Consider the following 72,089-nt stretch of genomic DNA (forward strand, 5'->3'; position numbering starts at 1 on the left):
GAGCAAAATCACCTAAGGATCCATGCGACAGAGTTGCTTATAGTGTAATGATGTTTATGGTGAATGGTTATGGTGATAGTGATGATAATGGTGGTGATGGTTGATACAAGTGGTGCTAACAAATATGGTGGTTGGTGATAATGATGACGACAATGATAATTGTGACAAAGAAGGTAGGTACTCGAGGAAATCAATAAAAAAATAATAATAAAAGTAGTGGATATGGTAATATTAATAATGATGACAGTGACAATCAATGGTGTGGTGATAGTGATTGTGGTAATAGTAATAGTGAAGATAGTATCAATAGTGAAAGTAGATATTAGTGGTTATAGTGACAATAATCAATATGGCAGTAATGACATCAATAAAATGGTGGTGGTTAGTGGTAGTAATAGTAATGCTAGTAACGACAACAATGGTGGTAGGTGACTAAAGGATAACAATGAAGGTGGTAATCAATGATGGTAATAATAATGATGATGATGACAATCAATGATTCATGGTTTTGGCAGTAATAATGGTGAGAATGATAGTGACAATGAAGGTAATGCAATGATGATAGCAATGCAATGGGTGATTGTGTAGAGACAATAATGAGGGTAATGGTGATAGTGCTAACAAGGAAGGTCAATTAGTAATAGTAGTTGCACTAGTAGTGATAGCAACTACACAACAATGGTAAGCGCTATAATAGTAGCAATAATAATGGTAAGAGATGATTAAAAGTTGTTAATAAAAAGCTTTATTTTTATTTGAAGAATTGAGTTAAATTAGTTTTGAAACTAAACTGAAAATTAATTCAACTTCATTTTTGAAACTAAAATGAAAATCAATTCAACTTCATTTTAACTAAGTACATTTTATTTTAAAATGTACATTTGAAAACAAAAATAAAAAATAAAAAACTTGCATGAATCAGCCATTCCACTAGCTTATGTACTCACACAACATTACATGTGCAATCTCCTTCCACCCTCAATCACTACACAACATACATATATTCATTTTTTCATACATATATGCATCATATTGTTCTCTCTCTTCATTTACTCACATTTTTATTAACATACATATATGCATCATACTTTCATTTTGCCTGTTTTTTCTCTCATACACCCAACACTTTTCTATTTTTTTTTCTTAATTTTACTCTCATGCTCTCACTAAAAACTCCAACATTTACCCTTTCCTCATTCTATGCTCATTCACGCTATACACACTAATATAGCATATTCATTGCTATTTAATATAATCACACCACTACCATCGTTCATTTTCCAGCACTATCTCTATTTAATGCTACTATGAAGCAAAATGCAACAACCATTCACAATAGAAAAAGGATAAAGAGGAAGAAAATGATGATGATGTGGAAAGAGAAAATTGAAAAAAAAAAAGAAGAATAAGAGAAGAAAGAGGTAAAAAAGAAAGTTTGATTTTGGTAAATAACATCAATAGTAAGATAAGAAAACAAAGAGATGATAATTAAATAGTACTAGTAGAAAAAGATAAAAAAGAAATAGAGTTAACAAAAATAATAAATAAAAAATTATTTAAAACACATTTCAAGTTAAAGGACCAAAATAAAATATAAAATAAATTTAAAAGACTAAAATAAAAAAAGAAGTTAGATAATCAAACAAAGATAATAAATAAAGTTAAAGATCGATTTACTAATTCTGCCTTAATTTTTTCTTAATTTTTAAAACATTTATAAGGATAAAAGTTAGCAACAAACATAAACACTTAATTGGGAGTAATTAAAAGAAAGATATTATGTGAACATAGTAACTAGAAATAAAAATGTGTATTTATTTCAATTAATTTAATTTTTTATTTGTAAAATAAATAATAAAATTAATATTAAATAAAAAAATAAAAATATTTTTTATTTTAACAAAAAAAAAATTAATTGTATAAAAGTTTTAGTCACATTTTTCTTTTTTCTTCGACTTTTTCTCTTTGTGACTGAACTTAGTTCTTTTTATTTATATTTTTTTATTTTGAATTTACTAAACAAAGAAAAAATATATAGATTAACCAATTAAAATGATAACTACAAGCTAAAAAATTAATGAGAAAAAATATCAATTAAATCATACAATATTATAATCTAAATTCTATCAAAACATAATAATTAAGATGTTCTTGTAATCAAATAGAAGTGCTTAGATCAAAATAAGAAGAAAAAAGTCTATTTTACCTCCTTGTATGCTGTATTTAGACTTTGACTTTTAAAAATATACAAAGAAGTCATTCCGTTATTCAGACATTCAATTTCTTCATTTTTTAGACAAAAATATTTTTAAATCTCTAATCTCCCATAAGATATTTTTAAAGTAATTTTTATTTTAAAAATGAATAAATTAATCAATTGAGTAACAGAAAGATTTTTTTACACGCTTTTAAAAATATAAGATGTCGAATTGTTTGCTTTCAAAAATTAGAGTCTAAATCATGGATCAATGAACTTTTTCCAAATAAAAATGTGTTTGCATACAATTATATTTGTCATATAGGCCAAACATGTGAGATCATGGAAAATCAGTCCGAAGAAAAGAGAAGAATGAGATACTGCTGAGAGCTAGAGTTTAGATGTTCAGGGGTAAATTACTAGCAATTTAACATACAAAGTCTCAAGAGAATTGAAGCTATATAGCTTGCTCCTTTTCTAATGAAAAATATTGCGGTCATTTCTATTCATTCGGTGGACTTCTTTAATGTGTAGATTCTGCAAAGAAACCTGAACATCAATCTTCTCAAAATTGATGTTAAAAGATACGGATTGCTGGTAATTGTTTGTAATATTATTGCAGTAAGACATTTCATGAAGATTATGAGATGCTAACACGTTCCTCAACATCCTTAAAGATCTGCAACATTCAGAAAATAGGCGCATAAAAAAGAAGAGAACGCCCAACTTTAAATCCTCACAGAAGAGTTCACTTGGTTCAAATAGCTTCTCAATTCTTCGTTACTGATATTTTGTTATGATTTTGTTCTCCACTTCCTAACTAAAATTTCACAAGAAATTATAGAAGTAGAAAAGATTAAATGATACAATATAAACAATATTGAATAAATAAATATCATTATTGTATTCAATCATCCTTGTCGGAAACCTAACAAAGAAATCATACACTTTAGGATACTGAAATAGTATCCATTAAAATTAAAATATAAGAAAGAAAAGCCCAACTTCTTGACAGTCTTGTGTACTAGCTACAGTAAACACCTCTATAAAAAAACCTTTATATAATTTTGGTCATGGCAAGCAATCCAATCTTAATGCCTTATTTTCCCTTTTGAAACTGATTGTATACTTATATAGAAATTCACCAATTACTTAGATCTACCTATATAGCCTTGAAGCAGCACCCTTATCTAAGAACCATTTGAATTCTCCATCTTTAGGTGAAACCAATTGAACAGGGAGTTTATAATCGCTAGGAGCTTCTTGTAGTGCAGAGTACACTGCATCTGCTTTACCAGCACCAGTGACCACCATTGCTATGTTTGAAGATTCATTGATCACTGGCAAGGTAAAGGTGATCCTCTCTGGTGGTGGGGTAGGTGCATTCTTGAGGAAGGTAACCCACTTTTTAGTCTCAGAGAGTGTAGGATGACCTGGGAACAGAGAAGCTATATGCCCATCAGGGCCCATATCCAAAAGCACAAGATCAAATTTTGGAAAACCACTAGTTGATTTAGCTATCACATTGCTTGTAACCAACCGTCTCAGAGTTGTCTCATATACATCAGCTGCTCCATCAGCTGGTAAGGCATCATCAATAGTGTTGACATTGTGTGGAGGAATTGGCACCTGCCAAAGATAACAATGAGAGCAGGAATCAATAAATTGGGGGAAAAAAAAGGCGAAATGTTAGTGTTTTTGGTATTATTTTCTTATCTAAATTAAAATTTCATGTTGATAAAACATTGACTTTATTGTTCACTTTTATTACACTACTTATTGGAAGGATTTTCAATTATAAGAAAAAATAATACAAAAGCCATTTATGATGCTTCGCTTAAATTTTTTGTATAATAAATTAAGGTTTGGCTATGAAATATGTATTCCACGTGATATTGTAATATTCATCTTAAATCAAAAAAATAGACAAATTTTAAATACAATCCTTTGAAATAAAAATACAAGAATTATTTATTAGAAAATATTTATTATACTAAAATTTTTAAAAATTATTCTACACGTGTGTGTGTGTCTGTGTGATGCTTATGTATATAAGTGCAGGATCAAGGAAAATCAGTTTAGAAAAGAGAAGATTGAGATACTGCAGAAAGCTGGATTTTAGATGTTCAGGAAATTTTACACAGATGTATATGTGTGTGTACCTTGGAGATAAATCCGTCATAAGTAAGCTTGTAGTTGCTATCAACGTGAGTCTTTTGCACCACTTTCTCTTCCACCCAGAATATATGCCACTTTGACCACTCGATAGAGTTATAATACTGAGGTTCCACCAGCTTCCTGACATTGTATCATCAATAATTGATTGCCAAGCTTTTCCAAAGAAAAAACCTTACAAGTCCTTGTACACATTTTATCAGTGATTTCTATCTACCCATATAGCTTAATAAGGGGAAAAAGGAAATGTTACCTGAGGTACTTGATAGAGCCAGAAGACAAAGCCACAGTGAAGTACCCTCTTTCTTTGATGAATTTATTGGATAGATCAGCAACATACTTAGCCAAAGACACAGCAAGATGTTCCTTGGAGAATACCTCAACGTTTTTATTATCCATTGATGCCTTCACAAGGCCACCAACACGAATTCTCTTAGGCTTCATCATGGGAATTGGAGAAACATTGTGTCTTAGAGGGTGGTAGAGGCTTTTGTGTCCCACTTGGGGCGATAACAATGACATGGATGGGGATGGTGTGTGTGTCTTCTGATTGGATAGCAATCTGCTTTGGGGAGTGCATGAGAGGGAGGAAAATGTGGAAGTGGCCATTCGTTGGTTAATAGTTACACTTAGAAACCGAGTTGAATGCCAATTTTAGAACCTGCATTTCTCTTTGTCGTTGGCCACTTATTTATGGTAATCTAATTAGATTCTTTTATTGCTATAGGAAGCAAGGTACCGATCCTTATGTAAGTTCTTTAAGTAATCACATTCCAAAAGATAAACATGCTGAATCGTAAGTAATAATTATGGATCGAATAAACGAAAAAACTTCAAAAAGCATTCTTGTATGTGGTTTGATATATTTTGTTTAACACTATAAATAAGACGAATAATACAATAAAAATTAAGACTCTTGGCACTTTTTAAAAATGTTTACATTAGAAGCGTTGTCAACTTAAATTTTTATACTATTAGTTAATTAAATATATAGAAAACTTTTAAATTAATTAATAAATATAAAAAGCTAATAATTCTTAGATATAACATATAAAATATTTTGTAAATATTAAAATTTAAACTTTGTTAAAATGGTTTGGAGCTCTTGATATTATGTGTATTTTTAGATTTTTTTCAATATAATTTTAGATTATCTTACACATTTAGGACAATTAAAATGGGGTACAACTCATGAATTGATTTGGTACAGCAATTTTGAGTGAGCTAAATAGTTGACTCATATAGTACTTGACATTTATGTAAAATTAATTAATTAATCCATTTTGATATTTTATTTTTTAATATTTATTTCAACATTTGTATTCTTATTTTTATATAATTTTAAATTCATATACATAATTTTTAAATTTGGTAAATCAATGCACTAGGTTAATGGATTAAGTCGGATTATCATTTCTTCTCTCACTTAAAAAGTAGCCGAGTTGAATTAGGTCATTGATAAACTCAACCCTCTGAAAATCAATCCAAATGAGCCGAGTTAGTCCATTATACAGCTCTAAATACATTTGCTACGATTTATTTCATAATAATTTTATTCGCTACATTATGTAAACTGAAATTCACAATAACATAACTTTAGTAAATTAAATAATGTCAGAGAAGTTCAAAAGTATGTTTGTCGGTAACGATGCGATTCTGGATTATATATTGAGGAACTGGTAAATAAGTTTTATGGATATTTTTCTTGAAACAAATTATCCGTAGACAGAATAGTTTACTGAAAATAAAAATCTTACATGATACTTTAAAACCATAAATGTTAATTATATTAATTTTGGTTTTAGTTATAAACTTTTTTAAATTTAACATTTTTTTTTCTATTAGCGTGATTTCAATTAAAAATTATATGTAATAATTTTTAATTAAATGACATTATTATTTAACAATATTGAAATGTCTTTATAAATTAGGCTACTAATTTGATGACAAACAAGCTTTTTATATTTTAATTTCAATTAAATTTTTTAAATTAAACACTATAATCAAACTCTAGTCACTTAATTTAATTACTCACTACCACAAACACGCTATATATAGATGAAAAATATATATACAAAAAATCTGTTTGTAATACAAATGAGTTTATAAGCGGATATTTAAAATTTTTTACTTTTTATTTTTTGGAGAAATTTGTCTATAATATAAACGGATTTTTTCGTTTATATTTTTTGTCTATAATATAGCCCACCATTTGACGCGAAAATTCATAGACAGAATTATAGACTTTCTGTCTGTAATTTAAAAATTAGGAGAAAATTTATAGCGGAAGTTACAAACGAGAAAAATCTATCTGTAAATATGATCATTTTTATCGAGTTTTTGTCTGTCTATTTACAAACAGATTTTTTCATCTGTAATTGTCTTTGGCTAATTTATAAATGGATAAATTCATCTGTAATTGAACATATAAAACGCATTGTTTCATTAAATCAGTTTTTAATCTATAATGTGCGAAACTCATCAAACTGCACATCCTCCTTTTTCTTCCTCACTTTCCATTTTCTTCTTTCTCTCATCTCCTGTCTCTATCTCTCTCTAGCATCATCAATTTTTTGGCCTTTGCAAGTGATTGAGTATCCATTTGAAAATTAATTTGCATCATTGTGTTCCTAGTATGATACTCTAACTTTTAATTAGTTTAATTTTTTTTATTTTTGATGTATAATAGAGACTTAAAATTTTTAAGATAGAGTTGTAAGACTGAAGACTGTATGACTGAGGGATGGGCATATAAGTCCTTCCCTAAACCTAATTACTATGTGTTGTGAGATTGTTTGTACTTGCGGACATTGTAAAATACTTCAATTTCACGATGCATAGTTCAATCTTGTTAACATGTCCATAAGTATGTGTGTGTGTGTATATATATATATATATATATATAAAATTAAAATAATCAATAATAAAATAAAAATATCTTATTTAAAACTCTCTTTGTAACTTTGTTACTCTTTGCGCAAGCTTCTTCTATAATTGTCTAACAAAGGGAAGCGTAAGGGCGTTTGCCTTTGGTTCAAATTTACACATAATTGGTTCTTTGATATATATAACTTTTTTATATTTGATATATTAATCTTCTTTTGTATTGAAGTGATTTGAACTACTTTTTTTTTTTAAGAAAAAAGTCTTGCTTGGACTTTAATTTAATTATTTTAGCATAATGTATATTTAACACTATTTAGTATTTGATTTATAATTTAAATTTTAAATCTCGTTTTAATAAGATTCTTATTTTGTAAGAAAGAAAACAAATGAGCCTACAACTCTCATGTAGAAGTTAAAGGTTGAATCAAAGCATCTACAGCTAGCCTGAATCGGAAGAAAAGGAGGAAAATACGGATTCTAACCAATATGTAGTGTTTAGGCCATATCCAGTCTACAAATATTTAATTGGACTCATTCCAATGTCATTTGAAAGCTAACATCTAAGGCTATAATTTATATTTAGAGCACAAAGTTAAACGAAAGCAAATTCTGACATGAAATAACTGAGCAAGTTACAAATCTGTTCTAAGAGATTATAAATCATTTAGAGTATATCTTTCTTTAGATTATGTGATGACAAACATAATTTGTGTAGCTGAATTAAACGATCTTGAATTGAATTGCAGACCATAAAAATAGAATTATTAGGTAAGAACAAGAATTGAGACAAGAAGAAAAATAATAAAAGTGAAAATAGAACAAAGATGAAGAAGATAGCACACAATCGCAAGATTGATTAGCCAAAGGAACGATCGACACAAGAGTCTTGGTCTCTTGATAAGATTAAGAAAAATTTGTTCACTCAAGAACTTAGAGTCACAAGCTCTCAAAAAGAGTGTTTAATCTCAAATTGCATTCAAAACTAATCAAAAGTGTGTCTACAAGAACATATATATGTCTAGCGCTCATAAACCAAAACAAACACAACCCTAACAGACTTCTTGTGCCAACAAGCTCAAAACCAACTAAACTAAATAAAATAATAAAATTTTATCATAGATAAAGTTTAAAGCAAGTCATAACTAATATTAAAATAACTAAATTAAAATACTAATTAAATCTTAATGGGACCCATTAGAGTCTAAATTATGTAAGTATTTGTAATTTATCATCCTAGGTTCTTCTAACTCCAAATTGGATTTACTTTCAAATAGAACAACAATCATCTTCTCTAGGTTTTCCTTTATCTTCACAATTATTATTGGTTCTTAAAGTCCCTCTAATACCTTCAAGCTTTTTTCTCAAACCAATCTTCTTTTTTATTTTCATCATTATGAATTTTTCAAATTTCAAATTTGGTGCAATCTTATTTTCAAATTTTTAATAAGATTACTTGTCATTAGAATTTTGATTATCTTCTATTTTAAAATTTTGAACCTAATAAAATAAAAGATGAAGAAGAACAAACACATTGATAGATTTAATTTCAATTTAAAATTTTCTTCTTCTTTTACATCTTCTTTCCTCTTTTCTCAACTCTAAATTTTCGTGCTCTTTTACTTATGAAGGAGTAATTTCATTATCTAATTCAAAGACTAAGGAAGCGCAACATTCTTGAGAATGGTTTGCAACATGTATTCTAAATTTAGGTTTTCTATTTTTTTCTCTAATATATTTAATTTCATAAAGTAAAAGTATTTTGTTCTAACTTTATTTCAAAAGTGGTTGATTCATCATTATTCAGTTAAAGTGTGTAAGTCAATTTTAGAAAATTAGAGTTAATTAAGTGGTGCAACAAAATTTAACACATTTTGATTAAAGTCCAGAGATTTTTGAATTTTGATTGATATTGTGTTAATCAAATACGTGAATATTTTTATATGATAGTTTGGTTTGGATTGAAGTCTCATTTCAATTTAAGTTTTTAACCATCGAATTAAAATATTATTAATATTAGATTCAATGATTGAGTATTATTTCTTTCCTCTTGATTCTTGAATTATGTATTTTTATTAATTAATTAGTACTCCCATCTTTTTTGTTCTATCTAATTTCCTATTCAATATCGATGACATTATACGTCATTATTCCCATTGTATATATATGGTATAGAAGATATACTATACTATTCAAAAATTAAACTTCAACAGAATAACAAAGCTTCAATGGAAATTTCATACAACCTAAAAATTTATATAAGTATATGTATTTACAACAATTACTCTACATGGAGCTCAAAATATAATTTTATAAATAACAATTACATTGCTCAATAATTATAGCTAAATAGTCTAGACCTATCGCTAAAACTTAGAATAACTAAACAATTAAAGTTACAATTGTCAGATTAATGTAATTATATGTAATTATTGTTAAGCCGATTGATTAGAGTTGCGTAGACTTGAACCATATATGAATTAGTTATATGTTGGAATATAAAGGTTATGTAATTGTCGAATAAGGAGTAGTGCGGTTATTGTGCTGTATGATAATGTTGATTGAATGCAAAGTGTAGTGTGAGTTGAATAATGATTGTTAAATGTGTTGAGTGTTTGGATAATTTAGAAAGTATGATTAAGAATTAGTAGTATTTCACTCGGGAGAAAAATTTTGGAGTTTGGGTGCAGGGTATTTCGCTCAAACAAGATTAGTCTTGCTCAAGCGAGAGCAAATAGGATTACCTCAGTTGTAACCTTGCCTTGGCGAGAGGTGCTCGCTCAAGCTGAGGTGTCGCAGGAGTAATAGGTAGCTCTTTGGACGCAATCTCGCCCAAGCGAGAATGCTGCTTGCCCAGGCGAGATGTAGCTCGCTCAAGCGACGTGTTACTCGCTCAAGCAAGAATATCATAAATTTGAGAGGTTCCACTGTCTGGTTTTCTCGCCCAAGTGAGGGTTGGCTCGCTCAGGCGAGAGCTGAGCTCGCTTAAGCGAGAAGTAGCTCGTTTAAGCGAGAGCGTCGGGCTAGAGAGGTATTTAAGGGGCCTCAGTGCCCAGAAACTTCATTTTCTCACTAAACAACTTTTCTCTCTCATTTTCTCTTTGTTTTCTCTCCTATTACCCTTAGAGAAAACCTTCTCGAAGCCAAATTCCTTCTCGATCAAAGCAAGATCTTCTATCTCATCGAGATCTAAGTGAGTTCTCAGAGCTTAGTTTTCAATTTTTACCTTGTTTCTTCTCTCTCTTTCTCAAGGGACTTAAATCGGGTTATTTTGAGTAAATTTGAACTGTTCAAGCTGTATTTCACACCCAAACGGTCGATCTTTCTCTACAGAACCCACTAGGAGCACTATCTTAGAACTCCTTCCAACTAAGGGGAGCTTACCTGATTTGATCCAGTCCGTTTAGTTAACGCTGAGATGTTTATATAAATGATTCCATTCTAACTGAGAATAGTAAGCTGCATAAGTTAAATCGTGAGCTAGAACCTAGAACGTATATAGTCAAGTAAATTTTGATATTATAGGATGAGTATATTTCTTGTTGTATAATAAATGTTTGGAATATTGTGGTGAAAGATGATGTGTTGAACTGTTGTGATGAATGAGCTGAGGATGTTAATATATGCTAGAATATTTAATTAATATTTTGAGCTGCTTAGTTTTTATTGTGAGTTGTATATTAAAATGCTAAGTTTTGCTATGAAAATATATATGGCTGAGTTATTAAATCTAGATGAAATTGTGTGTTTTATTGTACTGCTGAAGCTAAAAATAAAAGATTTGTTGTGCTGTAATATGCTGATTTAGCTGTACTACATCACATTCATCATTATCATCCTAGAGCTGCCTAGGACATTGAGTTGTGCTGTGTTTGGATCCAGATATCGGGATGGGTCTCTCCTAGACCGGAACAGTTTCTCTGGATTACTTAGGTTGTGAAACCAGATAGAAACTGAATCGCTGCATTTGCATTAGATGGGCTGGACATGCTGCATTGTTTTATTGAAGCTGTGTAATGCTGTGTGCTAATTGTTATGAGGTGTTGAAATAATTTCATCTATATTCATTCATATTTCATTAATGAGGTTGTCAATTATATAAGCCCACCTTTGCATTTTTTGTTATGTTGGTCTGTGTACCGCAATGATCGTACGGTGGTACGTGAGCAGAAGGTACAGGGAATGTGTCTACTTCTCAAGCTAGGAGATCTAGTTGAGGGACAACAAAGTTGGAATTTTGGGGAAATTGTGGTGTTGAATATTTTTTCAGTCTAGGTTATAGTAATAGGTCTAAGCTATTGGGCTATACTTTTTAAGTAATATAATTTATGTTTTAAACACTTGTATTCAATTTTCACTGAGTTAGCTGATGTAAATGTGGAAATTTATGTAAAGACTTGAATATTGTATATAAATGCCTATGAGGCTCGTTATTTGTTTATTTGAATGTCGGAGTTCAGTTTTAAAAAAAAATACTCTTTTACTGATATATATCTATATATAATATAATGCCTCATAAATTAAACAAATGAATTAAGAAAGGTAAGCAGAAATGTCATTAATTCTTGGTAAAAAAAAATGGGGGATCGTGCCAACAATTCTCCCACAGAGCATGATGACTCTAACATTCCTCAATCAAACCTTCCAACATGAGAAATAGCTGCATCACTTGTCACATCTACTCATGTACCATCATATGATCATTGCAATACACATCAACACAAACAAAATGCAAGGGTGATCTTATGTTATAAATAGTCATAATCAAATTACTGATACAAATATAATAAGACATACAATATAGTACATGAAAATGCTTAGCAAGGCGATACAACCATTCAGCTCGTTTCTAGCCCGCCTAATGCAAATGTAATAGCTTAGTTCTAACTGGTTTCACAGTCCTACTAATCCAAAAAGAACCTACAATTTTTTGATCTGGGACCAACCCATTTCGATACCTGGATCTAGACAAATCACAACTCAGCTTGGGATATTACCTAATCGTTACATACCTACGCCCTCTAAATATATGACTTAGCCTTAGTATGACGATATTTCATACAAATGCAACACAACCATATATTAAGCATTTTAACACGTTATTTCACAGCACTTATCACCTAGTCTCAGCACATTATACTACAACATTTCAGCAATTATCTCAAACGTAAACAGTTTCATACCATTCACAAAACAATAGGAAACCCTATTATACACATCGGGCTCAATACATTCACCAATAATAGTCAATCCACTCAGCCCCTTACTCTGGGTTTTACCCTAAGGTTTGTTCACACACTAACTTATTTTCAGCTAAGACAAAATTATACATATAGACATTTCAGCATCTAGCAAGTGAATAAGGCCAGCTTAGGTAAGCTCCCCTTATCTGGAATAGATTTTCTTAGATCGAATCGTCTCACTATTAGAAAATAGAAACCTTTGAGAAGAGAAACCCAAGAACTAAGAAGTAGAGTTGGAGAACCAAGTCCCAGATGCTCACCTAGATCCACACTAAATGGAGATTCCCACTTGGATCGGGAAGACGTTTGGCTTCGAGAAAGTTTTCTCTAAGAAAGGAGGGTGAGAGAACAAAGAGAAAACGAGAGGGAAAGGTAGTTTGGTGAGAAATGAAAGTTTAAGCTCAAAATTTGTTGGCGTGAGTTGTGGAGGAAATTGATTTCTACGAGATCTTAGTAGAAAATTTGGGGATATGTTTTTAATTATAGTAATTATCTAATTATGATAATTGTCTTAATTTGTGTATAGCTAGAAATAGTTATGTTTTTTGCATGTATATATCACCCTGTATCTCACGTAAAGATTATGAAGGAAAATTGATTCTTACCATGACAGGTTGACATGGTATCAGAGATTACGATCCATACCCCTATTTCCTGAATCAATCGTTCCCTTTCCCTGGCTGATACAGAATCCCTACTTCTACCCCCACTGATACAGAATCTCCTACTCCTACACTAACTAAGTTGGCTACAAAAATGTCAAAAGTTTTGAATTAAGTTTTAGCCCCGCCTTAGATCAATACTGATCATTCTTTTGCACTGATTGGCATCAAACTGGATGACAATAACTATGCTCTTTGGTCCCAAGTGGTCGAGATGTATATATCGGGCAAAGACAAATTGGGATATATCAATGGCGATTTACCACAACCCTCTCAAGTAGACCCTAACCTTGGACGTTGGCAGACTGACAACGTGATTGTTAAAGGATGGCTCATTAACTCCATGGATTCCTCTCTTATTGGCAATTTTATTCGATTTCCCACAGCCAAGATGGCGTGGGATGCAATCGCAACCACATATTTTGATGGTATTGACACGTCTTAAGTTTACGACCTTCGACGTCGTGTGACATGTCTCAAACATGCCAGTGGCCTTCTTGAAAAATACTATAATGATCTTCAAGGACTTTGGTGTGAAATTGATTTTTGCCATCCAAACCGGATGGAATGCCCCATTGACATTCAACACAATAATGATCTTGTCCAAGAAGATCGGGTCTATGTATTTTGGATGGACTTGAAGATCTCTTAGGTAATATCAGGAGTGATATCTTGCAGATGAAACCATTCCTAACAGTGGAGCAAGCTTATGCGCATGTTCAGAGGGAAGCCCTTCCTCAAGCAGTGATGACAGACAATCCTAACAAAATACATGGGACTGTTCTCGCTTCTAAGGGTCTCAAGTTACAGACCAGGCTAGTGAATACCCAGCCCAAAGGCAAAGATTCATCCAGTGACACCGAATATTCTCATTGCGGAGGTACTAAACATACTTGCGAAACTTGCTTCAAACTCCATAGTTATTCAGATTAGGGGTCCGAGTTCCAAGCTCAAAAGCATCAAGATCTTGGTGACACTAGTAACAACCAAAGAAAAGTTGTTTTAGCTACTGCAGAACCGCAACTTTCCCTTATTCCAACAACAAGTACTAACCATACTCAAGGTAATACTCTAATTTGCTCTCACCATGACGGTGACTGTGATGTGTAGATAATTGACTCTCGAGCTATCAATCATATGACATTTGATGCAATTAATTTCTCTAAACACTCAACTCCTCAATGCACAAGTATTGCCAATGCTAATGGTGGTTTATCATCGGTAACCCTGGTTGGGATTGTGATGTTATCACCAACTTTTTCACTATCTAATACACTACTTGTTCCCTCTCTCTCTCTCTCTCTCTCTCTCTCTCTTATAAGTTACTATTTGTGAGTCAAGTTACTAAATACTTGAATTATATGGTACTAATTTATCCATCTTTTTGTCTTCTTCAGAATATTCTCACTAAGGAGATAATTAGGCATGGTACTAAGAAGAGGGAATATACTACATGGAGGATTTAAGTGTCGGCAAAGTACATCACATGCATCACCTAAGTAACCCTAAAAGGGAACAGATTATTCTTTGGCACCGTTGATAAGTCTGTAATTAGGCCCTCTTTTACAGCCCATATATTCATATTTGATCTTTATTTTATTTGGGTTTACACTAATTTATATATTAATTGTGTAGTTTGGTATAAAGAGGCTACAAGTACATTTTGGGTGCATTCTGGGCCCAAATTGATGAAAGATTAGAGTTTCGCAGTAGTCAGCATGCCCAGACCCATTCAATAAGCACGGAGGTGCTTTGAGCCCATGCACGGTCGTGCTTAAGGCCTTGCACGGCCGTGCTCATCTGCGGGAAGCCCATTTATGAAAGTTTTTAGGGTTTTCAAATACTATAAAAGGAAATATCTGAGGCACCATTGGGAGAACACTGTTTTTACATCTTGGCTTTGCCTCTAAAATACATCTGATCTCGTCTCTCTTGCATGGGATCCTTGGGACATGCTTGGCGATACTTGGAGCTTCAAGCAATCGTACTTGAAGACCGAGAACACATCTTACACTCTAGTTTGCTATTTCTTTTGATTATGGCTTTGTTTATGATTGTTTTAGTTCTTTTCTTTAGCATGAGTAACTAAGTCCATAGCTAGGGCTATGGAAACTATTATTCATAAATTTATAGAATTTTGATATTTGAATTTAAATTTGATTTCCGTTTTGTGATTAGATTTTATCCTATTGCGCTTCTTTCTTAATTCTAATTAATTATATCGTCAGGTGACCGTACCTCGGTTAATTAATAGATCTATAGGATAAAACGAGACAAAGGATTAGGTGGACCAAACCAATCTTTCTCTTCTAATCGTTATTAAATTAACAAATTCATAGGCTCCTAAAGCTTTCTTAAATTAATGTCTTGCATGACCATTGGAGATGTCAATTTAGAGAAAATAATATTGATATTGCATAACCATTGGATATTCATAGTATTCGTATGAATGATTGGTAATCACAAGGAAATTGAATTTAGAGTTAAATAGAAAAATAACATAAAGGATTGAATGAGAAAACCCATATGCCCTAGGTTCCTCTCCGATAAGTTTAACCAAGGCGTGCAGTATATTCCTTGCTCTTAGTTTTATAATTAATTTTATAAATTCTTATTTTTAATCAATCTCGTATCTTTGAAGCTTAAACAATTGAATTAGGAAATTCTTAGTAATTGAAAATCAATTCTTGTGGAACGATATTTCGGGAACTTAATTTAAGAACCCTTTATTACTTCTCGATGGGTACACTTGCTCTCTAAACAAGTTTTTGGCACCGTTGTCAGGGATTACTTTTTCAATATTAAGAAAATCTCAAATTTAATTGATTTAAGCAATTTGTGTTTATTTTGTTTTGTTTTGTTTATTGTTAAATTTTTCTTTTATATTTTATAATTTTTGTTTTTATTTTATTTTAATTTTTTTTATTTCACAATTTCTTTACTCGTTCTAAGTGCTCTACAACTTGTTTATTTGATCCGAAGATTGAAAGAACAGTTCATAAACAAAGAAAAGAAGTGAGAGAGCAAAAAATGGCAGAGGGAAGGAGATCGATCCAAGATTACATGACACTCACTACTAGAGGCACTCCTGGAAGCATTGCGGCACCAAATGTGGAGGCCAACAATTTTGAATTAAAAGCAACACTTATAACCATGGTCCAGAACTCTATACAGTTTGGAGGCATGCCTAATGAAGATCTCAATCTTCATCTAACAAAGTTCCTCCAATTGACGGATACCATCAAGTACAACGGAGTCTCCAACGATGCTATTCGACTCCGTCTTTTCCCATTCTCGGTATCTGAAAAGGTGAATGCTTGGTTCGCCTCACTCCCAACCAACTCCATCAGGACTTAGGAGGATCTCACTCAACAATTCTTGGGAAAGTACTTTCCCCCATCGAGGTCCTCTAAGCTTATGACGGAGATATGTTGCTTCCAACAACATGAAGCAGAATCCTTATTCGAGGCATAGGAGTGGTTTGGAGAGCTTTTGAGGAGATGTCCTTATCATGATTTTCCAACGTGGAGATAGGTACAAATTTTTTACAGTGGCTTATCAATCACTACCAGGGCTACAATTGATGCCACAGTAGGAGGGTCCCTTATAAGAAAAGATTCAGATGATGCATACAAGCTGATAGATGAGATGACATCTTCTAGCTTTCAGTGGCACACTGCTGACTCTTACGATATCAAAAGGAAAGAGACCGCTCCGGTCTACCAAGCAGAGAGCAGCAGCCCACTAATAAACCAAATGGCAGCCCTTACAAAGCAACTAGAATCTTTAATGAAGGCTCAAAACCAACCTGTAAGAGTTCCTGCAAGCCCAGAATTTAAGCAAGAAGAGGCAAACTTCATGGGCAATCATAATTTAGGGTGGAGGAGTAATCCTCCTAACTCTTGGGGGAATGGCTTTGGAAGTCAAAATTCAAGTGTTTATCGCCCTCCTCATGTGCAAAGTCAAGGAGCAAGACCTGAAGGAAAAGAAACTTATAGATCTCAGTCCAACTTTCAAGAACAGATGATGCAATATGTGCATTACTCTGATAAGAGGATGACAGAGCTTGAATCCAAGTTGGACCAACATATTGAGAGAACTGATAAGAGGTTTGCAGAGGTCAAATCTGAAATACAAGCCAGCTCCTCTAAGATGAGTGCACAATTCGAGCAAATTACGAATCTTCTGAGTCAAAGAGTGATGGGAACACTACCATCTCAACCTGAGCCTAATCCAAGGGAGTAATGCAATGTCATTACTCTAAGAAGTGGAAAAAATTAGAATAGGACGCAAACACATAAGTCATGCACGCCTGTGCTGAAGGAGGAACATGCCCTTGCATCACCCTGCATGCCCATGCTGCCTGAAATAGAACGGTCGTGCTTAGAACAGCACGCCCTTGTAGACAACGAAGGCATGACTGTGCTAGACGGAAGCAAGGTCGTGCTCAACAAAGGCACGCCCGTGCTAGATGATGAGCAAGGTCGTGCTTACCACCCAGATGCGAAAAAGGAGACAAGGGAAGATGCACTAGTGGTGACAAAACTGAAAGTTCCATTTCCACAACAATTGATGAGTAGCCAGAGAGACCCTCAATTCAATAAGTTCCTTGGGATCCTCATAAAGCTCCACATCAATATTCCTTTTGTTGAAGCCATATCACAGATGTCGAAATATGCTAAATTTCTCAAGGAGATGCTAAGCAACAAAAAGAAATTGGAAGAATTCGAGACAGTCAGATTGAATGAGGAGTGCTCAGCAATTTTACTAAGGAAGTTGTCACCTAAGCTTAAGGATCCAGGGAGTTTTACAATTCTATGCACTATAGGCAATTCTTATTTTGATAAAGCGCTCTATGATTTAGGTGCTAGCATCAATCTAATGTCATTTTCTATGTTTAAAAGGTTGGGTATGCAAGAACCCAAGCCAACTTCAATCTCTCTGCGGCTTGCTGATCGTTCAATAACGTATCCTAGGGGCATAGTGGAGGATGTCCTAGTCAAGGTAGATAAGTTCATGTTTCCTGCATATTTCATTGTCCTTGACATGGAAGAGGATGACGAAGTACCCATCATACTAGGGAGGCCTTTCCTAGCCACAGGAAGAACGATAATAGATGTTCAGCAAAGGAAGCTCACACTGAGGCTAGACGATGAGGAAGTTATATTTCAAGTTTTCAATTCTTTCAAGTACCCTTTTAGCCAAGAGTCCTGTCACTTTGTGAGCACTATGAATGTTGCTTCTCCTCCTTCAATTTACGTGAAGCATGGAACCACAAGAAAAAGGCCAAGGAGGAAGCAATATAAGAAGAAGAAAAGACAAAAGCTTAAACCATCCATTAATAAGCCTCCTAATTTGAAGCTTAAATTTTCTTCTCTTTATTCTAATCCTCATCTTATGAATAATTTTTCTGATGTAATAGGTGTTGGGGAGGCAAAGCTGTTGGGGAGACAATTGCATATCAAGGGAGTCACCTCTCAGACTCATACCTTCTTCCCACCATGATTTAACAGGAACATCAGGCTCGTGACGTTAAACAAGTGCTCCCATGAGGCATTCTGTGTCTTTTATTTTATTTAAATTTTATTTCTTTTTGTTTATTTTAATTTTTGCTATTTATATTTTATTTTTAGAATAAATAATAAGCATATTGAAAGATTGCAAGAACGGAATTGATTGTTCCCACACTTTTGAGCTCTGATTTGGAAGCACGCCCGTGCTCATCACATACACAGTCGTGCATTGAGTCGCAGTTGTAAGAGAAAGTTTTACATCATAAGCATGAGCGTGCTCAAGATTTCAGCATGGTCGTGCTCCCTCACCCGAAGTCATCGCGCCAAGAATTATTAGGGAACCTCTTTCCTTTTATTCAATTGCCCTCTTTGCATGCTTTTAAGTTAATTGCTTTCAAACATTGAGGACAATATTTCGCTTAAGTATGGGGGAGTAGTTCCTAATTATATGATTGTTATTTGCATGTTACTGAGTAAAGTGCCTATACTATTTTTTATGATAATTTAAAACTTTTTCCCTCATGAAACCCAATTTTTTCCAGATAGAAGAGTATGTTGAGTGATTATTGTTGGCATTATACTTTCATTTGGAAACTACTAATTAGCTAGGTTCCTTACTTTTATGCTCTACATTAAACTTTAACCCACAGATGTGAGTTTTGAGCCTTAAAGGGGGTTTCTATCTTAATTTAATTAATTGTACCCCTTTCCTCATTGTTTTGTGTGATTATCTCCTTAGGTTTTGTGCTCTAGAACTTGACTTGGAACCGACTTAAGACTTCTCTTTTTAATTGCATGTTTTTAATATGATTGAGGCATAATAGGATTTTTATTCTTGGCCTTCAGCATGTTTGAGATACAACTAGTTGTCCACTTTGAGCTTTATTGATTTTCTTGATCCCTTGCATTAAATTTATAAAATATTTTGATGACCTTGAGTTTATGAATGGAGCAATTGAGTTGTTGAATTGTTTGATTAATTCTCCTCTATATCTCTCATATGCCAAAAGAAAGAAAGAAAGTATGAAAAAGAAAATGAAAAAAAATAGAAAAAAAAGAAAAGAAAAGAAAAGAAAAAGGGTTATATATGATTGAAATGAGAGAGGAGTAAATATACTATTCATATACAAAAAAAAAAAAAATTACTCCAAGAGCTTCATTTGTAAAATTAGGGGATGTAATTTATTACCCTTTTGTATATCCCCTTTCTTTCATTTATCTCACCTCAAATTATTATAACCTCTTGGCCACATTATAACCAGAGAAAAGACCTCATGATTTTTACTTGCATTTAATTTATTTAGTGGAGAGTCGGTTTATAGTCAAGCCTATGGTAGTACACTCTTCTTTAGGAGAATTGAGTAATATCTTATTTGTCCTTTAGTGAGAGAGGAAAGTAGAGTACCTCAGTTTGATGTTTGAGTGAAAAGTATAGAAATATAAGATTCTAATTGGGAATCCTTTTGATTGCTTATGCTCAATGATGTTACTCTTGTTGCTCTCTTTATCTCCTCATCTCGGGTTCCTTGTGTGGTATTATGTTTTAAGTTATTATGTTACTCTTAACCAGCACTTTGCTTGAGGACAAGCAAACAAATAAGTATGGGAGAGTTGATAAGTCTGTAATTAGGTCCTCTTTTACAGCCCATATATTCATATTTGATCTTTATTTTATTTGGGTTTACACTAATTTATATATTAATTGTGCAGTTTGGTATAAAGAGACTGCAAGTGGATTTTGGGTGCATTCTGGGCCCAAATTGATGGAAGATTAGAGCTTCACAGCAGTCAGCATGCCTAGACCCATTCAATAAGCACGGGGTGCTTCGAGCCCATGCACGGTCGTGCTTAAGGCCTTGCACGGCCGTGCTCATTTGCGGGAAGCCCATTTATGAAAGTTTTTAGGGTTTTCAAATGCTATAAAAGGAATGATTTGAGGCACCATTGGGAGAACACTGTCTTTACATCTTGGCTTTGGCTCTAGAATACATTTGATCTCGTCTCTTTTGCACGAGATTCTTGGCACATGCTTGGCAATACTTGGAGCTTTAAGCGATCGTACTTGAAGACCGGGAACACATCTCACACTCTAGTTTGCTATTTCTTTTGATTATGGCTTTGTTTATGATTGTTTTAGTTCTTTTCTTTAGCATGAGTAACTAAGTCCATAGCTAGGGCTATAAGAACTATTGTTCATGAATTTATGGAATTTTGATATTTGAATTTAAATTTGATTTCTGTTTTGTGATTAGATTTTATCCTATTGCGCTTCTTTCTTAATCCTAATTAATTATATCGTCAGGTGACCGTACCTCGGTTAATTAATAGATCTATAGGATAAAATGAGACAAAGGATTAGGTGGATCAAACCAATCTTTCTCTTCTAATCGTTATTAAATTAACAAATTCGTAGGCTCCTAAAGCTTTCTTAAATTAATGTCTTGCATGACCATTGGGGATGTCAATTTAGAGAAAAGAATATTAATATTGCGTGACCATTGGATATTAATAGTATTTGTATGAATGATTGGTAATCACAAGGAATTTGAATTTAGAGTTAAATAGAAAAATAACATAAAGGATTGAATGAGAAAACCCATATGTCCTAGGTTCCTCTCCAATAAGTTTAACCAAGGCGTGCAGTGTATTCCTTACTCTTAATTTTATAATTGATTTTATAAATTCTTATTTTTAATCAATCTCGTATCTTTGAAGTTTAAACAATTGAATTAGGAAATTCTTAGTAATTGAAAATCAATCCTTGTGGAACGATATTTTGGGAACTTAATTTAAGAACCCTTTATTACTTCTCAATGGGTACACTTGCCCTCCGAACAACTGTCGGCTTGGCCACCCCTCATTTGGGTACTTGAAACATGTGTTTCCTAGTTTGTTTTCAGATACATCATTGTTGGACTTTAAATGTGAGACTTGTATTTTAGCTAAGAGTCATCAAGTTCATTTCCCATTACGTATGAATAAAACTAATGTCTCTTTTGCCTTGATCCACTCTGATGTGTGGGGACCATCTGCAAAATCCTCGACATTTATAGATGACTGTACTGACTTAGATTTACTTATTGAAACAAAAAAAATGAGGTGTTTCATACGTTTCAAGTATTCCATCAAATGATTCAAACTCAATACTTAGCAAAGATTTGTATCATTCGTTTTGATAATGGTGGCAAATATGTAAATCACTAATGATTCATATTTTGTACTCATATTTATAGCCTTATTACATCTCCCAAAATATTTTTTTGCTTTATTTTATTTCATTTAGCATGTTTTTACATTTCTTGCATTAAATTGGAGTTTTTATGAATATTTTCTACCTTTTTTTATATTTCTTATTTTTGCTATTATGACCTTTGTCCACTATTTTGGTCATAAATTTTTTTGTAGATCTCCTTTTTGGCTAATTCTTTTTGCAATGGATTCCTAACTTCCTTAGCTTCAATTTTGTCATATGGATCATGTTGTTTGGAGTTCGAAGCTATTTTCTATTAATTTTTGAAGTTTAGACTTAAAACATACCCTTTAAAGGCTTTTATTATAATTACTTGCAGAGGTCTTGACCCATTTATTTCCATTTTCATTAAGACTAATATATATAGGGGTCAAAAGGTAGATTTTAGATCTATCTACTTCTCTTTTCCCTTTTCATAATTTTATTTTTGATAATTTCATTTTTCTGTAAAGACCTTTTCCTACTTTGAGAGAAAACCTTTTTCGTATCATTCACTTTCCTCTTTTTGGATTCTGCTACTGCTCAATTATTATTTTCTCACGAATCATCTCGTCTTGAGCATATATTTCAAGATCGATTGATTGCTCTGAGTTTGTCTTTTTACTTTTTCACAATTCTTGATTAAGATTGGAGCATGCATAATTTGACTAAATTTGGTTTTGTTCTTGAGTGTGATATTGATCGATTGATTGCTTTTACATTTGAGATTTAGGCAAAACTCAGTATAGTAATCATAGTTTGCGTCTATGATTCGTGATTTCGATTTGTGATTTTAATTCTCGTTTTTGTTTTCTAATTCGTTTTGCGTTTCATTTTTGTTTTTGTTTTCATTTTTGTTTTCCAATTCGTTTATTTTCAATTTGTTTTTATTTTTGTTTTTATTTTTTTGAATTAAATTAAATTTGTTTTCAAAATTTAAATTCGTTTTCAGTTTTAAATCCATTTTTAAATTTTAAATTCGTTTTCATTTTTAGATCCATTTTCAAATTTTAAATTCGTTTTCAATTTTAGATTTGTTTTCATTTAAATTCATTTAAATTACTTTCATTTTTACTTCATCTTTAAATCACAAAACCCATAAATTAATCATCGTTGCATGTTTAAAATTGGAAACACAATGAATTTGTATCCTTGTGAGATGACCTAGGTTTGTTCTCTATATTATAAAATTATTTGCAAAATCTAGTTTTATTTGACACTATTACGCGTGGTTGTCAATCACCAATTTCATAATTATTTTCAACAGCATGAAATTATCCATGAGACTTCATATCCTCACACTCCTCAACAGAATAGCGTTGCGGAACGCAAGAATCACCATATCCTCGAAACAGCTTAGGCTCTTTTACTTGGAGCATATGTGCCTAGCCAACATTGGGTAGATGTTGTCACTTTTGTGCCTTTACTCACCAAACAAATGCTCTCACCACAAGTTTTTAGGTGTGTTATGTTTGTTCACCTACATAAGAAGCAACGAACAAAGCTCAGCCCTTGTGCTATTTGTTGCCTTATTTTGGGATATGGTGCACATCAAAAAGGATATCGCTGCTATGATCCCACTACTTGACACACATGTAACCATGGATGTTTCTTTCCTCAAGTCTGACATCTTCTACTCCCCCACACCATCCAATTCTGCTCTTCCGGAGGAGAAACAACAAGAAGAGTTGAATTGGCTAACATTTGACTAGTTTAAGGATACTAATACACTATCTGATGAGGCTCCACAAACTCCAACAAAAATGGAAGTAGCTGCATCTACATAATGCTTTCCTCTAGAAACAGAAACAGCTGCAGTTACAGAAGGGTCTCCTCCTCTAGAAGTTGAAGCAGTGGAACCCGCCACTCTCCAATACCTTCCAATGATCCACCTCTTGAGAATATTATTGAGGTAAACACTCCACTCACCCCTAATGTATCTAGCAATGTTGATACATCTGTTGGCTATAAGCTACCTTTAGGCATAATCAGGAAAAACCACTGAGAAGATATTCTCCTGAAGTGGAGAGCCATAGATCAAGGTATCTGATTGCTAATTATGTTTCCACAAAGGCACTGTATGATCCTCTTAAGAAGTTTGCTAATGAAATCTCCTCACAAAGTGTCCCTACTAACATTGGAGAGGCTCTTGAAGACTCGAAATGGACTCAAGCTATGAATGAAGAAATGGAAGCATTAAACAAGAACGCAACATGGACTCTTGTTCCTTTACCAAAAGGAAAAAAAAAAAACAGTAGGGTGTAAGTGTGTCTTCTCCATCAAGTACAAAGTCGATGGGTCGATTGAAAGGTACAAGGCACGACTAGTAGCCAAGTGTTTTACACAAACATATGGCATAGACTATCAAGAAACCTTCTCACTAGTGGCCAAGTTTAGCACTATTAGAGTATTATTATCTCTTGCAGTAAGCCTTGATTGGCCATTGCATCAATTAGATGTCAAGAACGCCTTCCTCCATGGACATCTTAATGAAGAAATTTACATGGACATCCCTCCAAGATATGAGACAAGCGTTGATAATAAGTTGGTTTGCAAGCTACAATGAACTTTGTACGATTCGAAGTAATCTCCGAGAGAATGGTTCGGGCATTTAAACGTGGCAATGAAAAAATATGGCTTTCAGCAAAGCAATGCAGACCACACATTATTCTTGAAACATCACCAAGGAAAGATAATGACAATGATAGTTTATGTAGATGATATGATCATCACAGGAGATGACTTAGAAGAAATAACAAAACTTCAAAAGCAATTGGGAACTGAATTTGAAATGAAAAATCTAGGAGGACTCAAATATATTTAGGGATTGAGGTTGCTAAATCAAAACAAGGCATCTTTTTATCTCAAAGAAAATATATCCTAGATCTTTTATCAGAAGTTGGGTTCCTAGATTGCAAGCCTAGAGATACTCCAATTGTTCAGAATCATCAACTTGGAGACCATCTAGACCAAGTGCCAACAAAAAAAGGAAGATACCAAAGGATAGTTGGCAGGCCTATTTATCTATCACATACATGGCCTGACATAGCCTATGTAGTAAGCATAGTGAGCCAGTTCATGCACAACCCAAGTATAGATCACATGAAGGCTGTAACCCGAATCCTTCAATACTTGAAGTCCTCACCTGGAAAAGGCTTAATGTTCACAAAAAATGATCACCTATAGGTTAAAGGTTATACATATGCTGACTGGGCTGGAGATACTACTAGCAAAAAATCAACCTCAGGTTATTTCACCTTTGTCAGAGGGAATCTGGTCACATGGAGAAGTAAGAAACAAAAGGTTGTGTCCCTATCAAGTGCTGAAGCTAAGTTTCATGGGATGGCTACGGGTCTTTGTGAGCTTTTGTGGATTCAAAGACTATTGACTGAAATTGGCTTTGCCCCAGGTTGTGCAATGAAACTATTTTATGACAACAAGGCTGCTATTGCTCATAATATAGTTAAACATGATCGAACCAAACATATGAAAGTGGAACGACACTTTATCAAACAAAATCTAGAGACCCAGATAATTCAATTTCTATTCGTTAAATCTAAAGAGCAGTTGGCAGATATACTCATGAAAGTTGTATGTAGCAAAAACTTTTACAACTCCCTCAACAAGTTGGGCATTCGAGATCTTTATGCACCAACGTGAGGGGCTGTTAGCGTGAGTTGTGGTGGAAATTGATTTCTACGAGATCTTAGTAGAAAGTTTTGGGATAAGTTATTAATTATAGTAATTATCTAATTATGATAATTGCCTTAATTTGTGTATAGCCAAAAATAGTTATGTTTTATGCGTGTATATATCATCATATATCTCAAGTAAAGATTATGAAGGAAAATTGATTCTTACCATGTCAGTTTGACAAAATACTCTTAAATATCCCCAAGCTTGCAACCTTCTTGCTACATTGAGCAGCAGTTCTCGCTACAACGAGATATACTAGATAATGCATCCTTCCTGCTATCTGTCATTTTTGCGGCAATGAGAATCTCCTCGCTCCAGCAAGAGTGTTAGTTGGATCAACCTTATCTACTTCTCGCTACAGTGCTCCAAAGAGCTTATTTCTAGACAACTTATCTCCTTACAGTAAGATATCTTGCTATAGAAAGAATCCTATAGTTTACACTAATTAAATCTATTCAATCCACACAACTTACATAAGCTTTATACTCAGCAACTATACAACTCATACATACATAAATCCAAGCCATTTCATACTATTATTAGCATACAACATCAAATTCAACGTACAAAGACATCATAGTTAAATGCTCACAACATCATTTTTAAAAAAAATATGTATATGTATATATGTAATTATATATATATATATATATATATATATATATATATATATAATATAGGCCTGAATTTAGAGTGACTACTTTTAGCATAAAAGTGACTACGTGCAGGATGTTCTTGCTTCTAAGCCTCTAAAGTGTTCATTTTTTATACCCAAAGTGATTACACTAAACCCATTTGACCTCTTAAAGCCTTTAATTTATGTGTTTTCATTAGAATCTCAAGCAAAACTAATTCAATCAACAATATTTATATAAAATTTTTTTTCAATCCAAAAAAATTGATTTACTAAAATAAAATTTGAATTACTTGAACAATTATATATTTTCATGAGATTTTTCATCTTCTAAACTACACTTTCTTATTAAAAAGATCCTAGAAAACTAACTAAAAATTCATTAAAATTAAGATTTATCACACCCTATACGTAACTATATGTACATATACACTACCCAATCGATTGGATAAATCATGTCTTGCATGATTAAATAAACAAAAGCATTATGCATTCATATAATTTATGCGTAATTCAATGAACTAAAGCATGCTACATTACACTCAGATTTTGCACAATTTGGAAATCAAGCACATTCTACATCAATAAACCAATGATGTTTTAAAAAAAAATTAAATCAAAATAAAAATACAAATAGAAAATCATAATAAAAAATAGTATCAAATCAAAATATAAAATAAAGTTAAAAAAACTTATATATTAATTTTTCTTTAACTTAGACAAAATTTTACCTTTAATCCTTTAACTTATTATTTTTCTTTAGGCTATGTTTAGATGTCATGTTTAGGAGAGGAGGAGAAGAGAGGAATTAGTGGGGTTTAACCCTTGTTTAGAAGTTAATTAATTATGAGGAGAAGGGTTATGAGGTTTTTCTAAATCCTTCAAAACCCTCCTAACCTTGATTTTTTGAATTTTTTCATTATGGATTATTTATTCTCTCTCTTACTCTTGTACTCTTACACGATTATGGTTTTATTTTATTTTTCAAAATATGTTAGTTTTTAAATTGAGATTTTTTTTAAAAAAATTATAAAAAATAAAAATATTAATTTTAAAGATATTAATTTTTAGAGAAAGAAGAATATTAATTTTTTGTATGTTTTGAAAATAATAAATAAATAAAAATTATGAATAAAAGATATAAAAGACAATAATATTATTTATATAATTAAACTTCTATCACTCTCTACTCTTAATATTAAATATCCACACAAATGAGGAATTTAACCTTCTTTCTCCCTCTCTTCTCCTCTCTTCCTACCTCCGTACTTATTCAAACATTTTTCTTCTTTTCCTATCCAAATATCTAAACAAAACTTAATTATTGAATTTTTGAAATTTTTAATCTATTAATCTAATTTTCAAACACATTTAAATAAATCACTTTCTATCAATAACATTAATTTAATTAATTTTTTTTCATTCTTTATCTTATTATTATTCATTTTCTTTCAGACATTTTTCATGTTTATAAACTAAGGAAAGAATATTTGGCGCGATAAATTGTTTTTAGTTCATAAAAATCATGTTTCGGGGGAATTATGATTCTTAAATTCTAGTTTCTAGAAATGTTAATATGTTTTAAATATTCTTGGAGTTATGTTATACAAATGATTTTTAAAAATATTTTAATATTTTATTTAATTTAAATATTATTTTTAAAAATATTAATGCTTCATTTCAAAATTTTTTACTCTTTATAATAATTAATAAATTTTATTAATATTAATAACTAAATTTATTTTATTTAAAATTTTAAAATATAAAATATAAAATACTAATAATCCGAAAGGTATATGAAAGGTATATAAAACATAAAACTATATAAAATGTTTTATAGTATATTTATCTTATGAAATTGTTATAAATTCATTAATATGAGTTATTATTATATTCTAATAAGATTAACTTTAAATGATTTTTTTAATATAATTATAAGTAATAATGAAAGTTATGAATAGATGATAACTAAAGACGAGAAACAATATAAAGAATGTTTGGATTTGAGAATATTGATGGATAAGATTGTATTTTTATTACAAAAATATTTTCATGTTTATTAAGATTTTAAACATTACTTTGTTTATTTTTTTTTTTAATGAAAATAGGACATGGAAGAGAAAAATGTGTTTAGTTGAGTTTTAGAAAGTAGTTTTCTTAAAAACATCTTCAAAATCCAACCTAAATTTAAAAATGAAAAAATATGTATTTTTAACATTTTTTTTGAAAATAAAAACATTTAAGAACGACAAGAATGAAAATATAATGACATTATTGTAAATATTATCTAATTAGTAAATATTATTTAACATTATTGTAAATATTATCTAACTAGTAAGGTGAGCTGTGCAATACACAGATATATTATTTTGTTATAATATAATATTATAATTATTAATTATAAAATAAAAAATATTTTTATAAAATTTTTATGATAATATTTAAACTATTTTAAAGTTTGAAATTAATTGGTACATATGAATTATTATTAATAAAAATTGATTATATCATTCTTTAAATGTTACAAGAATAAATGTATTAATATTTTAATGTTGAAGTTATAAAAAAAAAATGTAAATATGTTAATCGCACTTAATTAAAATTTAAAGTAAACTATTAATATTAAAATTTAAAAATATTTTAAACTTTGCAAGAATAAATACATTAATATGTTAATTTTAAAGTTTAAAAAATAGTAAATATATTAATCGTATTAAATTAATATTAATTCTTATTCATTCTATTGTTGCATGACTTTTCAAATTTATAAACTCATTAATTTTTATTCATTCATTTAACTATTTTTTGTTAATCATATACAAATAATTAATTTTTAATAATAAAATTTAAAATAAATTATTAATATTAAAATTTAAAATTATCATAAATTTTGTAAGCATAAATGCATTAATATGTTAATATTAAAGTTAAAAAAATGAATAAATATGTTAATTGCACTAAATTAATATTAATTCTTTTTTATTCTATTGTTGCGTAAACTTTTTAATATATAAACTTATTAATTCTTATTCATTCATTTTATTATTTTTTATTAATCAAATACCAATTATTAGTTTCTAATACTAAAATTTAAAGTAAATTATTAATATTAAAATTCAAAACTACATTAAATTTTACAAAAATAAATACATTAATATGTTAATATTAAAATTAAAAAAATATGTAAATGTGTTTATATTTATATTATATTACACGTGATCTAAATTATGTTTATATTTATATTATATTTTTAAGTCTTAAGACACTAGTTATAATATTTAAATTTATTAAATAAATAGGAGAATAAAATTAGCCTTAATGAGAATAAATATTGTAAATTTTTTATTATAATTTTTTTATTAATAATTATTAATGGTTAATTTAAACTTTATATAAAAATAAATAAACCTTTTATAAAAGGTAGTTAAACTAATCACATTTTTAATTTTTACCGAGAATTTTTTCTTAAAATAATTAATTAAAAATATTAAAATTTTAAAAATATTTATACTAGAATTTAACATTTTTAACTTAAAATTGTTAAGAAACTTAAAAGAATTTTATCCAAACACATTAGTACTTTTTCATGGAAGAATAAAAATAATTACAAATTGATAAAATAAACAAAATTATAAATTTAATTTACTTCATATATATAATATTATTTTAATATAAATTTATTACTCAATTAATTAATTAATTTCTGGGCTGTTCAGAAAACTGTATAAGCTAATCTCACAGCTCAACTTATTTTAAAAAACCAAACAGGACTCTTTGTTTAAACCCAGTTCAACAACTGAAATGCAGTTCACCTTAGCCCAACCGTAACATATCAAAACAACAAGGTATCTACTCTTGTGATTCACCCATTTCACAGATTTTCAGTTCACTCAGCTGGCTACTTCTGGCTTCGTTCGACCAGCTTCAGCCTTCGGTTTTTTTCGCTATTCACATTCACACTGAACCCTAAGTCCCTGACCTGTTCTTTGCATTCTCTTCTCTCTATACCAGGTAAACTCTCTCTCTCTCTCTCTCTCTCTCTCACACACACACACACACACACACACACACACACACACACTATTCTCCCATCTAGTGTAGAATTTTGGTTGCAAAACTTTAGTTTGAAGAAGATTTGCCTTTCTGCACGATTGTCCTTATTTTTCTGAGTCTTGTTCTCAATGTAAGTGTGCTGCATCTTATTTATAAAATTTATTTATTTTTGGGGTAGCCACAAAAAGGAGTTGACCCTGATAGAAGACAAGATTCTGGGGCTAAGAATCTTAGAGAGTGTGAGGCAGTTTCCTAGTGAATTAAAGGAGAGAATGGTGTGGGGATAATTATTGTATTCCATGAAAGGGTTTAAACATCAAACAAGTTGCTACAAGTACATGAAATATTTTTGAAGTCAAGTTCTATTGGTGGAGGGTATTGGGTGCAATTTGAGAGGGGTATTGGTTGCCTTTTTAACACAGTAATCTGTTAGAGAAACTTTCTAGATCTGTTAGTTGTTATACTACACTTCAAATTGTAAATTGGTTTCTTAATGCTTTTGCTTTCCCTTTAAATTTGCATGATTAATAATTTTGATACTTAATTCTAAAGAGATGACTGAATGAAACGAGACAAAGTTCCTTATCCGAGATGTTCATTGTTCAATGCTTTATCAGTTTATCTGTCAATTTTATTATGTTTGAATTAATGAGAAAATATTATATGCACAACACAACTACAGAGTTCTGGGTGTGAGGTATATCCACATCAAAACAGTATTATTTGCACTGTAAAGAAATGTTATCAGCATATTTTGCTATAACATAATATAAAAGAGTGCATATTTTTCTGTGAGGTATATATTTTTATATTGGAATTGTAGTGTACGGTCAATTCAGATCTTCTACAAGCTTCTCTAGCTTCATAGTAATAGCTTCTCTTTTACGTCTCAATTATAAAATTAGTTGTTATATGGCTTTTGATTGATTCAATGCTCATTGTCTATGGTTTATGTATTCATCATTTTCTCCGGTTGATTTCATTGTTGCCTCTATTAAGATTTTCCTTTTATATTTCATTATCTATTTTGAAGTAGTTGGTGTCCATATGACTGTATCACTTAATAGTAATATCATGTATGTGGTCTAATGAGATGTTAGAATTACACAATCTCACTCATTAGAGTGCAGAGTATTCACCAATTGATAAAGCTTAGTTTTATATTGGAAGTGCAGTGTGTGTCCTTTGAGATATAAATGAAAGAAACAAAAATCTGAATCAACCAATCCAAACCAAATTGCTTAAGATTGGTTTGGTTTGAATATAATAGATTTCAACCAAACCAAACTGAACTGCTTGTAGTTTTAATGATTGTTTCGGATGGATTCTCCCCTAAAACCAAACCAATCCAGACCGTGAATACCCTACTTTCTAGTGAGAAGATAACTCGTCGTCTCGTACTCATATGATTCAAGGGTTTGCAACAACATCCTACTAAATTGACCATGTATCATGGTTCTGAATGTATATTGCCATTTGGGGAAATAAAACTTGGAATCCTTGCATTTTACAAACTTTGACGATTGTAGGTGCAAAAAACAGGGGACTCTATTTTATCTTGGTTCTTGTGTTGTTAATTCCATGCGTTATTATTGAGTAATTCACTTTGTGAGTTGTTGTCCTACTTCTATTAAATTGTTTCACAGGGAAGCATCTGTTTGACCTTGGTTACTGTGTGAACCTCATAGTAGTCAATCCTAGATCATAGAGCGGTTGACCCCAAAAACCCTCCAACGGAATAGCTGGATGATTGCTATTCTGAAGTTTTAAATATACCTAATATAAATTAAGCTACACGAGAAAAAAGTGGGAGTGATAGAAATGAGAATGCTAAGATGGATGAGTGGACACACTAGAAAGGACATGATACAAAATGATAATATATGAGTGAATATTGGAGTAGTATCTATAGTGGAAAAGATAACTGAAAATCATCTAAGGTGGTTTAGTGATGTGCAAAGAAGACCTTTGGAGTTGCTAGTAAGTAGAGTAGATTTTACCTTAGACGAAGTTATTGAAAGAGATCTTTTGATTAACCACATGTCTGAAAAATTTGGTTTTTGACCGAATTTAATGGTTTCGTGTGATTCATGTAGTCGACCTCACCTAGTGAGATAAGGCTTGGTTTGTTATTGTATAAATTAAGCTACACCCATATATATGCTGAAAAATATAAAATTAATACACAAATTAAAGACATGTAATTAGTGATGAAAAGTGAAAGTTTGAGAACATAACACATGTCAAATGTCAATAATAACAAAATTAAGGAACCAACAGAGGTAGTTCCTTGTGACTGATTGGGGGGAACAATCATTGCTTCTGTATGAGGTGTTTAAATTTGGAACAAAACAGAGAAGGAAATAAATAACAAACAGCAAAGGGAAATAGAATACAGAGTGTTTAGTCACCAGAAAATGTTTGGGTCACCTTGGAAACTTTGCTGAAGATGAAGAAGATGACCGAAAAATGTCTAGTCACATCGGAAGCTTCACTGGAGATGAAGATGACTAGAAATGTATGGGTTACGTCAAAACATGTTGCCAGAGATGAAGAAGAATGGAGATGAAGAAGATGACAAGAAGTTGGTCGGAAATGGTGACTCTTGATATCGCACTAGAGAAGCAAGAGAAACTGAAAGCATGTCACACTAGAAAAGCAAGAGAAACAGAAAGGGAGGAAATGTTAGGGCTCGATGAGGGAGAAGAAGATATCAGAAATGTAAAAGGGGAGCAAAATCCCAAGATTGTCCCTCTTAAAAGTTGGCTACTATGGTGGACCTTTGCATGTAACCAAAATCTTCAGAAGTAAGTGGTATTTAGGGACTATGGGTTGTAGTTGTAGGGAATTCCCTATGTTGCATGGAGTACGGGTGGGCAATGCTATTGGCTCGTAAAAATCAACAATGTTCCCTCTTGTATTGTACTGATTGCATTTGCAATGAATGTGGCAACCATCAATATATGGAAATATTCATTCATATCTTGATCATAGAGTATATTAGAATTATTTTAATATCTAATGATTTGTTTCCTCCTAATTAGGATTATTAGTATATAAGTAAGGTGAGTGCTTTACATCATAGTAGTCAAAATCACGTGTTGGCTTGTAAAATCGCATGATTTTATGATTCCCAACCCTCTCTCTGTGCTAGCTTGCTGTCAAAAAATAACTAGGATCGGGTGGGATCGCCGTCCTGAACCATAAAATCGGTAAGCACGAATGACCCCAGCATGCTGAGAAAACCCAATTTTTAACCCCAATGACCTGTGACCCGCGTTTTTTTGACTCTGTTTGCTTAAAATCTATTGAAACGCTAAAATCCCCAAAATTTACTCAGAATTTCCTTCCTTCCTCTACTCTGCAATTCTGTTTCACTTTACACAACCCCGTTTTGCTTTGCTCTGGCGACTGTGGTTTGTTCTGGCGATTGTGTGATCTGCAACCTGCGAAGCTTCATTTTTCGACTTGCGAAGCTTTGTTCTGCAACCTACAGCATGTTCCGTCCTGCTGTTGTGTGATGCTACGCCGCTGCTGTTCTCTCTCTAGATTCTTTCGGTGTTTATGTGGTTGGGGCTGTTTTTGCTTGTCAATTTAAGTTGCTAAATTTATGGCTTTATCTTTTAGGGTTTTTTAAGGGTAAAAAAGACTTTTTATCTTTTAAAAATAAACTGACTTTTCTTTTTTACCCTTAAAATGACACTTTTAAATTTTTTTTAAAGGGTAAAATAATCTTCTCATTAGAATACATTACCTATCTTATCTTTTTCCTCCCGTCTCTCATCTTCATCTTTGCTCTGTTTTAGTGGGCATCTGGCTTTATTTAGCATCTCTCATCTTCATATTTATACTGTTTTTTATGTATATATACAATTTGTAGGATCTTACGATCCATGTTAGATCTTTCATCTCCTTTCCGATCCTACGTAGAATCTTGATTTTGACTACCATGCTTTACATCACAAAATCAAGAAAATATTATTCAAAGTCTTGATTCTGTCATTTTCCTCTCTCAATACTTTTAATCCAAATAATATCAACCACTAGGAACTATGAGAATGAATCTGTTTGACTTTCGAGAAACACAAAAAAATCTTAATTCACTTTTACTATGGTCTATGGGTGGTGTAATTGTTGCAAAAATTTATGGTGAGAAAATGCTTTTTAAAAGAAGGATTAGAAGGATTGACAATGATAATTTGGGCCATAAATGAAGAATTTGATAGGTAGACATTAGTTGGTTAGATAAATAGTTAGAGGTATAATTAGTTAATCTTAATCAGAGAGTTAGTTAGTTAGTTGGGAGCTGGTTTCAAAAGAGAAATATGTGCCTATAAATAAGAAAATGGCCTGACAGGAAGTTTTTATGTTGTGATTTGAGAGGAAATGCAGATTGTTGAGTGAGAGTCCAGGCCTCTTATAAGTCTTGGGAATCATTTGTATTCTTTTCTGTTAGTAGAAATTTTCTTTCTACGATTCTGATCTAGTTTCTATCAGAATCCTACGCTAGAGGCCAAGGTTGTCAAAATTGAGTTTCAAGGTTGGAGCAAAGGGGGGTCTTGAATTGTGGAATTGGTGGATTATAGCACGACTCCTCGGAGTCAACTAAATTGCAAAATTATATGAAACATCCTTAAATCACACCAAACATTTAGTTAAACTTCAACTAAAGACTCATAGGTCTTTAACAACTCAAGTTATAAAGTCACATAAGTTTTTACCAAAACAAAAGCAATACATCATAATATTAAAGCATAAAAGGAAATAGTTCAACATTTCAACTCTAAACATCTAATAAATCATTCAAGTTTTGATCAAAATAGTTAATAGCATGCGATAGTGCAACTATCATGGTGGAGCAGAGTGGCTCCCTGCTGTGTTTCAGAGCTCATTGTGTTGCGGTTTTTGAGGAGTGACTGTCGTGGGGTGAATCGCGGGCATGAAAAGGGAAAATCTTGACCGCCATATCACATAGGGTAAAATTTCAAGTTTGTCCCCCCTTTTTGAATGTAGAAACGCTTTTTAGTGGGGCAATCTTGGGATTTTGCTCCCCTTTTTACATTGCTGTTTTCTATGTAGGATTGCTTGAAACCAAACCCTAGTACTTCGTCCTCCATCTCCAACAAATTATCGTTGGTTCTGCGCGCTTTGTAGCGGGCAATGTAGTTTTCTGGTGCAAGTCACCATTTTTGGCCAAGTTTTGGCTGTCTTCATCTCTGGCAAAACCCAAACAATTTAAGACCTGACCCATCTGCATCAGAGGAGACCCAGTCGTTTTCCAACGATACCTAGACATTTTTCATTGATACTCAAACTTTTTTTGGTGATACCCAAACATTTCTTTTGATGATTTTCGGCGAGCTTAGAGCTTTTTTCCAATTGACCACTCTATTTTTTGTTTTCCTTCTCTGTTTTGTTTTTCTTCTTTGTTCTATTTTGTTTTTCCTCTTTGTTTTAGTTCATCATATATATATGTGTAGCATAATTTATATTTAGTTTATTTCAAATATTTAGAATAGTGACCATCCCACTATCCACTATCCCGCTATATTGTTTTTGGGGTTGGCCATTCTGCCTTGCTATTTGGGATTGACTTCTATGGTTTTCAACATAATAATCATCCTCTATCTTGTCTCATCTTCATCATTTTCTATAACATCTCCACCTACACCAATCTTAAGCTCATCTAAATTAGGAATCTCCAAATTATCAAGAGGGCAAAGACAACATCGTCATCAACATCTTTTCCCATTGGAAGCAAGTCTTCTTTGTTTGAAATATCTATATCCATATCCAAATCTGAATTTTCAGCATTTTCCACTATCCAATCATCATCAGGGGAAAGATCTTCTACATTATAAACATTTGCTCTCATAGCTTGCTTTTTCTTGCCTAATTTAGAGTTGGTTATTACAAAGACAACACCATTCATTGTCTTATGCTTCAAAAATTTTCTTCCCTTGGTGTGGACCTAAATAAATACTAAATCAACACCTAAATTAAGCTCTTCCGAACACTCCCTTATTCATGAGTTCTATGTTTTACTAAAATATATTCATGTTTAAATTCCTGCGCTGTGGTGCCAAATGATTTTGAGGACTATTTTGATCGATCCTGGAATTTTCCAACAAAGCCAAATGATTGATATTATTATTGCTATTGTTATTGTTGTTGTTATTATTATTATTAAATTTCAAAGAGTTTGCTATGTAGCAGGAATTTATTGGGTAGCTAATTATTATGGGCATTACAATTTGTGGTTTATATAGGGATTTCTATTTGGTGTTTAGTAATAAACTAAGAATGTTTGTAAAAATAAGGGTAGTATCTGAGTTGTTTAGTTAGGATTTGTGCCACTGCTTCTTTGGTGTAAATGCTCAAACATGGTTTCTCAACACTGCTTATCAAATGCATCATCATGCTGAGTTATTATTACTGCATCTGGGAGAACTAAAGTAATATAAAAACATTCTTGATTGAGCTCAACCTAATGTTTTGAATTCTGTAAGTCCTGTAGCTATTATTTCAGTTATACAACTTCTATATATATATATATAAAATTAACATTACTCATATATAATATATCATTACAATCATTTAAAGTTATATTATAATGTCATCCAATTTGGCCATTGATTCAATTAGCTAAACGAATCTAACTGTATATTCAAACAGTCTGGGCTTAAAAATAATGGCAGCTGCACCTGCACAAATTCCTACAAGCTTTGGGCATGAGTTGAGGGCTTGTCTTCGTTGCCGCCTTGTCAAAACCTATGATCAGGTCTTATTGCCCTTTCACATTTTCATTATCTTTCCTTTTGATTCTTATTTGTTTACATTTTTTTACACAGTTCAGAGAGTCAGGCTGTGAGAACTGCCCATTCTTTAAAATGGAAGAAGATCACGAACGTGTTGTTGATTGCACTACCCCCAATTTTAATGGGTTTGTTGGTTTCTATTCTTTTATGTCAAAATCTCTTCACCTTTGAATCTTTCCATACTCATTTTATTTTCATTTAATTTTTCCACAGGATCATTTCAGTTATGGATCCTACCCGGAGTTGGGCTGCCCGTTGGTTGCGCATTGGTATGTTCATTTAATTCCTGTTATCATAAATTTTCCTTGCCTCAACTTTCAGTTTTCTTTTTCTTGACAATATTCTTATGATGGTCTTTGGAATATAAAACATCATGATATTTTTTTCTAAAGTTTGTCTTCTTTTTCCCTTTTCTTTCAACTGCAAAGAGCCATCTACTTTTATTACTAAATTTCTATTCATAATTATTAGTATGAATAGAAAGAAACAATCTAAGGTTTTAAAGATTTAAGCAAGATTGCTGTGCTTGTCGCCAAAAGAACCTCTCAAAATATCTAGTCAAGATGTTGAAGCTCTAAAACTATTTAAAATACTTACATAAAATTAAAAATAAGAAAAGATTTTTAGTGGCTGTAATTTATTTTGATTTTATCAATAAATCTTATAGAATTTAGACTTTAAGCCTAAATCAACCCTAAAAGCTAGTCCGTAAGGTGAGAATTGGTTTAGCCTTTATAAGTTCTTATTAGCCATATCTATAGTCGATGTGAGACTTCAATACACCCCCTCATGCTTAAGATTGGATATCTAGAATGTGAAAATTATAGGATTTTTTTTGCAATATAGCAGCACTAGATAAGCCGCTGGACCAAGTTGGTAGCACTGCAAAATCCATGGGGCCAGGTTAATTACACAGGGTTTTTTTTTTTTTTTTATTTATTTATTTATAATCAAGGGTGACCCAATATCAAATCTACCATAGGCTCTGAGACCGTATTGAATTTGGGCTTTAAACATAACTCAATCCTAAAAGTTAGTTTGTAAGGTGAGAATTGCTTTAGCCTTTATAAGCTTGTATTTAGCCATATCTATTGTCAATGTCGGACTTCAACAAATCTAAATATTTATTTCCTTTGAGTTGTCATCACTCAATTTTTAGATATATAGCTTGTTAGGTTCTTTGTTTAGACAGTTAAAACGAACATCATGGACTATTGTGCAGTGAAGTTCTCCCGGAATCACCTTCCAATTCATGTAACCTCTTTTATTTAGGCTCTTTTATGAAAATAAGTCAATTTTGCAGTCCTGAGATTTTACTCTTATAAACGATTAAGTGTTCACAATCTTAAAATTGTGTCATTTAGAAATCAAGAATAGTTTGTCCAGTGTTTAGCTCTTCAAAACTAAAACTACCTCGAGCTCTTATAAATTGCTTTGCCTCACAACCAACATGAGCTGCCTATAATTTTTTTTTTTACCTATGAAATGCCTTGAACCAATCCTTTTCTAAAAACAATTGTTTCAAAAGAGTTCTTGAACCTACTTACGAGGCATAAGCACCGATGATATTGATAGTCTCGTGGAACAATTAACGTTAAAGATCTTGTCCTCAATCCATTTGACATCTACCTTTCTTTGTGTATCAAAGTTTAAATCATGTATTATCTAGCTTAACTTTTTCTCCAACCCATTTAGTTTCAAGACACATTATGTTAATCCTTCTTTGAATCACGGTTTTGACTACTTTCTAAGATTTATCTATTAAAGTACCAATATTCCATGAGCTGAACTTATTCAAATTTCTTGGACTAGCTTCTTTACCTACATTCATCTAGACAAATGTGAGGATCCTTGTTTATTTAACACTACATCTAGGTCTGATGCAGTGGCCTTAGCTCTTTAACATTGTACTTCAACCATACAGCACATTACTTCCAAGTAATGACGTAGCATTAGCACAACACTGTTACGAGTGATCCATGTATGGGTTTTGACAAGTTTTATATTGCTGTCAATGGCCTAACACAATCCTCTCCCTTTTATCTGGGCTTGGGACCAACTATGAGATCATAGGTAGACTTGTAAAGAGAAAAAGAAAGGATAAATTTTTGTATGCTGAATTTCTATGTAGATTGAATCTTGTATTGCAGCTGAGTTGTAAAATTTTGGTTCTTCTTGATTATGTTGCAGGAAAGTTTGTTCCTGGTGTTTATACTCTTGCTGTCTCAGAGGCTCTTCCAGAAGAGATGCAGGTTCATATTTTTCAATTAGTGTGATATAGATTTCAGAATATATTATTACTAAGTTGCTAAAGAATGATTCATAGCTATTTCTTTTCTAGTACATGATTTGACAGCTGACAAATAATCATTTGGTCAATGTATCCACCCACATTATTTGACTGGTCACTATACTTTGCTCCTTTTTAGGAAGTTGTGACATTTTTCTGCTAATTATATGACCACAATTACCAAAATAATAATAAAAGTGATGTAGACCTGTTGCTGTTTTAGTTGTAGAATCCATTTGAACAAGCCTTCTCTCCTTCCCTCCCCAACTTAAGTTTTGAAAACACCTGCAATGGTGAAAAATCTTCAAGAAACTAAGTTATTATGAAACTAGGGGTGTGCTCAGTAACTAGTGGCTTGAAAAGGAGGGGAAAGGAAGTAATGAAAAAAATGGAGAACCGGAGGAGGAGGAGGAGGAGGACGAACGGGAGGTGAAATCGTCATTTTCTTCTTGGTGGAAGAAGCTGCAAGGAGAATCATTAGATGAATTCCATCAATCAGTAAAGAAAGTGGAGTTGCCCATGTTTGATGGCAAGGATCCTGCTAGGTGGATTCACTAAGCAGAAATTTATTTCCAAGCAATGGAGACGAACCTCAAGGTTTGGGGGAATGTGGCTCACCAATGTATGGAGGGATCCACAATCCATTTCCTTAATGCTTTGCTTACGGATAATACAGAGTTGACTTGGGAGCAGCCTAAACAAGAATTGCAAGAGAGGTGTGGAGAAATCAGAGATGGGGATGTTTTCGAGCAACACTCAGCGCTCCAACAAGTTAGAGGAGTTGATGAATACATTCAAGAGTGTAAGCATTTGATTGCTCAAGTACTGAAACTACCTGATGAATAGTGTTTTGGGTATTTTATCCATGGGTTGAAGGAGGAAATCTGAGGAAGGGTGCAGAGTTTACAAACGTTGGGTCCTATATCTCGTAGGTGGTTGATGAGTTTGACGAGGGCAGTGGAGAGTGAGTTACTGAAGGGGAGTCGTGATCTGGTTGGGGCAAGGATATGGGCTATAGGATGGGTTTTGGTTTAGGTTCTTTGACCTGCTCCAGCCCAAACATCTTAGGCAATCCAAATCAGGTGGGCTGAGATGCTGAATCAGATTGGGTGATGGTTCGCAAATAGGAAGGTAATACAGGGAGGCTGGGAGGATCAACGTTGAAACAAAATGTATTGGTAGACAAATTTTGCTCAAGCCAAAGGGACAAGAGCATTAGACATCTCTTATCAAAAAAGGCTTTTGGACCACAAGCAGAAGGGTTTATGTTACAAGCGCGGTGGAAAATTTAACCCACTTCATCAATGCCCTGATCCTCAATTGAAAATAATGGTGATGGAAGAGTCCGATGAGGAAGGTGAGGCAAATGTGCTGGCAGCAGAAATTGATTGGGAAATGGAGTGCCAATTTTTGTCTTAGTTGATAGTGGAGCAACCCACAACATCATTTCCAAGAGATTGGTAAGGGCTATTGTTGGCTAGTGGAAGTAACTAAAATGATGAGTATTCGGCTATGGGATGGTTACAAGGGATCTGTTGAGGCGTAGTGGTTGAATTTGATGATCTCAAGACTACGATTGAAGCACTGCTTTTTGATTTGCAGGGAATTGATCTTGTGTTGGGAATCTCATGGTTGGCCTCTCTAGGAGAGATGCTGGTTGACTGAAGGAAGAAAACCATGAAATTAAAAAATGAAATAGGGTGGGTGCTGTTAAGAGAAGTTAATGTTAAATTGGACCAAGTAGCCTTGAGAATTTCTTTGAACCATCAACTCAGCTGATTGAAGGGTGTTTATTCTTGATGCGCAGCATGCAAACACAGAATTTCAGAAGAAAAAAATATTGAAGAGGAGCAACAACTAGAGGCAATGCTGACCCCATACGAGGAAGTTTTTATGGAACCAAAGGGCTTACCTCCCAAGCAACAAAGAGAACATGTTATCAACCTGTATAAAGGGCAGGGACCTGACAATGTTAGACCCTACTGCCATCCCCATCATCATAAGGTCATGATTGAGACACAAGTTAAAGAGATGCTTGATCTGGGATCATAAGGCACAGCCAAAGTGCTTTTTTCCAGCCCTGTGATCTTAGTAAAGAAGAAGGATCATGCTTTAAATAAGGTAATCATTCCTAACAAATTTCCTATACTGGTGATAGATGAACTATTGGATGAATTACATGGTGCACAATTCTTTTCTAAATTGGATCTCAAATTGGGTTATCATCAAGTGTTGGTGAGAAATGATGATGTGCATAAAACTGCTTTTCAAACTCATGAAGGGCATTGCGAGTATTTGGTTATGCCATTTGGATTGATGAATTCACCTTCAACCTTTCAAGCTCTAATGAACAAAGTTTTCAAAACCATGATGAGGTGGTTTATATTGGTGTTTTCTTGATGATATTTTGGTGTAGAGTCCAGATGGGAACACACACTTGAAGCATTTGACTGAGGTATTAAAGATTGCAGAAAGAGAAGTTGTTGGCAAACAGAAAAAAATGCTATTTTGCTCAATCATCTGTTAAATATCTTGGACATGTAGTCTCAAAAGGAGTGGTGATGGATCCTAATAAAATTGAGAGTGTGGCTCAATGGCCAGAACCCAAGACTACTGAAGAAGTGGGGATTTTTAGGCCTTACAGGCTATTACAGAAATTTTTTTCAAAACTATGGCAAAATATTACAGAAATTTTTTTCAAAACTATGGCAAAATAGCATGCCTGCTAACTGATCTCACTAAGAAAGAAGGGTTTAAATGGAATCCCAAGGTACGAAAGGCTTTTCAATTATTGAAGGATGTATTAACTTCAACACCTGTCCTAGCTCTTCCAGATTTTTCTCAACCCTTCATTATTGAGTGTGATGCTTCAGGTCATCGGATAGCCGCAATTTTAATGTATAATGACAGGCCAGTGGCTTATTTTGGTAAAGCTCTAAGTGAGAGGAACCTTTCTAAATCTGCATATGAGAAAAAATTGATGGCCATTCTTTTGGCTATACAACATTGGCGTCCTTATCTATTAGGAAGACATTTCACGGTGTATATGGATCAACAGAATTGGGCAGCTAAGTTGCTTGGTTATCAATTTAACATTGTTTACAAACCCAGCTCTGGAAATGAAGGTGCTGATGCACTCTCTAGAAGGTATGAGGAAAGAGAGTTATGTTCCTTGATATCATATCCTATGTAGGTTGATGGAAAACAATTAATCAAAATTTAGAAGGATGATGCTTAAAAAGTATTTTCAGCAGTGCAGAAGGAGGGGAATGTGAAACTAGGGTTTACCTATAAAGATGGAGTTTTGTTCTATAAAGGTAAATTGGTGATTTCTGCTCAGTCATAATGGATTCCTAAACTATTACAGGAATTCCACGCAAGGGGGACATTTAGGTTTCTATAGGACTTAGCTAATCTCTATTGGTTTGGCATGAAGAAAGTAATCCAGGAATATGTTAGGGGGTGTGACATCTGTCAACAGCAAAAATATATGGCTACTGCACTAGGAGGGCTGCTACAACCATTAAACATTCCAGAACAGATATGGGATTAGGTATCAATGGATGTTATTAGCGGGCTACCCAAATGAAAGAAGTTTGATGCTATTTTTGTGGTAGTGGAATGATTGTCCAAGTATACTCATTTTATTCCCCTCAAACATCCTTATACAACAAGTTTGGCTGAAATTTTTGCGAAAGAAGTGGTAAGGTTGCATGGGATTCTAATAGGAACTGAATGCAAAGTTGGATTAGTAGACCAACTCAGGAATTAATCCTTGATTTAAACATGAAACAGAAAACTGATAACAGCAAGAAGAACAAAGAAAGCTACTGAGAAAGAAATATCTCTCCATCCTGTGGCAATAACCACTCCCAAATTACTTGAAATATTTCCTGCCTTCTCCCCCTTGTCCATCCTTTCATATTACCCTTCCACTCGGCTGATTCCCGCATCTTTCACACCATTCCCTTCATGCCACATATTTAGTTTGTTAGAATCCCTCATAATAGACTCCTTGCTTACGTTCCCCATCTTACCCTTATGGTTATTTCTCCTTCTCTGATATGTCTTTACCCTTTACCGGAGGCCCAATTTGCATAGGCTCAACAATACCCCCTCCATCTAGATGCACCTTGTCCTCAAGGTGGAAATTTGGAAATATTGCCTGAATTAGGTCAAATTCCTCCCAAATACTATCTTCCTTAAGTAATTCTACCCATTTTATCACTTACCAACAACCATTCAACAGTTTCCGTGCATCCAGCAACACTTGAGGCTCACATATCCCTTTGGTCATGGATCGGTATTAAGCTTCCGCACTTGATCTTGCTACATCTTGCTTTTTGTTCCTCCATGTCACCAAGTTTCCCACCAGGCACATACAATATCTTGAAGTGGATTTTCTATCAACAACCGATCTAGCATAGTCTGCATCTGTGTATGCTTCTAGTAGTAACTCACTTTCTTTCTTAAAATAGCAATTCCCTTCTTGGGCTACCTTTTAATTATTGAAGAATTTTATTTACAACTTGTAGGTGTCTCTCGAGGATCATGCATGAATTGACTGACTATGTTGACAACATAGACTAGTCAGATTGAGTGTGGGACAAATAAATGAGTTTCCCAACAAGTCTCTGATACTGGGCTTTATCAACTACTTCAATTGGAGTTCCAACGATTTTGCACCCCAACTTGCCTATTTCTTTTAGGAGATCAAGGACATATTTCCTTTGAGATATGAAGGTGCCTAGTTTTGAATAAGCAACTTCAATCCGTAGGAAGTATTTCAATCTTCTGAGATCTTTAACTCAAATTGAGCTGCCAATTTTTCTTTAAGATTTGTTTTTCACCATCATCATTACTTGTAATAATCATATCATCTACATTGACTAAAAGTAGTGTTAGTTTACCTCAGTGTCAGTGTTTTATGAAGAGGGTATGATCACTTTGACTTTGCATATACCCCATGGAAACCATGGCTTGAGAGAACCTTCTAACAAGGAGATTGTTTGAGCCCATACAACGCCTTTCTTAATCTGCACACATTGTCTCCTTTGGAATCGTATCTAGGTAGTATCTTCATGTATACTTCTTCCAATTCTCCATGTTAAAAGGCGTTCTTTACAACAAATTGATGTAACTCCCATCCAAAATGAGCTACGAAAGAAAGGATAACTCTGATGCGTTCATCTTTGCCACCGGAGCGAAAGTCTCCTCATAATCAACCTCGTTTGTGTAAGTATATCCTTTTGCAACAAGTCTTGCCATGTATTGTTCAAAAGAGCCAGTAGATCGATATTTCATAGTATAGATCCATCTACACGCTATTGTTTCTTCGTTTATGGGCTTTTCAACAATTTGCCAAGTCTCATTTTTCTCCGGAGCATGCATCTCTTCATTCATGGCTTGAATCTAGTTATGTCTTTTAATGCTTCATGTATTGATGTGGGAATCTAGATAGAATCAATAACTGATAAAAACTCAAGTGGTGCATGGAAGGTGTTTAGTAGAGACAAACTAGGAAATAAGGTACTTGACACAAGACCTTTTTGCTTTTCTCAAGGAAATGGGTAAATCATTAGAATTACATATACTTTTCTTTGGTTCGGACTTCTTGTAGGAACAGGTCGAGTTTCCTTTGTCTCTGGTAAAACCAATATTGGAGTTGATGTTGGTTTCTCAATAGGAGCAGATGTTGATGTCTCAACAGTGCTATTTAGTGTAGGTGTCAAATCCTGCATAGGTAAAGAGATAAAAGGTAATTAGTTGAAAAATCAAGACACTCAAACTCAGCTTCCAACAGTCTCCCCATGAAGTTGAGGACTAGAGTAGAAAGATGTTTCATGAAAAGTGACATCCATAGAAGTATAGACACGATGACTAGGAGGATGATACACTTGTAACCTTTTTTGTCAGGTAGGTAACCAATGAAGACACACTTAAAGCTCTGAGATCTAATTTTTCATAATGCTGTCGGTGGGCATGAACAAAGACTGTACATCCAAAAATTCGACACTCTAGACTACTCATAATAGGAAAAGAAATTGAGGACATAACCTCAATAGAACTGACTTCATCAAGAACATGAGTGGGTAACTTGTTTATTAAATATACTGTTGTCAAGACTGCTGCTCCCAAAATAAAATTGAGGAATCGACATCTAAAAAAAGAGAGCTCATGGCAACTTCAAGCAAATGATGATTTTTTCTCTTTGCAACCCCATTTTGCTGTGGGGTGTCAACATTTGTCAGCTCATGAAAAACACCATTCTTTTTCAAAAACTCAAAAAAGATTGGTTCACATTCTCTTCCATTATCAAAACATAGTCATTTCATTGTTTTTCCAAACTGAGTTTGAACCATATGGAAAAAATTCTAAAAAAGTTATACAACTTTAGTTTTATCCTTCATCAAATATATCCATGTTACTCAAAAGCAATCATCAATAAAAGAAACAAACCACTTTGCACAATAAATATTAGACACAGAAAATGGTTCGCACACATCAAAATGAACAAGGTCAAATGGCTCGAAAATTTTATTATTATTACTAGGAAAGGTTCCACGATGATGTTTTGCAAATTGACAAATATCACAATTAAAAGACTTAATGGAATCTTTTAAAAATAAAGAGAGATACATAGACTTAAGAATACTAAATGGAGGATGACATAGACGTTTGTGTTGAAGCCAAATTTGAGATGTAGAATTTGAACTTGTTTGAAGGCAGGATTGTGGCACCATTTGTCTTCCATTCTCCTTTATTCCCATGCTTTGTAGATAATATAATCCTCCTTGTTCCTTAGTAGTTCCAATTGTCCTCCCTGTGGTATGATCCTGAAAGACACAATGGGAAGGGAAAAAGGTTACTTTACATTTCAAATCTTGGATAAGTTTTTGGATAGAGATTAGATTATTATGTAGTTGAGAAACATGTAACACATTATGAAAGGATAAATAATGATTGAGGGAAATGGTATCACTCCCAACAACCAGGGTATGGGACCCATTAACAACAGTAATGTGTTGGTTGATAGATGAGATAGAGTAGGTGAAGAGACGAGAAGAATGGGGTGTCATATGGTCAGTAGTATCAGAGTCCACTATCCAGAAACATTAAAAGAAAAGATCATATAATTCTTACCAATCATTGCAAGAGAGCAAGTACTAGATGGCTTATTGCGAGACTCCATGAGTTGTTAGGTGTAACCTGTCTTTGTGCTTGGCCTTTAAATCCGCCTTAGCGATTGAGCACCTTCTCCTTCCATGAAGTTTGAAATAAGTATCCATGGTGTGACCATTCTTTTTGCAATAAGAGCACCAGTGTCCTCCCTTTTGGTGGGTATTTTTCCTATAAAATATCCAATTTTGGGAATCTTACCGGATGTCAAGACAGAACTTTCAGTGGGTCTCTCATTTATCATTACCATTAACAAGTTCAGGAGTAAAGCCTCCAAGATTGGGAGCTCTGATACCAAGTTAAAAAATGATACATAACAAAGTATTGAATGAATATTTTTTTTATTGATTTAAAGGTGTACAATGGTGCCCATTTATACAGCTATGGTAATTAATTCCACGATAAAATCATGGGTGTCAATCATACCTAATTACACTAATTACATAAATAAGGAAAGAGAGAAAAACAGAGGGAAATCAGAATATTTTACAACTAACAACCATGGTATGTGGGAAGCACTTTTTATTTTCTTTCACTTTAAACATGAATTTGTCATTTTAACTCATTTGAACCAATGTTACTTCTGGTGTCCATCAAGCATTTCTTGCTCGATTTTTCTCTCAGCCATAATTTAGCACTAGCTTTTCTATGGACTTCTTCCTAGGATGCACATTTTACAATAGTTTGCAGTTTGGGTTTTGTAGAATGCAGTAGCCTTGAGAGTTGGGATTTTGATTGCTAAAGTGTTTATAATGTTTGGCTATTTATGTAATGAATTGATTGTTCCAATATGAAATCGTTAGTTGTTAATCTTGCAAGCAAAGGATACACAGGTTCGTTCAAGCTGCCCAACACCCATGAGACGTGTGATTATATTTTGTCATTTGTATCATCATATTTTGAATCTAGGTAATATTATATGAATGCGTTTATTGATTTATTTATTTGCTTATCCTCATTTGCAGAATATATGTGAAGACGAGCGTGTGCAATATATCCCTCCCAAGCGTTTGTGAAACTCGTAAACAACCTTTTATAATGTTAATATTGTTCTGATGCATTCTCTAAGTGATTTGTTAGAACTCTTCGAGCTCTAAGACGTGTACTTCTGTTGGGGAGCACATGAATCAAGCATTATCTACCCCATTTTTTGAACTGTCTGCTCTTGAGCAAATCTATTTCTGAAATTTTCATCCTCTTCAAACTAATTTGAGAGGTAGTTTAGATAATTTCTTAATCTTTAATTTCAATAAAAGGCTAAAATGAATATAAAATGTATGCATTTAAATATTTTACCTCATTTTTTATTTAACTATTTAAAATTTTTTCCAATTAAAAGTTAATTCAACTAGGTCAAATTATAAAATTACTTTTTATTGTCTTTTTGAAACATTTTGCTTTTGCTTGGTTCAACACGGTGTGTCATAATTATTTATCTAGCTAGAATCACCAAAGTTGTTAGGGTTTCTTGCGCACAAGCATAACAAATGTAACTGTTTATTTTATTTTATTTTTTATTGACGGTGTAACTGTTAATTACATGTGTATAGTTCAAAGGTGTGGTTAATTGGACAGTTTTGAACACTATTGTATAATTTGTATATTATAAAATTAATTTTGGTTTAAATTGGATATGAAGTGAAATAACTTCTTATCAAAATTATTGTTTTCAAAAGAATAATAAAGTTTATTTGCAAATTATTTTCCTTTTTGCTCAAATGTACTTGTACAAGTAATTTCTGGTATAATTAATCGAATGAAAAAAGAAAAGGTTAAACATTTTATGGTTCTTCCAAGTGCATTTGAGGAGACACCCGTCAAAATGTGTTTAGAGTTTCTTACAGTTACAGACAAAAGGAAAACTGACTGACAGTTTCATGTACATTTTTTATCTTTCTCTTGCTCAAAATTAGTTTTATTTTATTTTATGTAACGTAAAAAAAGTATTAAATAATAATAATAATAATAATAATAATAATAGTAAGGCTTAAATATAAAATTAGTATCGAATTTTTGTTTTTACTTTATGACAATTTCTTCTTACATTTTGTATTCCTAAATTTCTCAAAGTATCCAATTTTTGTCCCTCCTCTTAAGAGTGGATAGTTTCGGTTTATATTATTTTCATTTGTTAGAAAATGAGCTGATCGAATATTTATCCACTTTATTTAATGCCTCCATTTTTTCGTCTCGAGGCATACGGAGAGCGCATGTGTAGTGCTGTCTTTATGCTCAGTCCTTGACCTGATTCGACAATCGGTTATTGTTAACATTAGTTACCATAGTTATTTATACAACTATATTTTGTTCAGGGTTACGAAAGAGCTAGGTATGTTTTTGTTGTATTTTTAAAGAGTTTTTTTTTTAAATTAAAAATACATGTAATTTTGTTTTTAACAAGAGAAAATTCTTTAAAAATACAAACACACTTTTAGTTTCTTTCCTTTCAAGTTGTTGGCATGTATATAATTATATTTATGGTTTTTTTTTAGAATTAATGAAAATTAATTATTTGTTTTTTGTCCTCGTGTGTATCAACACTCTTATATTTATGATTTTCTTTTTAGAATTAATGAAAATTAATTATTTGTTTCTTGTCCTCGTGTGTATCAACACTTGTTTGTTTGAGTTCTTTGTGTAAGCTGTATAAGCTCTCTAGTTTATAGATTTTTACATGGTGTCATAGTCTTTCTTAGGGGTTTTGCTACTATTGTTGCACATTGTATTCTCCCTCTCTCTTTTTTTTCTTTTTTATCTCATTTAACCTATTTCTTGCTTGGGTTTCAATGGTGAATCTTCTGCAAGATCCTTCAAATCTATATTTTATTTACCTTAACGAGAACTCTGTAGTTTCTCTTGTTTAGCTCCATGATAGGGGATGTATTCAAGAAACATGAAAATGGTATTGAGGTAAAAAATAAGATACAATTTGTGGATGGTTGGTTGTCTAGGTTGGAAAGTAATGAATTCGTGTTGTTTGGCTTGGGATAGGTGTTATATCATGGTTCTATCATGGATTCACCATATTTTCAATCAATCAATTGCATAAAGCATAATTTGGATGGAAACGGCTCGCGGTATTTGGAGCTAAGATGTCCTTATTACTAATAGTTTCATCTTGAATTCTTGTAATTAAGGTGAATTAAATAAGGTAAGTAAAATTTTGGAGATTATATTTTTTTTCTAACACACCACATTAATATTATACAAATTTCATGTCCAAATGCATGAATTAGTTAAAAAAAATTCTAGATTTTCCTAAGTTATTCAAATATAATACATATCAAAGAAAAATAAAGGTCTAGGTAGGAGTTCTTAAGCACTCATAATGTACATATAAATTTTTTCTAACATGTTACTTAAATAAGTTGTTGTGTGACTTTAGGGTTATTCATAGTGATAATTGTCAGTATGACATAACGCATAAATATAATTGTTTTGTTAGAGATGTTAGAGCTCCTGTCTTCAGCTCCCATACTAAAACACCAACACTCATTCTATATCCACAACATAGTTAATAGACACAAAACAAAGAAGGGTGAGTAAATCATTACTAAATTATATCATAAGAAAATATTAATTGCTTAATGAATAAAATATAATTAATTAATCACTCCATAAATCAAACAAGCATTATAATGTCTTCTCTTTGTATTTTTCTTTGTGGAGTAATTAATTATCTATTTTTTAATTTATGAATCGATGATTGAGAGTTCTATGCAAGAAATTCGAATAGTGTCATAGGTACAACATCCAAAATAGAAAATTGAGTAAACTGTGTACAATTTTATTATGATCACTCCTAATGGTTTTCACATTCTAACTAATCTTGATATGCTCTAGTGTTTGCAGGATAATTTAGTATATTTTTCATTGTTTGCAACACAAGTTAGCTATGTTTGGTCTCTTACTAGAACTTGGATATTTTGTTATCTCCTATGGTTATATCAACACTAATTTTTCTCGCCTATATAAGGTGTTTCCAACCACTTTCTTTGTAAAATTAATTCACAATCACAACACAAATTACAACCATTAACTTGTCCATTGGTATAAATTCATCATTGCACATCCCTTAAACAAGAGCATAATTCATTTCATGTTCATAGTTAATTTAAGATTTTCCATATTTTATACGCCAACTTGCACATAATCAATAAAGGTCTAAAAATCATGAAATCATTGAAATTTTATTTCTTTAAGTGTCTATATATATATATATATACACTCACAAAGATCAATACAAAATCCAATTTCTTTCTACTGTTCACTTAATACCATTTTTAGTATCTATTATATTGAAAATTTCATAATTAATTTATTATAATTCTAAAAATTATAAAATCAACGAGATTAAGTTATTCTAAGTGCCTATTATCACGTAAAAAAACTAACATAAATTACATGCCTAAAACTTTCAATTTAAGTCATGGTTTCATTTTGCATGTCCTAGGTTGTCCTATTTTAGTAGGAGATTCTTTCAAAAATCACAATTCACTCAATTTTCATCCAACAATCCTAAAAATAGGAAGGTTGGTCTCTTATCTATGTACAACTGTCAAAACGAGCGGCCTAACACGACGCGATACTGATGAAACGATTTTTGCTACTCGTTATGCACAAAGATTGTTGTTAATCCTCATCAAATTTGGAAAGAAATGAATGCAATACTAGGGTGTTGTTCTAGGTTATCTCCAAGGAATTTTTGGTTGGGAACATATATCGAACAAGTGTAAACATAGATTTTAAAGCAAGTAAATTGGGGGGAGGTTTGTCAATTTCCAGATTTTAATCAAGAGCAAAATGTAAACTAATGAAATTCAATCAATTAAGAAGAGTAATCCCTAGTCAATCAATGAGTTCTATCCCTATTCTTTCAAATGATTCAATAATTCCTTTTTTTCCCCCTTGAATTAAGTTAATCTAACAAGCGAAAATTAACTTTAGCATCCCAATTAAAATTAAGCATCTTAATGGGCTCCAATCTCTATCCCTAAGATTAAGCAATCTCAAAGATTAATCAAAATTAAGCAATTTTGGATTAGAATTTCGTTTGGGTAATTTAGGGTTCATTAAGCAATGTTCCCTTCATGCAAATTTCATTTCATTCAGAGATTGGGGTTAATAAATCCAAGGAAAGAAAGAGTAATATTGCCATTAAACCCAATAATTCAAGAACCATGTGAGTTGACTAGGAATTACAAGAGAATTTAGCCCTCCATATGGATGGGCTTCACAAATAAGAGAAGGGAATGCAAAAACGTAAACAACATTAATGTAAAATCAATGAGAATCAAAGGGAAATTGGAAATGAAAACCTATAATGGACCCCTGGCTGTCACACAAGGCTCCAAAGCTCTGGGAAAAAATGTCTTAATTTGGCAAAGGAAATGAAAGAAATGTAAAAAAAAAAAAAGTTAAAAAAGTCCCATACCCTAATTCCTAAAATCTATTTATAGTGGAGAACATGTCAGCAAAGTGCCCACTTTTGCCTTTGAAAGTGTCCACTTTGGCTCTTGAGAGTGTCCACGCGCATCTACGTTGGCTTGCAAATTCTCTGGAGTTGCCACTTTTCATGCTGAAAGTAGCTACTTTGGACGCGCGTAGCCACTATGAAAGGAAATAGTGTCCACGCGCATATTGTTTCCCAAACGGCGTCCCTGGAGCTTTCTAGAGTTGCTACTATGAAGGTTGAAAGTGGCTACTTTGGACCTTTTAATGTCCAGACTTGCTGTAGTTGCTACTTTTGCTCCTGAAAGTGGCTATTTTAGGGTCAACTTTCATCCAAGGGCCAAGATTTCTCAAAATTAGCTTGGGGACTCTGCAAAATTATTAAGATAATTAAAATTGCAATCTATATCTATGTAATTAAATGCAAATTAACCAAAAATTAATAAACCTATGATATTTACTCAAAGTGTGATTTTTGTATTATTTACACTATCTAAGTCTATTTTTTCTACCAAGGAGCACCAAAAAGGCAAGTAAAAATATAATAAAAAGTGGATTCATCACAACCCCAAACTTAAACTTTTGCTTGTCCTCAAGCAAATCAAAATTGAAGCAAATTAAATGAAGAGGGTTGGATTTATCCAAAAATAATTTTCTCAAAAATTTTCATTTCAACTTCATGCTTTAATTAGCACTTCCAACATCTTCACAACCATAGACTCATTCAACAGAGGAATCATATTCATGTCAAATATTCCATGCAAAGTCCCACTAAATTGAAACAAAAGAATCAAGCAAGGTTTCATGTGACTCACATAATGCAAAGAAACTATCCATCTCACAAGGTGGTGTTTCACTCATCACTCAATAACATTTCAGGCTAAGTGTTTTCCCTCAATCCATGCATTTTGCCTCACCCTACCATAGGCTTGCCCATATTCTCAATCTTCTTTGCCTAGACACAATGAACCACCTATCATGAGGGCTTTGTTGGTCACAAATAGGGTTAGGATATGCTCAAATTTAATCAAGGAGGGTCACAAGATCAATTGGGTACTCAAGAGGAGGGAGTTCTTTTGAGTGATTTAGTACAACAACTAGAGTGAAATGCCTTAAATGATGTAGCTTAAGAAGTTCAAGCATTCTTTCACCACATTTTTTTTTATTAATTTGCTTTATGTGGAAATCCTTTTTCAACTCAAATGCCTTGCTATATTTTTCTTTCTTTCTTTTCTCCTTTTTCATTCATTCATTCATATTTTTGTGATGTCATGGACTTTGACAATCATTCTTTTCTTCTTTTTTTTTTTTTTTGACATGTATTATGAACATGTATGCTGTCCACCACCCCAAACTTAGGACATTGCTTGTCCTCAAGCAACTACAAGCATAATTAGCACCCCAAACTTAGTTTATTGCACTCAATCTTGAGACAACTCAAAAGAAATATCTCTCTTAAGGAAAGGGAATTATTTTTGTTGACTAAGTTTGGCAAAAGCAAAAAGTGGGGAACAAGGAAATGACGTGCAAGGGTGGGGGGAGGGTATGTGCAAAGAAGGCCTCAATCATCTAGATGAAAAATTACACAATGCATATTTAATTAAGAAACAAGGCAAGTTCTAGAAGATGAATGCAAAAATACATGTAATATGCACACAGAAAAGAAGTAAAAGGCCCAATTCACTACCATGGTAAAAGTGATAATAACTTGCAAAATGAGAGTACAATTCACCCGACAAGAAAATATGTTCAAAATGGTAGGGACAGTAAATATGTACAAAAATGAGAATGAGTAAGAGTTGGATGGGAAATGCAATCAGAGCATAAAAGCAAAATTACAAAAGGGAACTAGATTAAAAGGAAAAGAGAAGAAATGAAATGAGGAAAATATTTTTGTATTTTATCTAGTACGGTGCAGGAAAAGTAAGCTACAAATAAATGCAAAACAGGGACAAAGAGTTCACCCTTTTTTATAGATGATGTACTCAAAGTTTAGGGATAAAATGATGCTCCTCCTGATGGAACTGAGGGCATCTAAGTAGAGAAAGAAAAGAAAACACGAAAGGTGGACTAAGTGGCATCTTCATCAGAGGTAGATGAGGTGGCGCCTTCATCTTCCTCTACTTCTTCTGAGGAACTGGAGCTGGGGGCATCTTTAGGGATAGTGGGGTTGAATGGAGGCAGGTCATTCTGAATAGCAACTCTGAGGAAAGGGGCAGGGGAAATGGGAGCATAATATATCTGGTCTGAAGTCATCCCCATCTTCTTGCCAATGTTTAGCATCATGGTCTCCAAGAGGAGGAGCATGCTGTTCTGACCAGAGTGGATGGCAGCCTGCCTCTTTGCTATTTGCTGCAGCTGCTCCCTGATTGTTGCAGGGGTCTCCTTCCTGTATTCCACTGGCAGAGTGAGGCCTGGGTGTGAAGACTTCTTTGGCTTAAATAGGTCCTTCACTAAGGCAGTGGAAATGGAGGGGAGTGCTCTAACTCTCTGCTGGTAGTCTCCAAAATCAAAATCTGCATCCTGGCACAACATAGTGATTAGAGAGGAAAAAGCTAGAGAATCTCTGCTCCTTTTAAGGACTTCCAGCATGGCGCTGCTGATGACCTCCCCAACATGGATGGGCATGCCAGTGAGAATAGCATAGATGAGTTCTGCCCTCTTCACTGCAATGGTGGAGGTGTGGATGACTGGCATGAATAAGCTGACAACGAAGATACTCCACACCTTGGCAGCAGGGAGAAGGTGTTTGGTGGTCAGATTCTTGGGCTGCATTTTACAATCAAATTCCCAATTTTCTCCTTCAATGCAGATTGTTTGAAGTATAGGCTGGTAATCTTTTTCCTTCTGTTTGCGGAATGCAGTGAAATCCAGCTGGCCAGGTTGCTTCTACAGAGAAGGGATGTTTAAAACCCTTTGGATGGTGGCTGGAGTGAAACTAACTCGCTTACCCCTGACCATGGTGTGCCTGGGGGGTAAGTGTCAGCTTCAAGGCGCAGGGCATTAACATAGAATTCTTGGGTGATGTCCTTCCACCCATTGCCTGCACAGGAAGTGAAAAGTCACCAGCCACGCTTGTCTATTTCCTCCTAAAACTGTTGAAATGTCCCCTGCTGGATTTCAAAATTCCTGTCCTGGATGATCTGGCGCTGCAAGATGTTCTCCTTGAAATACTGCTCGTGCTCTGGGGACTTGAACCTAGAGTCATGGGTAAGAGGAGGCTGAGATGAAGAGGCTTCAGCTGTCCTGCTCCTCTTGGTTCTGCGGGTGTTCCTTCTGGAAGTGCTAGACATTATCCTGCAGAAAAGAAAGAGTATGTGAATGGGTAGTGCAGGAAAATTGGGTCAACCCTCCATGGTAACGAACAACAGCAAGCAATCAGACCAGTGAAAGGGGGGTGCAAATTATTTTGATGCAATCCTAAATGACTTGTACACATAAAGGGTGTATAGTGCCACATATGACTCAAAGAGCATTCAATGTTGATCATGGTACATAGTAAAAATACACTGCATTCTATGGGCAAAGCATAGAGCTCAAATGGTACATATAAATGCAATTAAGCACAAAAAATGGTGTGGCAAACGTTCACCATGTATAGCAATCGACTGTAGAACACAATGTAGCTTCTAAGTTCAAGGGCTATAACACAGTAACAGTGAAATTAAAGTCACGAAAAGCATGTACAACACCCAGAAAGGCCAGCAATCAGAGCTAATTATGGAAGGTGCATGAGGATCAAGTGCAACAATAGCAAAATATCATGGAATTGAGAAGCAAAACAGCAAAATGAAGAGGCTAGAACTTAATGTAAATGGACATGAACCGAATTTAGACATCAACATGCATTAACATGAAAAGGGATGGCACGATGGGCATGTTTAGAACATAAAAATAAAGGGGAGGGGCATAACAAAAACAGCAAATGAGAGTCATAGCAAAAGGACAGTGGGCGTGGCCACTTTTGGGGACAAAAGTGGGGACGTAGAACATGGTGGCAGTCACACATGGTCATTGGGTGCAATTAAAGGACCTCACCCACTCTAATTCATACAAGAATGCTTAATTACACAAGAAATTCACATCAATTGCAACAAATAAGGGCAAAATTAAAAAGCCCCAAATTGGGGGATCCAAGAACCCTCACCCATGAATTAAGAGAGGTTGAGAGATTTATCTTGCTTGGGGCCTTGGGTGTGGGAATGGGAGAATTGGGGGTGCAGAAATTCAATTGGGAGGTGAAGGGGTGGGTGTGAGTGGCGTCATGAGTGGGTGTGAAGTGGGTGCGTTGAGTGAACTGAGATGGGACGTGCTTACTTTCAAGGGGTTTAGGGGCCATGCGCAATGGGCTGGCCCAAGAAGTGGTGCGCGTGGTTACTTTCAACTAGGAAAGTGGTAACTACAGTGAATTGGAGTCATAAAGCAACGCGCGTGGCTACTCTTGAGGTTAAAAGTGAGAACTACAGTGGGTTTCTTTTATAGGCAAGTGCGCGTGGCCACTTTCAATTAAGAAAGTGGCAACTACAGTGAGGCCAAAATGCAAGGCAAATTTGCGCGTGGTTACTATTGGACAGTAAAGTGTCCACGCGCAATTTATTGAACCCCTGGGTGTCAAAGTAGCCACTTCCACTCTCAAAAGTGGGAACTACAGAGAGAAACATGCTTACCTTGAGCCAAAGTGACCACTATGGCCTATGAGAGTGGCCACTTTCACGAAGAACGAATTGTACCGAGCATGAATGAGTACCCAAAGTTTTTGCTGCTGTCAAAGTCCCTGCAAAAATTCTGAGTCCACAAAAAAAAAATATTTACACAAAATTGAAGTGTATCAGAGATCTCTTTACTCATCACAGCTCAAATGAAAACAAAAATTTAATTGAAAGAATGCAAATGGAAAGAACAAAATTTCTTATTCACGTGTGAGTTGCCTCTCACAGAGCGCTTCTTTAACGTCACTAGCTTGACGTGCGAAGTGATTTACTCATGACAGGGGCCTTGGTTGAACAAAATGATGGGGGAGTACATATCCACCTCTTCAATCTCCTCTAAGGGAACTGAGTTCTCAAAAAAATCCTTCAGGTAATGTCCATTCACTGTGAAACATTTGCTAGTGGAGTCACTCTTGATTTCCACTGCACCATTAGGAAACACTTGTGTGACTATAAATGGACCAATCCACCTTGAGCGAAGCTTTCCAGACATAAATTTAAGGCGGGAATTGAACAAGAGCACCTTTTGACCAACACAAAATTCTTTCCTGGCTATCAATTTGTCATGGTACCTCTTGGTTTTCTCCTTATAAATTCTAGAATTTTCATATGCCTCTAAACTTAACTCTTCCAGCTCTTGCAATTGAAGCTTTCTTTGCTCTCCAGTTGAGTCATAGTGCAGATTACAAGCCTTCACTGCCCAATACGCCTTGTGCTCTATCTCCATTGGTAAATGGCAAGCTTTTCCAAAGACTATTCTATAAGGAGACATGCCCAAAGGTGCTTTGAATGCAGTCCTGTGTGCCCACAAGGCATCATCTAGCCTGCGGCTCCAATCTTTTTTGTGGGGCTGCACAACTCTTTCAAGTATTTTCTTAATTTCTCTGTTGGAGAGTTCAGCCTGGCCATTTGTTTGAGGGTGGTAGGCTGTGGAAACTTTGTGCAGAACTCTATATTTTCTCAGCAGAACTTCCATTGTCTTGTTGCAAAAATGACTTCCTTGGTCACTAATGATGGCACGTGGGATGCCAAACCTGCAAAATAAGTTAGAGCGAACAAATTCTGCAACAACTCTAGCATCATTAGTCTTGGTGGCTTTAGCTTTTACCCATTTTGAAACATAGTCAACAGCAAGTAAAATGTACAAGCAACCAAAAGAAGAGGGAAAGGGACCCATGGAGTCAATACCCCAGACATCAAAGATGTCATAGTATAGGATAGGTTGCTGAGACATTTCCTGTCTCTTGGTGATCATTCCTCCTGACTTCTGGCAGCTCTCACAGATAGAGTATGTTTGCCAAGTCTTTGAAAATGGAGGGCCAGTACAATCCTGAGTCCAACACCTTTCTTGCTGTTCTTTGAGGTCCAAGGTGTCCTCCCACAACCAAATTGTGGAAAAACTGTAATATGGATGGGATCTCTTCATCAGGGACACATCTTCTGATCACTTGATCATTATAGAACTTCCATAAGTAAGGGTGGTCCCACACATAGTGCTTGGCATCGCTCTTGATCTTGTCCCTTTGAATTTTTGATGCATTTGTTGGGAAAACTCCTGCAACTAAAAAATTAACTAAATTAGCATACCAAGGTACATGTGATGTGCACAAGTCTAAGAGTTGTTCATCAGGAAAATCATCTTTGAGGGGAATGAGTTCAGGAACTCCCTCTATTCTGCTTAAATGGTCTGCTACCAAGTTTTGTGCTCCACTTCTGTCTTTAATCTCCAAGTCAAATTCTTGAAGTAAGAGCATCCACCTTATTAGCCTGGGTTTAGAATTTGTTTTTTTAGCAAAAACTTCAAAGCAGAATGATCAGTGAACACCACAACTTTTGATCCTAACAAATGTGATCTGAATTTATCTAATGCAAACACTATGGCCAACAATTCTTTTTCAATTGTGGTGTAATTGGATTGTGCAGTGTCTAAGGTTCTAGAAGCATAATAAATGACATGAGGGACCTTACCAACCCGCTGTGCAAGGACAACTCCCACTGTATAATTTGAGGCATCACACATCAGCTCAAAGGGTATTGACCAATCTAGATGTTAGATAATTGGTGTGGTGGTTAAGGCTTTTTTAAGGAAGTTGAAAGCCTCCTTGCAGTCCTCATCAAAGTTGAATTCAGCATCTTTTTGCAGCAACTTCGAAAGAGGAATTGCAATCTTGGAGAAATTCTGGATGAACCTCCTGTAAAATCCTCCATGGCCCAAAAAAGAACGAACCTCCCTCACGCATGAGGGGTAAGGAAGCTGTGAAATAACATCCAATTTTGCAGGATCAACCTCAATGCCTTTTTCAGAGATTATGTGGCCTAGAACTACACTCTGCTCTGCCATGAAATGGCATTTATCAAAGTTAAGTACAAGGTTAGTTTCAATACACCTCTTCAAGACTTTTTCTAAATTGACTAAACATGCACGAAAGGATGTGCCATAAACTGTGAAGTCATCCATGAAGACCTCTATGCAATGCTTCACTAAATTAGAAAAAATACTCAACATGCATCTTTGGAATGTGTCAGGAGCATTACATAGGCCAAAAGGCATTCTTCGATAAGCGAAGGTGCCAAAGGGACATGTAAATGTGGTTTTCTCCTGGTCTTGAGGGGCAATACATATTTGGAAATAACCAGAGTAACCATCTAAAAAGCAATAGTGGGACTTACCTGCCAATCTTTCAAGCATTTGATCAATGAAGGGTAGTGGGAAGTGGTCTTTCCTTGTTGCCTAGTTCAGTCGCCTGTAGTCTATGCAGACTCTCCAGCTGTTCTGGACTCTGGTAGGTATCATTTCATTCTTCTCATTCCGGACCACAGTAAGTCCAGATTTCTTTGGGACCACTTGCACAGGGCTAACCCAAGTGCTATCAGAGATTGGGCATATGATTCCAGCTTGAAGCAACTTGGTGACTTCCTTCTTCACCACATCTAGGATGATGAGATTCACCCTCCTTTGAAGTTGTCTCACCGGTTTAGCATCCTCTTTCAACAAAATTTTGTGCATGCACATGGAGGGGCTAATTCCTGGTATATCAGCAAGTGTCCACCTAATGGCTCTTTTGTGCTTCTTGATCACTTCTAACAACTTCTCCTCTTGATCACTATCAAGCTTGGTGGAGATGATAACTGGGAGCTTCTCATTTGGTTCCACATAGACATATTTCAGATGCTCCGGTAGAGGTTTTAACTCCAATGTGGGAGGTTGCTCTATAGAGGGAATTGATTTAGCATTTTCATTTGACAAAATCTCTACAACATTCAAATCAAAGGGGTTAAATTCAACTGTACTTGTTAAATCCAATACTTCACATTCTACCCCTATCGAATGATCAACTTCATCAACATTAAAAATTTCAGAACTTTTATTCAAATAATCAGAATTTTCAGCACAAGTATCATACAAAGAATTTTCATATGATTCACAAACAAAAGCATCTACACAATGGGAAAAGTTAAGGAAAGAATTTCTCAAAATTTTGGTCCAGCTCTCATCCACTAATGCATCAAATACATCAATATGGAAGACAAAATGTTCTTCAATTGGATGTTTCATGGCATCCAATATGTTGAAGCGCACAATGTTCTCCCCAAATTCCATGGTGAGTGAACCAACATGTACATCAATCTTCGTTCTTGCAGTCTTTAAGAACGGTCTTCCCAAAATGATTGGTGAAGAATTTTTGAGTGACTCTTCTTCTTGCATGTCAAGGATGTAGAAGTCAACTGGGAAGATGAGGTCATTCACCTTCACTAACACATCTTTAACAAGTCCGTTAGATGTGTTGTGCTTCTATTGGCCAACTGAATTACTACACCTGTGGGCTGCAAGGGACCAAGAGATAGAGAGGTAAAAATAGACAATGACATAACATTAATGGATGCTTCTAGATCTAACATGGCATTGTATATCCTATTATTACCAATAATGCATGGAATAGTAAATGTTCCTGAGTCTTTACACTTCTCAAGCATTGTGGTTTTCTGTTTCTCAAAAAGTGCAGAAACATTCCTAGCCATGTTGACCCTCTCATTACCCTTCAGACGCCTTCTATGTGTACACAAATCTTTCAAGAACTTGGCGTACTTGGGTATTTGTTTAATTGCCTCTAGCAAGGGTATATTCACCTTAACCTTTCTGAAGGTGTCAAAGATTTCTTTGTCACTCTCCTCAGCTTTCTTACTTGGTTTGGTGACCATAACCCTTTGAGGAAAAGGTGGTGGAATTGCCCTTTCAGCTTCTTCTACCACTTCTTGAGTGGTGGGTGCATTTTCTTCCTTCCTTTCATCAACCAAGGGGCGTGGGATCTCCTTCTCCCTAGGCATTTCAGGCTCTTGCATTACCTTCCCAGACCGCATAGTAATTACACTGACATTCTTTGGGTTTGTGACTGTCTGTGCTGGGAGGTTGCCTGAACCTTGGGATTGAATCTGATTTATAGAGGAAGCCAACTGTCCCATCTGGTTCTCAATTGTTCTGATACTGGCCTCTGTTCGCTGTTGAAAGTTAATGTTGCTCATGGCCATCTGCTTCACAAGCTCCTCCAATGAAGCCTCATTCTTTTGACAGGAAGAGGCTTGGGATGAGGACGCTTGCTGCTATTGGTGAGGCTGTTGGCCATGTTGTTGATCATTACATTGGCGTGGCTGATGTGGCCTGCTTTGACCAGCTTGGTAGTTGTTGCTTTTCTAATTTTGCTGGTTGGAATTTCCTCCCCATCTCAACTTCTCAAGTTTGGATGATTTCTCCAGCCCGAGTTATACCGGTTTGAAGAAAGATCCCAGCTTGGTTGTTGCTGAAAAGGAAATTTGTTAGTGTAAATATTTGCAGCATAGGCTTGGGGGTTACCTTCAAGAGTGTCTGACTCCTGCAATGTAGAGCAGTTGTCTGTGTAATGATCTGCAGCTGAGCATATTCCGCAAAGCATAGCTGGAACTGGTGGTGTAGGTGTTGTAGAGACAACACTCTTTTGCATTGCAGCCAATTGCTTTACCATGGAGGCAAGCTCATCAATCTTGTGCTCCAATTTGTTTGGTTCTGCAGCTTGAACTTCATGCACACCTCTAGTAACACAGGAATTTTGGCAGCCATGTTTTCGATCAAGTTCCTGGCTGCCACAGGGGTCTTGTCTACCAAGGCTCCTCCACTCGCTGCATCGATCATACTCCTATCCATTGAGTATAATCCCTCATTGAAGTACTGGATCAACAATTGATCACTGATTTGGTGGTTGGGGCAGCTGGCACATAGTCTTTTGAACCTCTCCCAGTATTCATAGAGAGTTTTTATTTCTAGCTGTCTAATTCCACAAATTTCCTTTCTTATGGATGCAGCTCGGGAGGCTGGAAAGAACTTCTCTAGAAAGAGTCTTTTGAGGTTGTCCCAACTTGTAATAGATCCGGGAGGAAGGTAGTAGAGCCAATCCTTCGCGGTGTCCATTAATGAGAAAGGGAAAGCCTTCAATTTGACATGCTCCTCCGGAACACCTTGAGGTCTCATAGTGGAACATACAATGTGAAACCCCTTCAAGTGTTTGTGAGGGTCTTCACCTGCAAAACCATGGAATTTAGGTAGAAGGTGAATTAATCCAATTTTCAAAATAAAAGGGGCGTCCACATCTGGATATTGGATGCACAATGTTTGGTATGTGACATCCGGTGTAGCTAGCTCCTTAAGAGTCCTCTCATCACCTGCCATTGCTCCAAAACTAGAGTCAAGTGAAAATGTAGAAGAGTAAACAAAAATTGGTCACAGATTGCAAAGATGTAGTAGAAGATGATGATGGTTCAAAGTGTTCAGAGTGATCAGAGTGATCCCTATGTGTCCTAATGTTCCTATGAAAAGTCCTATCAATCTCTTGGTCTAATGGATACAAATCTCCAGGGTTTGATCAGGTCATGCACTAGATATCAACAAACTAAATTGAAAGCAAATTGAGTAAATGAAATAACAAGAACAATTTGAAATCTCTCTGCGGAATTATGCAGCAAAAGTGCAGAAAAATAGAGTATAATGCAACAAAATGAGTGTAGAAAATTAAAAGTGAGTAATTAAAAAATTGCAGCACTCGAATGAAGGAAATGATGTAGAAAATCTTGCAACAACAATGTAGAAACAGACCACAAAATTCGTATGGCTATCAACACAATACAAAAACTCAAAAATGAAACAAACACACTAACATGCAAAACACAAAAACAGAGCACCAATCATGTTCAACATAAGTTCAGCACCAAAAACTCCCCAGCAACGGCGCCAATTTGATGAAACGATTTTTGCTACTCGTTATGCACAAAGATTGTCGTTAATCCTCATCAAATATGCAAAGAAATGAATGCAATACTAGGGTGTTGTTCTAGGGTGTCTCCAAGGAATTTTTGGTTGGAAACATACATTGAACAAGTGTAAACATAGATTTTAAAGCAAGTAAATTGGGGGGAGGTTTGTCAATTTCTAGATTTTAATCAAGAGCAAAATGTAAACTAATGAAATTCAATCAATTAAGAAGAGTAATCCCTAGTCAATCAATGAGTTCTATCCCTATTCTTTCAAATGATTCAATAATCCCTTTTTTTTCCCCTTGAATTAAGTTAATCTAACAAGCGAAAATTAACTTTAGCATCCCAATTAAAATTAAGCATCTTAATGGGCTCCAATCTCTATCCCTAAGATTAAGCAATCTCAAAGATTAATCAAAATTAAGCAATTTTGGATTAGAATTTCGTTTGGGTAATTTAAGGTTTATTAAGCAATGTTTCCTTCATGCAAATTTCATTTCATTTAGAGATTGGGGTTAATAAATCCAAGGAAAGAAAGAGTAATATTGCCATTAAACCCAAGAATTCAAGAACCGTATGAGTTGACTAGGAATTACAAGAGAATTTAGCCCTCCATATGGATGGGCTTCACAAATGAGAGAAGGGAATGCAGAAACGTAAACAACATTAATGTAAAATCAATTAGAATCAAAGGGAAATTGGAAATTAAAACCTATAATGGACCCCTGGTTGTCACCCAAGGCTCCAAAGCTCTGGGGAAAAATGTCTTAATTTGGCAAAGGAAATGAAAGAAATGTAAAAAAAAAAAAGTTAAAAAAGTCTCGTACCCTAATTCCTAAAATCTATTTATAGTGGAGGACATGTTAGCAAAGTGCCCACTTTTGCCTTTGAAAGTGTCCACTTTGGCTCTTGAGAGTGTCCACGCACATCTACGTTGGCTTGCAAATTCTCTGGAGTTGCCACTTTTCATGCTAAAAGTAGCTACTTTGGATGCGCGTAGCCACTATGAAAGGCAATAGTGTCCACGCGCATATTGATTCCCAAACGGCATCCCTGGAGCTTTCTAGAGTTGCTACTATGAAGGTTGAAAGTGGCTACTTTGGACCCTTTAATGCCCAGACTTGCTGTAGTTGCTACTTTTGCTCCTGAAAGTGGCTACTTTGGGGTAAACTTTCATCCAAGGGCCAAGATTTCTCAAAATTAGCTTGGGGACTCTGCAAAATTATTAAGATAATTAAAATTGCAATCTATATCTATGTAATTAAATGAAAATTAACCAAAAATTAATAAACCTATGATATTTACTCAAAATGTGATTTTTGTATTATTTACACTATCTAAGTCCATTTTTTCTACCAAGGAGCAGCAAAAAGGCAAGTAAAAATATAATAAAAAGTAGATTCATCAAATACGGGTAGTGGGTTTATTTAAAAGACAAAAATAGACTTGCATTTTTAATGCTCAAGCATAGCTCAATGCAGGCTATGAGCTTTTGTGAGCTGGCGTGAAAGTCCAGATAATTTTTTTTATTGTTTTTTTTCCTATTTTTGTAGTAGGCCATTTTTTACTATTTTTGTAATAAGATGCCACTATTTTTTTTTTTTTCATTTTTTGTAATAGCCTAATAAGTCGCTTATTTTTTTTCCATTTTTTGTATTCGACCATTTTTTTTATTTATATACACATAATAAGTATACAAAAATATAAATGAGTTCACAATTAAACAAAGTTGTCACGACCCCTTTTATAAGGAACCGAGAACATTGTTTCTACATCACAAACTTATTTAAAATAAATAAAGTATAGAGAATATAAATATGAAATTCTCTTCTCATTCAAAATAAAACAGAGTTTCTTACAACAAATATATAATAAAATAACACAATATTACATTTAGTTCATAATATTCAAAATACCCAAAATTATACTACGTAGCTCCCTCTACATGAGGTCTCAAAATATAAGGAAAAAGGACTTTGATGCAATATTACTCAACCCCAGCTTCAATCATTTCTTCACTGGCTCCTCAGCCTATGAAGTAGATGCAACACCTGCTACATCTGCTCACGTACCACCGTACGATCATCGCAGTACACACGCACACAACGACATAGAAAGAAATGCAAGGGTGAGCTTACCAAACTTAAAATAAAATCATATATATAGAGCAAAATATTTCTCACAGCAATAATCCCATGCATTTTCAGCCCATCTAATGCTCAGCATGAAAACGGTTTCCAACTGGTTTCACAGCCTAAGTAATCCAGAAGAAACCGAGCCGGTTTGGGAGCGACCCATTCCGGTATCTGGATCCAGACAGCACAGCACAGCAGCTCAGCATGAACTTACCGTTACATGTCTACCCACCTAAACATGTAACTCGGCTCTATAATGATGCAAAATATATATCTCAGCATGATGCACACCGCCAAAATTATTTTAACAGCTCAACTAAGGCAAGTTTATAGTAGATCAGCCAAAATCTCAGCATTTTAAATCAATTAACAACAGTTACAGCTTAGAAAATAGCTTTTATTCAAAAGATCTAACAAAATCATATCAAAACATCTTGAAATGGCATATTAAACCGTTCAAAACGTAATTCATAGGTTAAAGTAAACTCCCCTTACCTCAGAAAGATGATTCACACTAGATCTACCGAATATTACATGTTTTAATGCAAGATTCACCGAAGATTCGGCTTTAGAACGGAGTTTCTCCTAAGAACACCATGAACTTCTATGAGAAAGAGAAGGAGAAGAGAAACGAACGGTAAATCTAGCTTCAAACTTAAAGAAACTTACTTCAAATCCTTCAGAATAGACGTAGGATCTCAGATCTGGCGAGAAATCTAAGTTTAGGAAGGTTTAGTATGAGAGAAATGGTAGTTTTTGGCCTTAGAACCTTTGAGAACCTTGGATAGGGGTGAAGAAATGAAAATTTCATGTGAAGCCCCCTTTTTATAGAAAATTTTTTAAATTTACTGTTCACTGCCGGAATTTACTGTTCATCACCGAAAACACTGTTCACCGCCTTACTGTTCATGCCGGAAAAACTGTTCAGGACACTATTCATGCCGAAAAATACTGTACACGCACTGTACGCGTATGTGACGTCAGCCATGACGTCATGATGATGTCAGTAGTCACTGTTCATGCGCGGTTTGCACTGTTCATAGGCGGTTTTACTGTTCATCCGACACTGTTCATACGGTACTGTTCACTTTTTCTTTTTTTTTTTTTAAATAATTTCAAACTCCATCTAAATCTATTCCAATACCAAATAATCCTTCAATTAACATTGAACAAGTATAAAATATTATAGATTACTCAATAATAAATCTCTAGCCTGACAAAAGTTCCAAAGATAAAAGGTTCATACACATAATAAGTCTACAATATATATATATATATATATATATGCAGGTTGCCCGAGTCCGCATGGGTTAGCTCGGTTAAAGTCCTACCCCGTGCTGAGCTTATTTGGACCAGGCCATTATCGGATCAAAATGGCTCGAAGTAATTTAAGGCTGGGCTCAGTCTATCGGGCCAGCCTATTTTGCCAGCTCTATATCTATGTATATATTTTTTAAGTAAAAATGTCTGCATAGACTCGAGGCTTACAAGTTTCCTTACATAGAACAACAAACTTTCTCTACAGGTCATAGGAAATCATTCCTATATTTTAGATTGTTAAAAAAATCATATCTAGCTCAATATTTATCCAAAAATGGTGAAACTAGTGATTCTTTTTTTTCTTCTTATGGATGCCTATTTTTGTACAAAATATTGGCATATGTTGAATATTTACAAATTTTTCTCGAGACATAAAATGTCTCTACATATCACAGGTGTTTTATTCCTAACAACATTTTAGTAGAAAAATCATAATTAATTCATTTTAAATTCAATTTCAATGAAATCAATAGAAAATTGCTCCTATTTCAATCCTATGTCTAAATAAAATGTTATAATTTTTTGCAAAACAGCCCCTACATTTTTTCACAAATTTCAGTTTAGTCCCTATACTTTGTTTTGTTTACAAAAAGGTTCTTTTCCAAAAATTGGTAAGTTTCAGGTTGGTCAGAACATTTTTTCTATACCTCTAAGTCATTGTCGAGGACTTGATATGGTAAAAAATATTCCTTTCGTCCTACCATTCATGTGGTCAAATATTTTGAAATTTTAAAGTTTATTTTTAGTTAGAACTATAATATTTTCTTATTTAAAGATTCAATCTTCCAAATTAATCTTAACTTCTTTGTCAACTTCATATATTTCACATGTTCCAAAAGTTCCTATAGTGTTTGTGGTTCGAAAAAATTATATTTTAGCTACTTTCCATTTTTGAGTTATTTTCTCTTAAAAATTTTCACCAAAATCTTCAAAAATATATTTAAATTATCATTGAAATTAAAAGTATTGCTAAAAACTCTAGAATAACAAAATCAAGTGTTTTGAATATTTTTTGTGATTTTAAGAATTTTCTAAATTTAAAAAGAACATAAAACAATTTTATACTACTTAAAATTGTAAATTTTTTAAAAAATTTGTAAAAATTCTTATTTATACTAACTATAGATGAAATCATGATTTTTACTTTAATAATATTGTAATCAAGTCATACAAAAATCAATCAAAGGTTAAAAATTTAGTTTATGCCTTTAAAATAATATTTGTAGAAACCATCATGGAATCATATATATATATTCATCACAATATCATGAACATAGTACACAGCAAGCAAAGTCATCAATAAAATTTCTCCCAAACATGATTTTACAGTTTGTCAGGATTTTTTTATGGAATTTTCTATTTTTGCTACTTTTAGGGATTTTCTTAGATTTTCTTTGTCAAACCAACTTTAATTTCATATACCAACTGGGAATATGAAATTTTCATCAAATAAAAAGGGTTAAGGGTTCCCCTTGACTCAAAATCATTTAACAAAAGTATTTCTTAATTTTTGAACTATACTCTCTTCCCTTACTTGATTTTTGCTTTATTTATTTTTAGTTAGATTAAATGTGAGTGATTGCCTCTACTCCATTTCTTGCTCTTTGATAGACCTTAGACTCCTTCTTTATTCCTTAAAGTCAATTCCTTTATGTGAAAAAAGAGCTTATAAGGAAATTGGAGTTTTCTACTTAAGTGGCTTGGTGGGGTACTCGTGCTTTGTCTAGTTTTGTTTAAAAATTTTCAAGTATTTGGTCATGAAATGGGTCATGTTGGTGATGTGGAATTCCTTCAAGATGTTCTTGTTGGTGTCAAAGGATTAGAAAGGTTTGGCTGGTCATGATAGGTAAATAGATAAGTGAGGGCTACCAGAGTTCTAATGGTACTTCTATATATATAGATACATAGGGTCTGATGTATTCTATTCCTAGGAAAATCAAAAGGAATACTACGAAAGAAATCTATTTCTAACATAACAAAAGTTCTAGGTTCATCCTTCACAAGAACAACAAATTTAAAATAACATAGTCTTTGATATTCATTAAACACATAATTGAGTCTATTATGTACTGATCTATCTATTAATCTAACTCTTCCCTGAGGCTCCATTATCCTGTTTTCCTAAAAATATTAGTAAGGACGAGCTTCTATTATATATTTTACAAAACATATATTACAAAATCATAGCTTATAGTATAAATACAACATATTCAATTCCACACTAAATTTTATATTACAATCATATTCACACATACACCATTCACAATTTATTATCCATTATTCATTTTCCCATTTCAATACACACTCTTAGTGTACTGTGATCACAGATCTCGATGCCTCCTGCATTTCTTGAGGTCTTACTCAACTAGGTAAATAGTTATCGGTTAGCCCATACACACAGATACAATATGTACAATAATCAGGCCTCTTAGTAAAGGTATAGTCAGGAGTCTAGTTAGGAAATGAGTGTGAGGTCATGTGACACATTTGCTCTCAGAAATAGTGTGTACATATACGTGAATGTCGCTCACCACCCTACGTTTCCCCTATATTTTCATTGTCTTCGGACTCTATACTCTTAGTGTATCTTTGTAACTATTCACATTAGATTCAATCCATATTTGACTCTTAAAGTCATTCTCAGAGTTATTATGTTTTCCCTTTTTACAAGATCGTGCTTAGTAAAACACTTCCAGACTAATTTCACTCCAATTTATTCCACTTATATCCTTATTAATGTAGTTACAACTATTAAATCATTCATATCAATATCATACTTTATCATATCATTTCATCCAAACATATTCCATAAAATCACATAATAATCACCCAGCAAGTTTAATCATATTTCACATTAAGTACTCATCATATAATGCATATTCCAATCATTTAGTCTAAACCACCAATCAATCCAAACAATCAAACAAATATCTTTTCATTTATTATTCACACAATATATATCTCAACCACATATTCTCGTAAAATGTTCATGTAACAGTGCTCTATGAGCACAAAATAAATAATGTAATATAACGATAAAATGAAGCTCTCCTTACCTCAAAGAAGAGTTTACGAAGAGATGTTGAAAAGGATCAAAGGTCAACTATGAAAGTTTTTCTGAATACCAAGAGATATCCATAAGGAACAAAACATGGAAACGATCGAAAAAATCAATTTTAATCTAAAAAAACTTACTTAGAGTCGTCCAGATTCAACGTCCAAGCTTGGATTTAAGGAGTTATCGAAGTTTTTGAGGATTTTATCTAGGGAAAATGAAGAGAGAGTTTAGAGAAAAATGAGAGGAGTACATGAGTTTAGAATGAAATGAAATTTCCATACTAAAAATCTCTTAAATACCCTTAAGCCCCGCGCGCTCCCGCTTGAGTGAGGAATAGCTCGCTTGATGTTAGGCCAGCATATTTATAAATAAATTATTCCTATTAAGTTATGTTACATATATTTGGACAGTATGAAATTCCATATGCTGTAATGTTAATGGGTAAGTTGTGTAGTTACCGGATAGAAGTTGTGAGTTGCAATGTCGTTTGGTCGATCGTTGAGTAAGACTAGTAGCGAAAGTTTTGATTAGATATCAAACATTTTATATAAGCATTACTGCTTTTAAAATGGTACTGTATATACTTGGATCATACGTAAGCTGTATAATTGCTGACTAGGGAGCATTGTATTTGTAGTACTGTATGATGATGTTGCTGAAAGTGATTAGCAATGCAAGTTAAGGATTAAGTGTTAAGTGTGTTGTGTGTGTGATAACCTAAGAATTATAGCCAAGGACTTGTATTTTTTCATTTTAGGAAGAATTGAGAGTTCTGGATACTGAGTATCTTGCTCAAGCGAGACAAGATAAGACTTACCTAATTGTCCCCTCATCCACACGAGAAGGTACCTCGCTCAGGCGAGAGGCGACCTCGCTTAAGCGAGAGAAGCTCACTCAAGGGAGGAGTCACAGGAAAACTAAGTAGCTCTTTGAACCAGTCTCGCTTAGGCGAGAACGCTGCTTGCTCAGGCGAAATGCATCTCGCTCAAACGAGAATAGTAGAAATCTGAGAGGTTTCGCTGTCTAATTTTCTTGCCCAGGTGAGGGTGAGCTCGCCCAGGTGAGAAAAGAGCTCATTCAAGTGAGTGCGCGTAGATTTGGAGGGGTATTTAAAGAGTCTTACCGTCAGAAACGTTCATTTCTCACCAGACAACTTTTCTCTCTCATTTTCTCTCTCTTCTCTCACTTCTTCTCCTTAGAGAAAACCTTCTCGAAGTCAAATTTCTTCCCAATCAAAGTGAGAACATCTATCTCATCAAGATCTAGGTGAGTTTCCGAACTCAGTTCTCTGTCTTTACTCTTGTTTCTTGATCTTTCTTTCTCAAGAGATTTATACCATGTCGTTCTGAGTAGATCTGGACCGTTCAAACTGTATTTCATACTCAAACGCTTGATCTATCTCTTTGGGACTTATGAGAAACAAGATCTTGGAACTCGTTCCAGGTAAAGGGAGCTTAACTAAGCTGATTTGGTTCATACGATAGATAATCTCTCGATTTAGCTGAGGATCAGTTGTTGTATGAACAAGCTTTAGGGTAAAATTCCAAAATATGTATGGTTGAGTGTATTTCTTTAATGTATGATAATTGTTTGAAAAGTTGTGGTAGAACATGATGTGCTGTAACGTTGTGTTATGTATGCCAAGAATGTTAATATACGCGAAAATACTTAATTAATGATTTAAGCGGCTTAGTTCCATTATGTAATATGTACTGGAATGTTTAATTAATACTGCGAAATGCTTAGTTTTTCTAGAAATATATGTATGACTGTGTTATTAAGGCTGGATGAATGTGTATGCATTGCTATATTGCTGAGATTGAGAATAAATATTTGTTGTGCTATAATATGTTGATTTGGCTGTACTGCATCACATTCATCTTTATCATCTTAGAGTTGCTTAGGATATTGAGTTGTACTTGTCTAGATCCAGATACTGGGATGGGTCGTTCCTAGACCAGAACAGTTCCTCTAGATTACTTAGGCAGTGAAACTAGTTGCAACTGAATTGCTACATTTGCATTAGATGGACTAGGAATGAGCTGAACATGGTGCATCAATTGATTGAGATTGTTGTAATCTATAAGTGTTGTGCAAATAATTTTAATATTTTCATACTCTATAGTTATGATCCTTATTTATATAAGCTCACCTTTTCACTTGCTTATGTTGTTATGTGTATTACAATGATCGTATGATGGTACGTGAGTAAGAGTGACAAGTGAAGTGTCTAATTTACCTGCTGGAGAGTCTTGTTAAAGAGTAATCCGTGTTGAAGATTTTGGGATACATAGCTTAATTTTAGTAGTTTAGGTTGTAATGTGAACCTAAGCCACTTGATTACCGATCTAATGTTTTGATATAACTATTATGTAAAGACTTTGTATTTTGAGCTCCATTTGGAGCCACTATTGTAATTATGTATATACACTTATATCATCTTTGTAATATGTAAATTTTTTTTTGAAGTTTTATTAATCTGTTGATCTGGATGTTAAAGTCAAATTTTCTTTAGAAAATTATATTATTTGTAATATAATTGTATTAATTCATAAATGAAACTAA

General features: G+C 33.9%; 2 protein-coding genes and 1 non-coding gene across 6 annotated transcripts; 1 reads left to right on the forward strand and 2 right to left on the reverse strand.

Moving 5' to 3' along the window:
* Window positions 1-3,217: 3,217 nt before the first annotated feature.
* LOC113852846 (probable 6-phosphogluconolactonase 4, chloroplastic) lies at window positions 3,218-4,981 on the reverse strand. Its single transcript, XM_027483232.1, has 3 exons — window positions 4,626-4,981; window positions 4,360-4,495; window positions 3,218-3,826 (listed from the first exon to the last, which is right to left on the reverse strand). Exons 1-3 carry the CDS (start codon window positions 4,979-4,981, stop codon window positions 3,356-3,358), a joined length of 963 nt encoding a protein of 320 aa, XP_027339033.1. The 3' UTR covers window positions 3,218-3,355.
* An 11,590-nt stretch (window positions 4,982-16,571) lies between these two features.
* Window positions 16,572-16,678, reverse strand: LOC113853354. Its single transcript, XR_003502527.1, has one exon. It is a non-coding gene; the product is annotated as a small nucleolar RNA R71 (small nucleolar RNA).
* Window positions 16,679-36,927: 20,249 nt separating this feature from the next.
* Window positions 36,928-47,710, forward strand: LOC113852576 (transcription elongation factor SPT4 homolog 2). 4 transcript variants are annotated; one of them, XM_027482888.1, is made up of 5 exons: window positions 36,928-37,066; window positions 37,137-37,252; window positions 38,999-39,010; window positions 39,259-39,355; window positions 47,538-47,710. In XM_027482888.1, exons 1-5 carry the CDS (start codon window positions 36,977-36,979, stop codon window positions 47,586-47,588), a joined length of 366 nt encoding a protein of 121 aa, XP_027338689.1. In that variant the 5' UTR covers window positions 36,928-36,976; the 3' UTR covers window positions 47,589-47,710. The 4 variants fall into 4 exon arrangements, with proteins under 4 accessions (XP_027338689.1, XP_027338691.1, XP_027338688.1 ...); XM_027482890.1 differs by lacking the exon at window positions 38,999-39,010 and adding an exon at window positions 37,317-37,372 and having other exon boundaries at window positions 37,137-37,228; window positions 39,299-39,355; window positions 47,538-47,708; XM_027482887.1 differs by lacking the exon at window positions 38,999-39,010 and adding an exon at window positions 37,317-37,372 and having other exon boundaries at window positions 37,137-37,228; window positions 39,294-39,355; window positions 47,538-47,693.
* The last annotated feature ends 24,379 nt before the right edge of the window (window positions 47,711-72,089 follow it).

This window comes from Abrus precatorius, unplaced genomic scaffold (genome assembly GCF_003935025.1).
Source record: "Abrus precatorius isolate BTA unplaced genomic scaffold, Abrus_2018 Scaffold10, whole genome shotgun sequence".
NCBI classification, from domain to species: domain Eukaryota; kingdom Viridiplantae; phylum Streptophyta; class Magnoliopsida; order Fabales; family Fabaceae; genus Abrus; species Abrus precatorius.

What these genes read in the sequence shown, in the direction of transcription:
- LOC113852846 (XM_027483232.1), bottom strand. Translation starts at nt 4,981, where the DNA reads ATGGCCACTTCCACATTTTCCTCCCTCTCATGCACTCCCCAAAGCAGA. An exon ending in GGCTCTATCAAGTACCTCAG is followed by an intron (nt 4,496 to 4,625) that starts GTAACATTTCCT and finishes ATACAATGTCAG; the next exon opens with GAAGCTGGTGGAACCTCAGT. An exon ending in ATGACGGATTTATCTCCAAG is followed by an intron (nt 3,827 to 4,359) that starts GTACACACACAT and finishes TATCTTTGGCAG; the next exon opens with GTGCCAATTCCTCCACACAA.
- LOC113852576 (XM_027482888.1), top strand. Translation starts at nt 36,977, where the DNA reads ATGGCAGCTGCACCTGCACAAATTCCTACAAGCTTTGGGCATGAGTTG. An exon ending in TTGTCAAAACCTATGATCAG is followed by an intron (nt 37,067 to 37,136) that starts GTCTTATTGCCC and finishes TTTTTTACACAG; the next exon opens with TTCAGAGAGTCAGGCTGTGA. An exon ending in CTCTTCCAGAAGAGATGCAG is followed by an intron (nt 39,356 to 47,537) that starts GTTCATATTTTT and finishes CCTCATTTGCAG; the next exon opens with AATATATGTGAAGACGAGCG.